This window comes from Lathyrus oleraceus, chromosome 7 (assembly GCF_024323335.1).
Source record: "Lathyrus oleraceus cultivar Zhongwan6 chromosome 7, CAAS_Psat_ZW6_1.0, whole genome shotgun sequence".
Classification (NCBI taxonomy): Eukaryota; Viridiplantae; Streptophyta; class Magnoliopsida; order Fabales; family Fabaceae; genus Lathyrus; species Lathyrus oleraceus.
The window spans coordinates 228,054,282-228,126,370 of record NC_066585.1 but is presented as its reverse complement, the minus strand read 5'-3'; the positions used below and the strand labels follow the sequence as shown (position 1 = coordinate 228,126,370).

At 36.8% G+C, this 72,089-nt stretch overlaps 1 protein-coding gene, 1 long non-coding RNA gene and 1 pseudogene across 2 annotated transcripts; 2 read left to right on the top strand and 1 right to left on the bottom strand.

Annotated features, from left to right (window-relative positions):
• The first annotated feature begins 50,039 nt into the window (after positions 1-50,039).
• Positions 50,040-58,469, top strand: LOC127101113 (exocyst complex component EXO84C). The gene is made up of 7 exons (XM_051038449.1): positions 50,040-50,251; positions 51,179-51,273; positions 53,347-54,382; positions 56,026-56,550; positions 56,773-56,961; positions 57,731-57,867; positions 57,978-58,469. Exons 1-7 carry the CDS (start codon positions 50,156-50,158, stop codon positions 58,219-58,221), a joined length of 2,322 nt encoding a protein of 773 aa, XP_050894406.1. The 5' UTR covers positions 50,040-50,155; the 3' UTR covers positions 58,222-58,469.
• On the top strand, positions 54,389-55,883 carry LOC127101114 (uncharacterized). The gene is made up of 2 exons (XR_007794565.1): positions 54,389-55,420; positions 55,500-55,883. It is a non-coding gene; the product is annotated as an uncharacterized LOC127101114 (long non-coding RNA).
• Positions 58,470-67,111: 8,642 nt separating the features above from the next.
• On the bottom strand, positions 67,112-67,211 carry LOC127109118 (uncharacterized; annotated as a pseudogene).
• Positions 67,212-72,089: the final 4,878 nt, after the last annotated feature.

Below are 72,089 nucleotides of genomic sequence, written 5' to 3'. Positions count from 1 at the left end.
AGTGTTTGACTGTTTGCTTTCTTTCCTCTTCTTCTTTCTCCTTTCCTTGTGAGATTGCATGCTCCCCATAAGATTCTTTAGTTTTTTCTTGGTCAATATTGAACTAAAGTAGCCCTTAAGTTTGGTATCATGCATGACAACATTAGGTAGAAGTTCCCTTAATCCTAACTTTAGGTCCACATTGCATGACAACAAGTAGGATTGAGATTCCCCTTTTGTTAGTATTTTCCTCTTTTGCATCCATTCTAAGTTTAAAATCTTTTTCTTAATCAAATTCAAAAACACTCTAATACTATTGGAACTTTTTCACAACTAAGAGAGAAATGCACATATACCCTCACCTTCTGAGGGGACATCTGATGTATTCTTTCAACAAAAACACTCAACTAATCTAAAACTCCTTTTTCCACTTGGCTTTTCTTATGAAAATTTTCAATAATTATTGTTACCCATAAAAAACACCAACACACCAAAGTTTTTGAGAAGAACTACGATGCTCTAATTCTTTTTGATACGTAGGCATTGGATTGCAAAACCTAAGCGAGCGCAATAATAAAAACCTTTTCTTTTTCTTTGTTAATAATTCATTTTCATGCATTCCCTTTGCAACCTAGCTTTAGTCTTGACACACCTCTTTGATTAGAACAACAAGAGTGGATCATGTAGAGTACTACAGACGTGAGGGGTGCTAATACCTTCCTCTTGCGTAATCGACTCCCTTACCCATTTCTTGGTTGCGAGACCATTTGATTCATCCTTTTGTAGGTTTACTTAGTGTTTCCTTTCCCTCTCTTGGGATAAATAACATTGGTGGCGACTCTATTTTCGTGTGCGTGTTTCTCCGAGATGCGACAGAAAACATCTGACACACGAAGTAATTTGCCCAATTTATTTGAATTGTATTAAGAAGAATGTAGACAAAGTGAATTTCAGCATTTTCAATCCTTGATAAACCACCATCCTTTGGGCGTAACACGTGAGAAACAAGCCAAAGCAAAATTCAAGGAACCATCTTCAACTAACCGATTATTATGGGATCATAGCAATCATCGAAATGGGGAGCTTTAAACAACTCATTCAGATGAATGTCCGTTTAAAATCTTGATGAAGATTGGTATCTATCACTAATGGTTCAACATCATCACTAACAATGATAATTCCAAACAACGACTTCCAAAGATCACCAGTAAAATCATAAATTGTATTACCTATTGTGAACTTTAAGGATGAGCCACGCCTATCGTGCAACCCAGAGTAGAACATACAAATGATATCTTCATTGTAGTCTTGTGAAAGCTTCAAGAAGTAGTTGCGGATAAATAATGAGATTAGAACTCAAAAGAAGAAGTCTAATGTGAGACTTATCAGTCTTAAAACTCTTATGGTAAATAAAAACGACACTAACCTACCTAACGAGATCAGAAACTAGATAAGGACAAATAAAGATCATCAACACAAAGTAAAATGCAAAACCATCAATGATAAGGACAATGATCCCAACATAGACTCTATCAACAACAACAGTGACAATATGAAGAATAAGTACCTTTCAAAAAGAAAAATCCCAAATTTTGACTCCATTATCCACAAGCCTCGGAATAACAACATGTAAGACAAAGAAGAGATCATAAAGAGTGGATTGGTAGTGAACAAAAGTCAAATCAATCAGAACCGTAACCACAAACCCGATGTTGAAGATGAAGATATTGAGAAATCTTCATCAGCTAAGAATTTGATTTATTGTACCTCAGATGCGAGCTTGGTCGTTGAAGGGGTCTAGGAATTATGAGCGATTTTTCTCAATTTGGATGGTAAGATAATAAACAAGGTTACCCATAAAATGAAAGGTTGTAACAACCATGTTATAACGGAAGTGGTGGTAATGCTTAAAGTCGTTAATAAATCGATTGAGCTAGGTTTCCAGTACATGCATCTTGAAACTGACAACACCTTGGTTGCTAAAGCGATTAAGGACCGGGATCTTCCTAGAACTGATTGGGGAATGCTTTGTAACCAAATTAGGAAGAATGTAGTTTTATCACATTGGTAGAGAAAAGAATAGTGCAACATATTTTCTTGCAAGAGATACAATGTTCTCTAAAGTTAGGGTTAGGAAGAGAAATGGGCCTACGGTCGAAAACAACTCTATCCTAATTTCTAACAATTCTGGACCGGACCAAAAATTCTAATGACAAATGGTTTTTCTTGAAAAAAACATTCCAACACATTAAAAAAAGTCTGCCAATGAAAAAAGAAGATTCCCTTTCTTTGTGACAGTCGTAAAGAAAAATATTTAAATTTAAAATAAATAAATAAATAAATAAAAAGTGAAATGGTAAGCATACGAACTTGAACTGTTAGATTCAACAAAAATAACCGTCTATGATGAAACGTTCAAACCAAACCAAATAAAAAAACTCCACGTCCTAAATTTTGGCCACTTCTTATTTCGTTCTCACTTCACTCTCTCGCATCACAACCCTAATCCCCAAACACACAATGGGATTTAAATTTTCCCTTTCCTTTCGCTCAACAATCTCATATCCATGGTAACTCCTCTCTCTCAGCTTCTATTTCTCTTCTCTCTCCTTTTCCATCTCAGTTACACACATGAATAGAAATGCTAGTTACAGTCAATTCCACTTTATTTTAGTTTTACTGTTATCATGTTTGTGGAAATGGTTCTTCGTTACTGCAAAGAATTTTAACTTGATTTTAGTTTTATTGTTATTAGGTTCATGCGAATTGTTCTACCTTACAAAGAATTTCATGTTGATTTTAGTTTTAATTTACCATTTACCATCAATCAATCTAAGCTTTAAAGTGTTTCTTATGTTTGTACAACACTTGCTCCTAAATATGTAGGAGATGGGGTTGTTTTTTTTGCTGCTGAAGAGGGCGAATAATTTCCTCTAAAAAAAGTATATCAGTTTCTTCATTATACAATGATGCAAATGACCCTGCATTCTTGGGGTCGACTCATATGCTGCATGGGTCAACATATAAAGGCTTAAATACTTATATGGGCCGACTCCAACATCCTTAGAGTCACACATGTTGTTTTATTTTTTTTCCAAACTTGCAATTTTCCAAAAATATGTTTTTATGTTATTTTCCTTTATATACACACAAACACATGCACATGCACACGTGAATACACACGCACGCACGTGCATGCACACGCCCCCCCCCCCCACACACACACACAAGATACACACGCGCACACACACACACACACACACACACACACACACACACACACACACACACACACACAAACACACACACACACACACACACACATACACACATTCATGCATTATTTCTCAAGATTGAAACCAAGAACATACAAAGAATTTTCTCATCATATTCAACCTTCTTCTATGCATACATACAACAAATACACATAATCATTTTTGTTGGGTGTCATCTAAACAAGATTGATAAGGTTCAATTTAGGGTTGTTTTAATCAAATTGGGTTGAGTATTCTTTGGGAGTTTCATTAATAGAACCATTTAGGGATTTTCCTCTAAGATCAAGGTTGATTTGGGGGTTTTGTATAAGATTTCACAACAAGGATTCAGCCGAGTGAAAGCTTTGAAGAAAGGAGTTTCTGTCAAAGGAGTAGCGGTAATTAGGGGATCGGATTAGAAGTCTTGGGTTACTTAATCTTTCTTAAGATCAAGGGGAAAAATAAGTTAGAATCAACATCAAACATAAGGTTTGGGAGTTTGGATTGATACTTTTTCTCTTGTATACAACTTTTGCAAAGGTTAATTACATATCTCAATTCTATTTGGAATTAGGGGCAGACGTACCTATAGTGAGTACATTTGGGGAACTACCTAAACAAACCTTTGTGTTCTCTCTCTGTGTGTGTATATATATATATATATATATATATATATATTGATAATTCACTTAGTGTGCAATTTGATATACTGATAATTATGTTTATGTTGAAGTAATTCAAATTGTTTTGTAAGATAATTGCAATCTAAAGAATTGCAATTGGTTTTTCATATCTTCAACACAGAGGAAAGGCAGCTTGGTGTTTACTGCACACCAAGTGTTTGCTAAATTGTTTTAGTCAATTTTTATTTCCTAATTCATTGGAAATTAATTACAAAGTATTAATTGTTCAAACTCTATTTTAGAAAACACATTGATTTATTTCTCATCATTGTTTTATGTTTTGTTACGGTTTATACATATATCTGATTCTTCCGATAACAGTTCGGGATAGAGGAGTGTCAATCCGAAATTGCTTTTGCTTTCTATAGTAAATAATTTTTAAAACAAATTTTTTAATTGAAGAAAATTTTATTTGCGATTTAACAAATATGAGATTAACTCCTAAAATATTAAGGCAACTCTCTCTCTCTTCTCTCTCTCTCAAAACACACACACACACACTTAAATGCTTTGTGGAGCCTCTATTTATTTGCTAAAATCACTTGAAAATCTTTTTAAGGCTTAACCAATTGATTAGGGACCTGTCTAATCAATTATGATCTATTTTACAATTAAATTATCTATTAGTCTTGATTTTATTAAATTATTTTTCCTAAATAATCGATTAGACCAAGTCATCTAAACAAATATTTCCTTGTAGAATGCTTAGAATTTATTGGGACAAAGCTCTAAATGATTGGTAATAACTAAATATCAAAACCTTTCATTTGTGCCTTGAATAATTTATTAGGTCATTAGTTCGGCCCATGGATTGTTTCCTTTTTTAACCATATTATATCATACATAAAGAAGGTATTTCCTCATCTTAAATTGAACTAGAATTCATAATTTTCCTAATTCTTTATAATTTACATCTCTTTTCTCTCTCTTTGTAAATTTTCTTTCACAAAGTTGTCTTAGTGCTCTGTGAGTGAAAACTACTTGTGAGAAAAAAGTTGTATTTGTATCATGCCACTATTATTATTTTCAAGAGTATAAGTGATACTCTTGAATAATTGAGTTTGGTTTTTGAGAGGAACCATTAGAAATATATGTTTGGTTATAGAACTCAACCCACAAAAGTTTTGTTTAACTATTGAGATTGACTAGTGAAATGTCTACTCTATTCACGAGTTCATCCTATGGAAAATCTCTATTTTGGTTGGGGGAATAATGCAATGTAAGATGTCTCGATTCACTTGTATAAAGGGTTATTGGGAATAACCTATAAAAACTTAATATTATAGTGAAATCTCAAGAAGTTCTCTTGGGGACATGACTAGGCCAACATTTGGCTGAACCTGGATAATTCTCTAGTGTCATCCCTTTAGCCTTTATCTCTTAAATTTTTGTTATTTAACTTACAGTTTTATTTTATTTATGCTGCTTTTCTCTCTGATCATTGAGGATACTAACACAATATACTTCTTAAGAATTAAGACCTTTAAATTAATCATGAATTTTGAATACTATAATCCATCCTCCCTTATTGTGCTTAAGTCACTTTTCTAACATGATGTACTTATGCAAAATATGGAACACCTTAAGATACGATGACTTAAATTAAATATTGTACATCATAAGGTACGATACGCTTAATCCTCTTATTTAGCTCTCATCCCACACATGCGATTCTATAAATAAAAACCTTATGCTAAAGTTTTTTTGGCTTGAACGAATTAGGTTTGTGAAATCCTAGCCACTCTCTCTCTCTCTCTCTCTCTCTCTCTCTCTCAAAGTCTTCGTTCGTAGCAGCTAGCACTGAGATTGAAGACAATATATCCGTGTTGACTAAGTATAGGTGTTTTTCTTCGTTCAACACTCATGATTGTTCTCTAGATTTGACATCAACGATTAATCACCGCAATAGGTAGACATTATATCACATATCATGTCTATTTGTAAAGATCAACTAAGGGATTTTTTTTGGTTTTTTGTTGTGTTTTATATTGTGATTGCCCTACACTTGAAGCTTCAATGATTGTGACAAAGAGAAAGTTTGAAATCTCACCTGGTTTGTGTCTGAGTGATCACAATATTTTAAAGATATTAGATTAATTCTCAAGTTACTAAGGTAGTGCACACATTCAGCTAAAAATGGTTTTGTGGATCTATGTGCTTGCAAGTGTAGTCAATAAGTGATTCAAGATGGTGAAGCTTATGGATAACATGATAAAAAAGTAAAAGTGTAGCTGCTTAGTTTTGATGATTACAACACTTACAGACAAGCAATTATTGAAGATAGCTCAAGCGTTCAAAGATGCACAAGATAGTTGATCAAACTATCCTTCCGAATCAAGCTAAACATCTATTTAAAGTCATCACTATAGTCCAACGACTTTCAAGTGAAGACTTAGGCTTCAAGGAACACTGGTGGTTTAACATCTAAAACTCTCAAATAATGGTACTCAACATGAATATATATCAAGCCAAATAAATAATACTCAATGTTCTTATATGACGCTAAAGTCAAAGATAATGATGCAAAGGCGTGAAGCTTACGAGTGTGAAAAAAAGAAAGTGTGATCGTGTACGTTTGAGTGATCAATGTCTTGTAAAGACATAAGCGAATTTTTGGAAACATTATGGCTAAATCACACACACAAACTAGAAAATTATGAAAAACCTCTCATTTTAAAATTAAATCACCAAAAAAAATATTTGTGGAGCCTAACTAGTTGATTAAGGGGGTGCTCGATTGATTAGGAGGTTTTTTCTAATTGTTTAATCGACTAGATCTTTTGCCTAATCGATTAGATGATGTGTAATTAATTCTATAATTAATTATGACATACTCTTAATAATTGGTAATGAATCTATATCAAAAACTTCTCATTTGGGCCTAACAATCGATTATTTTAGGTACCTAATCGATTAGGTGAGTTAATAGGCCCGTTGATTGTTTGCAAATTTATACCACACCTTGTCCTATAAATAGAGAGTTTATCTATCACATTTTCACATCTAGAAAACTTGAAGAAAATTGTTATTCATTTCTCTCTCCACCTATCTAAATATCTTATATTTTAGCCATAATACTCCGAGAGTGTTCTTGAGTATTCATGAGGAATATTATTTTGGGTAAGAGAAAAATTGTAAATTTACTAAGACTAAAATTTTCTCTTGTATAAATAATTCTTCCATAGTAAGTTGTTATTTTGATTGCGAGCTAAATTAGGTAAAGACTTTTATTTGTATTGAGGGACTGTCTTAGAAAATCTCTATCAGGTTCATGAGTTTCTCCATTGAAAAAAACTCGCATTTGGTCCATGAAGATCAGTCAATGAAAATCTCCACAACGGTTCTTGAGGTCAGTCCGATCAAAAGATCAATTTGTTCGAGATAAGCCCAAATAGAGTATCTATTGGTTTTTTAGTTTATACTAGCGTAAAAATTCAATAGGTTCGAGATCAACCTAGTAAAAATCACAGTTTAGTTTGTGGTCAGCCTGTGTAAAACCCGGTTTGATTCAGAGGATAACCAACTCAAAACTACGTCTGGGTTCAAGATCAGCCTGTGTAAAATCTCTGCTTGGGAAGTTTAATGAGAGGCAATTACATGCATTTAATCTCATATTTATGTAATAAGGCCTATAAGTAGCTAGAAATCTTTAGAGAAAGGACACCACTTTTGAGAATTCAGTATATTTTCTTGTTCTTATTTCCTTGCATTTCAATTTCCAATACTTTGTATTGTCATACTTGGAGTAGTTCTATTTTAATATTATTTTCTGCATTATTCAGGATTTGCTTCCTTCCTATTGTTATTATCATGAACATGTATGAAATTTATGTTTGTGTTGTTTTTCCGTTAAATATGTCTGAATAAATAGTATTAGGGTTTGAGACATGAAAACAGTCATGCCAACGAACCTCATGCAAGTTTTATAAATACCAAAAATAATAATAATCACTATTTTGTTTTGATTTTGTGCTTTTAAAGAAGAATGTTCGCTACGAAAGTAGGAACACTGAGACTTTGTTTATACGCTGAGAGGGTATAAATGATGTTTGATTTGGAAAAGAGCAACAAACTCTGAGATTGCGAAAGTGTCTTAGAGTATACTGAGAAATTACTTTTATATTGAAAGGGATTTTAATATGCTGCAAAGCAGATATATCATGGATTTAGAATTCGGTAATGCACCGACCAAAGTGGGAATTGCCGCTAGTTTTAGCGTTTTCTATAAAACTAAAATTCTAGTTAAATTTGGTATGAAACTTGTATCACTAATGTTTGGAGAAAAAAATCAAAGTCTCAAACCCTTATTTTTAATTATTAAGATAATTGAAAGATCCAATTTTTCTCGTAAAACTAACTAAATCAATTACCGTCTTAGATATACACCACAACAATAGAACTCAATAATTCAATCTTTGGTCTCTGTGGACAATATTTTTACTACTTCAATGTTATTGCACGCTTACGGCGTATCATCAATTAAAAAATGCCTTATATGGACTAAATCAGTCCCACCAAGCATGGTATATAAGATTTACAAATGCAGTGTTATATTTGGACTATATGAGCAAAGTAAAAGAGATCACACTTTGTTTTTAAAATATACACAAAGAGAAGTGTTTCTTTATGTTAAATGACATTATTGATATATGAGATGATTGTTGGAAAAACTCCAATCTTGAATTTAACCGAATCAATCTTGATGAACAAGATTCAATCTTTCTGATTTATCACACCTCTTGTTCTTTCCATTTTACTTAGGTGAAACAACCACTCCTTGGTTGCAAGATGATTCTACAATACATGGATAATTGAAAGAAGACAACGAGACAATTGAAATAAGAGAAAAGAAAAATTTTGGAGGAAGAAAAAGAAGATTGTACTGATGTGCAAACTGCACTCAAAGTGTTTGTTATAATGTATGTTAATCAAAACTGTGATTTTTGAAAACTACACAATGCTACTAAAAAACTTATTACAAATGAAATAGAGTTTCTCTCTATTTATATATGATATTACTTGCACACAAAGTAATCTCTAACTAATAAATAAAAAATAAATAAATGTTAATTCTGACTCTGCCGAGGTTAACTCATTTGATAACTAAATGCTTGACTACATGCTTAAACAAGCTGTTAATATAGACATTGCTCGAATCTTGTCGAACACACGCTATGATCAACATAAAGAATTACATATTTAACACACCACTTAATTCATTGTGTCTAAGATATCTACATTTTTCATTATTCTTACTCTCTTGAACAATTCGACATGCACAACCTTTGTCATTATATATGCAATCTGATTCACTGGTTTGCAATACTCCAGGTTCAACTTTCCATTTGCTACATGCTCTCTCAGTTAATGGAACCTCATTTTGACGTGTTTTCTTCTTCCGTGTGCTATCAGATTCTTTTCCAGGTTGATAGACGACATGTTGTCGATCTTCATGGTCATTGCTCCATGATTCTTCCTTGTAATTTCTTCGACTAGATTCTTCATCCATGTTACTTGGAATATGTTGGTGTAAACTCTAGAGGCCAATACTTTTGGTACTTGTTGAAGCTAGCAGAAATATACTCGAATGTATCGCACGCTCAAACATACAACAGAGTCGCCATCGAACTTTATTTATCCCCAAAGGTAAGGGAAAACATCGATAAAACCCCGGGGAAAGATATATGTTGGGTAAGGAAGTCGATTATGCAAGGGGAAGCTATTAGCACCCCAAACATCCATGGTACTCCATGGGAACCATTTCGATCGTTCTCGCTCGAATAGGTGTTATCTAAGATTATTCACAAAATAATGGGAGAAAAGGAAAAGAAATAGATAAAGTGCTCGGTGAGGATTAGGGCCCTCATGCCTACGTATCCTCATAGTGCAATGAGGAATTCAGAGCTTCGTAGTTCAAGTAACTAGAGGCCGGAGGTGGAAAGAAGTGTGATAAAGATATGGTTTGAACCAAAGAGTTGTGTTTTGAACTCCAACGAGGGTGAAAAGATGAACCCAAGAGTAAGGTGGTCGTTACTAGTACATAGGCTAGCAGGCCGCCACTATAAGGTAAAAACCAAAATGATGAAGAAATGGGTGTTTGGGCACAGTCCCGAACATCTCTTGGTTCATAAGGTGACGCAAGAAGGAGCACAAAGAAGTAGTGTATTTGGCTCAAAGATAATTGGTATATCACGTGGAATGAATGAAGATAGGATACAGATGTATCATGGACATAAATTGAATGAAGTAACCGAAGTCACAGAAATGTATATTTGTTGATAAGTGATTGAAGAAGTATTATTTGAAATCGAAAGGTGAAAGTGTATTAGAATCCATAATAGAAATGAGATTTATACCATAGAGGGAAACAACTTTAACCGATATGTGGACTAGCAGGCCGCCACTATAGGGTGTTTAGAAAAAAGGAAGGAATTAAATGTTTGAGGTTGTAGCCCAAACAACTCTAGGTAGAAAGGTGGACTACATTAGGTGTCCTAAAAGGGTATGAATGGAATCCCAAAGGAATTGTATTTCGATGTCAAAGGAATAACATGTCACAGGGCGAACGATTTATGATCGAAGGTAGATAATGGATTGTGAAAGATATGAGTAATTCCCTAAGGCGAAAGAGGAATAATTAGAAGTATGCTCGCCAAGGATTCGCATCCTCGTGCCTATGTATTCTCATTGTGCAATGAGAAAGTCAGAGCAATCATAGTTCGGAACCACGAGAATAGAGAGAGAGAAAGATAGTTGTCTAAGCAACGGGGGCTCACAAGACAAACACCACTTCAAGGAATGATTGTAGTAATGTAGTACAAAGAATAGCACATCAATTGTTGGGGAAACAAATGGTTCGATATCAAATAAGAATAATATCTTGGATCCAAGAAGGAGATAGACTATGAATCAAAGAGAAATGTAGGCATTTACCAATATATGGACCAGCAGGCCGCCACTATAGGGTAAAGCCAAAAAGAAAGATTGAATTAAGTGTTTGGGGTTGTAGCCCAAACAACTCTCGATTGATGAGGTGGATTGCCACTAAATCATCCTAGTCCAAGGAGAATTATGATTGATCTCAAAAGATGGTGTTGTTTGAATGAATGAAGAATTATTTATTGATAAAGTAGATCGATAAATAAGATAGATAAGGTAGCTCGCGAAGAAACTGGGTTCTCCTACCTACATATCCTTATAGTGCAAGAAGGAAATCAGAGCATTCGTAGTTCATCCCACTAGGGCTGAAAACAAGGATGATTGGAGGAAAAAGAATGTGAATGATGGAATGATTGAATTGAAGTGATATGAATAGAAATGGAGAGTGAATATACTTGATAGTTACTTGATAAGAATCACACTAAAGTCTATGAGTAAAGGTGGATACGATAAGCAACGAGCCAAACGTATCGCACCCAAAGATATCCAGAATGAGTGTAAGAAAGCTCCAGTCTCATTCCTTCTTTACTACTTAAGGCTCATGGCGTGTAATTCTCGTCTTAACTTTCAAGTGGAGGGAGAGGAATCTTTGTAGTTGTTTCTTGTGTTGATGAAGACCTTATCAATCCTTCGATTCGAAATAAATTAAAGTCTATGAATAGAGGTGAATACGATGAGCGATGGGTCATACGTCCCATACCCAAAGATACTCAGAATAGGGGTAGGAATACTCCAGTCCCACTCCTTCTCTATTGCTTAAGGTCTGTGTCGTACAACTCGATTCATGATTGATAAGTTGTTGATGTAGTCCTTGCTTTGCATGATGCTGCTTTGTGAAGAGAGATAAAGACTTACCAATCGTAAGATTAGAATTATGCTAAAGTCTATGAATAGAGGCGAATACGATGAGCACTGGGTCATACGTCCCATACCCAAAGATACTCAGAATGGGGGTAGGAATACTCCAGTCCCACTCCTTCTTTATTACTTAAGGCTCATGCCACACAATTCTAACTTTGACTTGACAAGCTTTCGAAGATGTCACCTTTGATATGCTTGTATAATACGCTGCTTGGTGTGACTAAGGATGCCTTGATTGAGAATCTGACTTTAGGCTTCGAGCTTCACAGCTTAGAAGAAAAGTCTTATTAAGTGATCAATGGTCTTTTGGTCACTCAAATTAGACTGTAGGATTATACAAGTTCAAAGGATTTAATTGATCAAAATTGATTTTGATCAATTTAATCATGGGTTTATTCAGGTTTAGGGAACTAGGTTAATCCTAATCTAGAAATTAGTAATTGTTAGACACTATCCTAAGGGATCATGTTATAGTTAGTCAAAGTTTGATTAAAATTCTATGTATAAGCCCTAAGGGAACATACAATTGTTAGGAATTGACTAAAATTCTAATGTCAAGTTCTAGTCCTAAGGGATCATGTCATCTATATGGATAAAATACCAAAAATTACCCCTAAAGGGCAAAATGGTCATTTCCAAAATATGTCCAAATATTAGCACAAATCAAATTCTAGTCAATGTCTAACCATGTCCTAATTTTTTATTTCCTAAAGATTGATTTTAATCCATTTGTATAGAAATTACACTATGTTCTAAATTTAATCAAAAATCCAATTATTTCTAATTAAACCTAATTTTTGATCTAATTAAAACTATATTAACCTAATGTTCTAAAAATCAAGATTTTAAAACCCTATTACAAAATTAATCTAATTAACCTAATCAAGCTAATTAAGCTAATTACAAAGATTAGAAATCAATTAAAAAATAGAATCGCCTTAATGCATGTATAATAGGCTTAGGGGTGTAACACATGAAAGGGGTTAGAAGTCAGAATTCTGCTATGTGCGCTCCAACTAAGCCCAAAACTGAGTTATTGTTGGCGGAAAAAAAGGGGGTCCGTCCACGAAACAGGGTGAGAAGCAAATTGAACTTGGGCTTTCGGTTAAGCCCAAAATCATATGTCCATATTCCGTTGGGGGTGTATGAGAATCGTGGGTGTATAAATCCAAATTCATTGGGCTTGGAAGAAGCCAAGCCCATTAGAATAAACCCATGGCCTAATGTTGACTCAGGCAAGTCAACCAGGGTTTAAAAATCTTCAGCGCGCTATCTCATCTCCTCACTCACAACCTATCTCACTGGCCGATCGTCGTAGGACACCGTGCCGGTGATTGCCACCGGCGACGGTGGTGCCCTAAACCAAGGTTGAGGTCACCATGAGACGCGCAATATTACGCTGGTGACGGATTTGAGAGTGGTTTGGTGAAATTGTTTCTGGATAAGCTGAATCGAGGGATTTCATTTGAAGAACCCTAAATCAATCTAAACAAATTAAATGGAAACTACAGAGAATCAGCGTCTACAACCTTAGGGCTTGGATTCCTCTCCCTAAATTCTACAATCTGGTAACCTAAAAACTCGAAAAAGCAATGGTTAGAGAGTTACTCACCGGAGAAGGAGACCATAGATACGTCAGGTGAGTTTCTGATTCTTCTTCTTTGCTTTCTTTGACACAATTCGTCCTTTTTTCTTCCTTCTTTCTTCTTCTTCTTCTTCTGGAAATTTGGAGTAACAAACAGTGAGGGGCGTGGTTTAGCTCAAGAAATTTGAAGTTTCAATGTGAAGCTTCAATGGCTTATGGGAGAAAAGAGCTTTGAGTTAGTGGTGAGGGAGAGATTTTTGCAGAGTGAGAGTGTGAGTTTGAAGGTGATGAAAAAAAGTGTTGAAATGATGATGATGGTCGTGTTTAAATAGGGGTTAGGTTTGGATTAGAGATAGGTTTGGGAATTGGTTTGGAGGCTGTTAGATGAGGTTGGGAGTCAGTTAAACTTGGCTCACTGAGTTAGCAGTTAACTCAGTTAGTTAGTTGCTTTAGACTCAATTAGTTAGGAGTTATTAATGAACTTAGTTAGTTGGTTGTTTTAGTTAATGTTAGGTGATTGATGACTGGCTAACATAGGTTAGCACTTAAGTGGAATTGGGTTTGAATATTGAGTGATGGTTGTAGAGGGGTATTCGTTACCTTTAGATTTATTGACTAAATCAAAAGTAAATCATACAATTCGAGTCGCCACCGCACTTCTATTTATCCAAAGGAAAGGTTAGAAAGCGAACAAAAACCAAGTAAGAAGTTTTATCAAATCAAAAACTAATAAAAATGTCAGAGATCTGGGTAAGGGGGTTGGTTATGCAATGGGAAGGTTTTAAGCACCCAAAACATCCTTAGTACTCTAAGGGAGCCCTTTTTGCAAAGTTGTATTGTAGGTTGGTATTTGTGAAAATATTTGTGCAAACATGATTGGGGAGATGAGAAAATAATATACACATTATTTACAATTTTGTTGTTTGAATAGATGAACCCATTGCCTACGTACCATCACAAAGGTAGGATCAAAACCTCGTAGTTCAGGGTAAAAATCTCAAAAGATTGGTGAATTTATTTGAGCAAAAGCCTTAAGGTCTTTTGTTATCAAAGGGAGAAAACTCAACCTAAACCAACAATCCACCATGTGAGGAGAGCTTCAACATACTAGTGAGGGATCCACCCTATAATAAGTATGGAAGACTTATAGTCCAATCACTAAGGATGAGTTAAGGTTTACATCAACCACTATGATAACTCAAACCTATGGCTAATGTTTATGAATTTTTTTTAACAAAGGTGGCCATTGGAACCACAAAAATCACTTGAAGTGAGTTGTATTTACAAATTAGAAGTATTCACAAAATGAAGTCAAAGTTGACTTAAGATTCAATTCAAAATAAGTATTAAATGAAAAGAGTTTGAAAAATCAAAGGCATGTGGCCTAGGTTTCTAGTTTTGAAAAAAAACAATGTCAATGTTTGCACTAAATGAGTTTGGCTTGGGTTAGAGGGGAAATAAGAAGAGAAGGGCTAGTCTTAAACATGCAAAGATGAGAGAAGAGATAAAACCCTTAGAGTTCCTTTCTTGAGATCATAAAGATGATTCAAGATGCTCCTTTCCTTTGGACTTAGCAAGTAATAAGCAATCAAAACAATTAAACATTCAAGCTCCTAGGATCTCCATTTGGCTTGGCTTTCTTAGCTTGGCTATTCATGACAATGGTCCTTCTTACTATATCAAGTTTGGAATCCCTATCACACAAGAACAAACAATCAAAAAGTTCACAATGCAATAAGAGGAATGGACAAGAGTGAGTTTAGATTAGGGGTCCTTTCAAGTCAACTTTCAAGATTTAGCATTCTAAAGGCATGAGGCCTAGTTGCTCTTCAACAACTTTAGCATTCTAAAGGCATGAGGCCTAGTTGCTCTTCAACAACTTTAGCATTCTAAAGGCATGAGGCCTAGTTGCTCTTTAACTCCATTAAGCATAGGTAAGGTCCTAATTCTAAGTCCTTTCTCCTTTTTGCATTGGGTTCACACAAACAATCACAAAACAAGCACAAAGTCACAATATATTTATTCACAATAATGAGCTCAAGCGAGCAAAAGGAAAATAGCATAAACATAAACATGAGCTCAAATGAGCAAAGGGAAAAGGCAATATGAATAAATGAGCAAGAAATTAAATTGAATTAAAGTAAATTGCAAGAATTAAATGTTTGAATTAAAAGTTAGTGTTACTAGTTAATGTTAGTGTGTCATAAGACAATTTAGCGCTATGTTAAGCAATCGTAAGTGGACTAATGTAGTAGTCACACCTATCTGAGGTCGGTAAATAAAACTATAGGCAAATAAACATAAGTTAGAGATCATGACTAGTAAGCCAAGCTCCTACAACTTGCCATGCCAAAAGAAAAGAAGGAAAGGCCTTGTATGGATTTTAGGTTTTTTGCTTGACTAAGAAGCAACCTATCTTGGACACAAAGCAATTCACTTGATCTTTGATCAAGTTGAATTTGATTTGGATCAAAGAAGGTTAAGCCTCTCATATGTCAAGGCTAACCACAAATCATTAACTCATTGACCAAAAATAAAAAGAAGAAGATGAAGATGAAATGAAATGAATAGAAAATGAGAATTCAAATGGCATAATCAAAACACAATGATCAAATGTGAATGGGATCATCATCAACCAATGGTAAACATAAGTGAAATGAAGATTAGAAGTCAAGAAAGGTCAAACATATTTTTGGTATTTTTGGAATTAAAATAATATATAAAATAAAATGAACAAAATATGATCAAACTTCAAATTCAATTCAAATCAACTTGAATAATCCAATTGAATCATCATAAGTCTAACATGGTCAAACAAGGTTTGACAAATTTTCTCATCATTTTTTGAAAACGGAAACTATTTTAAAATCAATTAAAAGCATTAAAATATAACACAAATGAATTAAAATCTTAAATAAATCTCAAATCAATTAAGAAATTGATGAGAATATTTTCATAGACTTATCATGATCCAAATGTGTTAAGAAAATATTTTTGGAATTTTTGAATATCAAAAAGTATTTAAAATGAATTAAAAACTATTAAAACACAAAATAATTCACAAAAAATATTAAATGGAATCACAAAAATAATTAAAAATCAGATTATGAAACTAGATTTTAAAAGAATTTTTTTGCAATTGGTCTCATATTTTTGTGATTCCAAATAAAAGAGTTATGAATTTTTGAAAATAAATGGAATAAAAGAAAAATAAAACAGAAATTAGAAAATATGAAAAATCCACAGCGCTTGGATCCACTTTTATTAATTGACGTGGACAATCCAAGGGATCAGAGGCGCGCGCTCATCAGGGACACAAGTCAAGTGCAACACACGCTGGATTTAAAAAAGTCAAGTAAAGCAAAGGCCAAAATTAGATCACTTAATCACCATCCAATGGCTCAGACTGGTTCCACGTGGGGACGGTGGTGGAAACCACCGTCTTCTCCGGTGAGCCAACAGAAACCGGCCACCAGTTGCAGGTTTTGCAACCTCAACCAAATTACACATGCCTTATACCAAATTAAAGCTGGGGTGATGTGCATCACTCCTGTAACCTTGGATTTGGCTCAAGATCTCTATGGAATGAGAAATCTGAGATGGAAAATCCAGGTGTTCAATCTGAAATGCATCAATTCACAAAATCAAAGCCACCATTGACTTGCCTCTCACACGAGGACTTCAGAGAACCAAACAAACACCAGCAAATCACAATATATGATGAGATTAAGATCAAAATAGTTGAGATGTAAACCTTTAAAGTGCAGCTTTGATGAGCACGATCCAACCAAATTCTTGCTTGCAGTTTGATCTTGAGGTATGGTATGAGTGCAAGGCTAAGGAATTAGTATTGAAGATCAACTGATTTTGTTGAAATTCAAACTTGAAATGAGAAATGAAAAATGAAAATTCCTTTGGTATGGTTGGGTTTCCAATTTTGCAGAGCTTCAGGTTGATTCCAGGATGATATTTGAATGAAGCAAGGCATGTATTTATAGCTGCAGCTGCAAGCAAAGTGTGACAAACTCGTGTGCATGAAGCTTTAGGTCCTCCATGCATGGGCCTGTACAGGCGCATGTGAGGCCCAAAAGCTTATGAAAATGAATGTTGAACACATACCAAATGGAAATGGATGTGTGATTTGAATGGTATTTGCTTGTGCATGAAGATTGTAAGAACAAAAATTGTTCTACAACAGATTCCTTGATTTTGATGATAACAAAGGATGAAACCAAAAATGGCACCCTAACGAAAAGTTTCTAAGTGTGCAGGGTTCTAAAGATAGAAGAAATAAATCTGATGATGTCATCAGATGCACAACAAGATCAGATACAAATTATCAAGTATCAGAAGCATCTAAAGTGGAATCTCATTTTAAGAAGCTCTGACTCTGGACAAAACTGCAAAATATCAGAAGCATCTGAACATGAAGTAAAGTCTAGAAGCTCTGATTCTGGAGAAACGCTATCAGCGCCATCTGAACTCTCAAGAGATCAACATCAGAAGCAAGATTCCAAGATTCTCCAGAAACACAAATACTCTGATTATGGATTTGCTAATCATGAAAGAGTAACGTTGAAGACAAGTAAAGATTTTCAAATTGGATTTCCTGATTAAGAAAGAGACGTTAATCTCCGCTTCCAAGAGAAAAGATACTACTTGTGGTAAGTAGTCACTTCAAAGATGAAAAGTTAAACTGCAGAAGCTATTTAAGTGATGGAGTAAACTCAGTTTAATATCCACCAGATTCAACTCTACTCCAACTCATATATAAATAGAGATGCAATCAACATTCAGTAAGCAAGAAATCAACTAGCCAAAACTATACTGAATTATTTCACGCTCAAGAAAATCATCTTTGTTCTCAAAGAATTTCACTAAGCTTTTGCTTATCAAGTGAAAAATCTGTTCTTAAATTTGTAATACTTGCTTTCTTAGAAGCACTCTAGATTACATATCTTGTATCTTTTATTTGATTGATTTCCTCAAGTGACTTTGTGTGGTCTGTAGACTTGAGAGGACTAAGAGATTTTCTTCTCTCTTAGGGGTTGTTTGTAATCTTTCAAGATTAGTGGATTAAGTCCTTGTTGAAGGCGAAATCACCTTGGCCGGGTGGACTGGAGTAGCTTTGTGTTATAAGCGAACCAGTATAAAATCATTGTGTGATTTTTATTTCGAAAAGAGCTTATTTTTCAAACAATTCAAACCCCCCCTTTCTTGTTTTTCTCACCTTCAAAGATTTCATGTGAAATGCATAAATGGTCACAAATGTTCCCCTCTTCGAAAGTCCCATATGGAAAATCCAAACACAGGCATGTGAGTAATGGTTGGAAAGGTCTTGACATAAGGAACAAAAGCTATGTTGGACAAAAGTCCATTTGGAGTTTGGAAAATTATGAAAACTGGTCATGAAGTTTGAGGTACAAAACATACCTTTGAAAAATTTGCCACAAATGACCAATTTCAAGCCCCTCTGTTTCAATGATGCAAGCCTCAAATGTAAAAACCTCCAACATCAAAGTTGTATATATTTTCAATATATGATCAATTTGGACTTAAATTTTGCATCATTTGGATTTTTAATGAGAAAGTTATGGGCACTTGAAGTTGGACTTTTTCAAGATTCAATGGCTTTGGTCCAAAGTGACCTATAATGTTTTGTATTATCACATGTGTTTCTTTTAGGATTATGAAATTTTGTCCAACATAACATTTTAAGTAGACATCTTAATCGTTCCAATTCACTTGGTCTCACCTCAGGATCATAAAGAATGAAGGAGTTAGGTCCTTGGGAAGTTGACCTAAAATTAGGGTTTCAGTCAAAATGACCTATATTATTTTGAAATGAATGATGACCTTCCAAGTTTCAAATGGATTTTTGATGAACATGAAAGTTGTTCATATGGTTCTTAAGAACATTGTTTCTCTTGGGGTCATATTCATTTGACAAACACATCAAAAGTTAGGTCCCAGTGGATCTCAGTTTGGTTAGATGACTTGACTAGTCAACTTCTCAAGTCCAAACGTCAAATCTTGATGAATGAATGATTGAGGACACTCACATAGGCTCATATATATATATATATATATATATATATATATATATATATATATATATATATAACTATGAATGAAAGAACTTCCCTTGATTGAATTTTATCAAAGTTTGAGGTTGCTTCATGAGCAAGGCACAATCAATGCACAGTTGAATTAGGGTTTCCTTGGGAAACAATCCTCAAGCACTTTGGTTTATCTTGATCAAATTGGAAAATTGAGATGCTTGGGAGACATATATGATGATTGAGAGCTTTGGGAACCATTGTCATGCTTGCTTTCATCTTCATCTAGCCACTTCATTGAGCATAGGAACCTCCTAGGAGAAAGGGCACACATGATTGCTTGAGCTTCAAAACAAAACAAGTTAGTGACATATTTTTGTGCTTTGGTTAGTAAACAAAATAAGAAAATCAATAATATACGATTCAAGCATGCTTGGTGGTCTCAAACCAACTCACACAAGTCCCAACCCTAGGGTAAGGAACCAAGATGCTATGATCCTTTAGGCAATGCAATGAGCAAATGATATGATGCCATGAGGGATCTTAGGGTCAAAATTAGGGTCTTACAATGGCCTACTAAACAGGTCCACTCCAAGTTACCAATTGAACTTGCTAGTCATTTTGTGGGTTAGTGTTGTTGATTAATGTTGAATGGTTGAGTTGTGATACAGGTTGATGTTGCTCGTCTTGTAGAAGGCTCATGATTATGGTTTACAATGGATGAAGCAAGGCCAATGTCTGCTATAGAGTAGTGACCTCTTACTACAATTTCTGGTTTGCTATGCTTATACAGGCCAGGTCCATGGAATGGTCATGTTGCATTTGCTAGGCTGTTGGACTTGATGATTGCAGGTTGCAATGTTTGTGGTTAGGTTCTGCAGAATTTGGATGTTTTATGAACTTCATGTTGTATTGTAGGTCATGTTAGTTGCAGGTGTGCAGATGGTTTGTACATGGTTGGCAGGTTGCTGGTTCATGGTAAGTGATGATGGCTTACCATGATGCTTGTTAGTTTACTATGGTATGCCAATGTTTGAACCAATTTTGTATGGCTACTTCTGATGCACTACATACTTGGGTTTTGCAGGATACATGAAGTCTGCACTTGGCATTGTGGTGTTGTATTAATTTACACTTTTTTATTATAGTTTAGGTTTAAACACTTGGTAATGGAATTGCTTCACTTGGCTTGTATTCCATGCTTATGTTGACCTTGATGTGCAACCCTGGTTTCATGTGATTCTACACCAGGTAATTATGGTTTTGAGCTTGCATTGCCCTTTTGTTTTGGTTTGCTAATGTGTTCAATGGTTGCGACATGATGCTTGTGATGAGTTATTTTGGATGTGTAGGATGTGATGGGTCATGTTATTGCAAGATGCAATTGTAATCCTAGTTTGGACTAATGTGTTTGCAGGTGGTATGTTTATTTCAATTCTGACTTTGGTTGCTGCATAATTCCTGACCATCTTCTTGCATTTCCTTCTAACTTGGTTTTGTCATTGGATTATGGCCTTGTTTTTTGTCATGTAGCATTGCTTCATGGTGTGCTGTGGTGTTCTGCAAAATGGTGGCAACAATAGGTCCACGGGCTTGATTCTGGTTTATGCTTTGCAGATATGGTCCAGGTATGCTCCAGGGTGTAGCAACTTATGGCATTGCCTTGCTTTTGGTTCAACTATGATCAGTTTGATAGTTTGCTTACAAATTTTACTCATGTGCATTCTGACTTAGGTGTAGCAGTTCATAATCTAAAGGCTTGCATCACTTCTGACTTGATGAATGGTTCACCTGTTAACTGCTTGCAAAATAGTCTTATGAATCAGGACATGGTGATTTACAAGGCGCTTGTGGTTTTGCAGCATGTTCAATGTCCATTTCCTGATGGTTTTCTGCAACATGGGATTATGGTATGCCCTCTAAATTGTGCTTGATTTGCAACATTGCCATATGGTTCAACATCTTTGCCATGTTTGCTCTATAGGTTTCACTTTGGTTTATGATGACTTGCTTTTTGTGGCTGTCCATTTTTATGCTTCTTTAGGTCTACACAGATGCTACTGCAGGATGCCTATGCTAACAGTTAAATGGTTATTTGCTAGGCTGGGGAAAATAGCATTGCAGGTGGGTTTGGTTGGCATAATTTGTTTGGATGTTTATAAAGGTTTGTTTTAGGCTCATGAACTTGGTTGCTTTTGTGTTGAATGCAGGTCAGGTTCATGTGCAATATTCATGGCTTGTTGGAGGTTCATAACTTGGTTGGTTTTGTAGGTTTTGATGACATGGAAATGACATGAACAATGATAGCTTGCACTTGAAGAAATCACAAGCAAACATGGACTTTGGTGAAGAATCAAGACAATATGGAATGGGATTAAGTCTCAGGGTGGTAAAGGAAAAAGGGTGAGTTGACTTTGGTGAAAGTTGACCAAAAAGTCAACGGTTGACCAAAGTCAATACTTGGTTAAAATTGTCAAAATTTGTATTTTTCCGTGTAATTGACATTTTATGGATGGTAATGGATGAATTTAGGGTATTAGGGATTTGGGTTGACTTTGGTCAAAGTTGACCAAAGTCAATATTTGGTCAAAAGTTTCCAAGAATTGTAATTTTTTATGTAATGAACAATGTGATGGTTTATATATGGACATTTGGATGTCAAATGGTTCTCAAGTTGTTTTCATTTTACACTGGATTTTGTATTTGTGTGTGCTTGAATTGTAATGAACATGGTCATGACTTGTAAATGGAATGGTTTATGAACAAGACTACTACCTAATTAAACAAAGTTAAGGCTTAACTATGAATCAAAGGACAACTACCTCTTGGATTATGACACAATGGGCTTTGGTAGTTTGGGGAGACAAAACCATCCATGAACTAAACAACCAAGCATTGACTAAGATGAATTGGTTTTAAGACTAATGACCAGGTGAAAATGAACCAAGAGTAGACCCTGTGCTAGAGGTGATCAGATGGGATGACAAAGGATGGAGCAAGGTATGGAAGCCATGGGACTTGAGCCAAGACAACAAGGACAAAGATCAAGGTGGTGCCAACCAGACAGTGGGTGAAAGGTGGATGGAGTTAGGGTTTTGGGTGTCTCCAAATGGAAAGTCAAGCCACAAAGTCCATCAAGACCATTCTCTCCTTGATTAGGGTTTACATGAGGCCTACCCCTCAAGCAAGTCCTTTGAACCAAACCATATGCTTCCATAATAAGTCTTCCAATGTGTGAGCCTTCATTAGGGTTTTGATAGCCTAGACAAGGCCTATTGAAGATCCAAAGGATCCCCTTACCATACCATCAAGATCTAGGGTTTTGAGGACCCTTGATAGTTGCTTAGGTAACCCCTTGTTGGATCCATACCTCCACCGTCAAGAAATCAGGATTTCACTTCCCCTATGCTTTGCTGAAAATCCAAATCAAACTTTGCAAACCTTAGCTCCCCAAGCTAAGAATTTGAATATATGGTGACCCCCTAATGGAATGAATGATGCATGCGCATGGGTTATTAATGTATGAAACTGACCCCCAAGTCAAGTGGTTGGGTAATAAACCATGAAAAAAGGAGGGCAAATTTTGGGGTACAACACTTGTATCGAATTATTTATTAATAAAAAAAGGATTTTTCTTCATTATGTTTGTTTAATAAAGTCCCTAGAATAGCTAGTCCATTTAATGTATCAAGTGTGACTTAATCATGAGATCCCATTAAACATAAGGACATTATTCTTAAAGTATCTGTAGTCGAGCTTTGTTGTGAAGTGGGATAACATTAAAGCATTAAGACTATTATGTTTTTAGACTGATGATCACATCTCATGGATCATGGATAAGGAGTTATCAAGTCATAAACATATGTATGAATATTAGGAGTAATATTTATACTGGATTGACCCGCTATGAGAATACTACATAAAATGTTATGCAAAGTGTCATAAGTTATTCTCATGGTGATAGTGGTGTATACCGCCCTTCGACCTAAAACCACTATGGACCCTAAATATATAGTCGAGTGCTTTATTGCTGATCAAATGTTATCTGTAATTAGATGACCATAAAGACAGCTGATGGGTACTCCACTAAGCATGCTAAGGGACATGAGTGACCTAGATGGAATTTTCTCATCCTGCGTAACATGATAAATGTCTAAAGGCCCAATATTGAACTGGACAAGGATGACACGGTCTATGCCTTGTGTTCAATATAGACATAAGGGCAAAAAGGGTAATTGTACACACAAGTATTATCACAAAAAGGGATTTTTTAGATCACATGACATTTTCATGTCTTGGATAGCAGTGATGTGTTGCTAGATACCTCTCACTGTTTATTATGTTAAATATGATTTAATATAATTGTCAATATCACGAAAACCTATAGGGTCACACACAAAAGGACAGATTGATGAGAGACTGAGTAAATAAGGAACATCATAAGGTACGGTGCACTGAAGTGAATTGTAGAATATCGTAAGGTACAGTGCACTTAAGTAGAATACGAAATATGGTAAGGTACCACACGCTTAAGTGATTTTCGGTATACCATAAGATATGGGCCACATACACTTAAATGGGCTTTTTAGCTTGCAGCCCACACAAGTGGTTCTATAAATAGAACCCTTGTGCAGAAGCATTTCACTTGATGAAATTTCGTTTCTTTCTCTCTCTCTCTATCTCTCTCTCTCTCTCTCTCTAAGCCTTCATTCGTAGCAGCTAGCACTGAGACTGAAGGAATTTGTTCGTGTGGACTGAGTAGAGGCGTTGTCACCATTCATCACTCGTGATCACTCCTTAGATCTCCATCAATGGTTTCAATCGTCACAAGAGGTAAAGGTTTCGATCACTGATCATGCCCATTCGTAAGGATCACTAAAGGAAAAATTTTAATTTCCGCTGCATTTTGGATCACAATTTTCCTTTAGTGGTACCAGAGCAGCTTACGAAATCATGCACCTGATAGCTGTTTATTTTCTCTATTTTTTGTATTAATACGATTAAAAGACATAATGAATTAAATAATAATCGAGTAATTAAATTTGGCATCATGTGTGTACGATTTGGATGATTGATGTTGACTATACTTCGGAATCCGATGTTAGTAGGGTGAAGCAGCGATACATCGATCGTCCATAGGTTACACAAATGAGATCGATCAATTTATATATATGATATAAGTAATTTTGATGAAAAATATGGTGTATATGATAGATTGTTTCTATTTCGTTCATTCAAACACTTAATGATTGTTATTCCTTTGAGCGGTCAATGGCCATTTGCTTCGGAATCCGACATTAGTATGGTGAAGCAATGACGTGTTGATTAATCATACTGAACTATCAATCGAGGTGTGCTTAACGGTATGAAATTGTTGCATTAGGGTTTATGACTGTACATGGGTTGTGCTGTCAAAGAGTTATGTGATTAGGGTTGTGACTGCATAAGAGTTGTGCTTTAAAGTATCAAGTGTTGATGCGAAAAATGACATCGATTTCAAATGAATCGTTCATTAAAATTTTGCGATGAGGCGCTGCCCCTAACAACCCTGTAGGGGGAAGCAGAACCCCCGACTAACTCTGCGTAGTGTGATCAATCGCCAAAATTTAATTTGGTTTATTTAATTAATAGAATTTAAATTAATAATAATGTGTTTATTATTATTGCCTTGTGGTGATCAATCATGACCTTAGTTTTCCGTTATTTTGTTTTTGGAATTTTAAAATACGTCTGCGTGTCATGCCTCTCTTTTAATCTCTTAATGTAACTTCTTTTCTCATTTCACTCCCTCGTATGTAAAACGAGTTTCTTTTATGTAATGTAATGTTATGAAGAAAGAGAAGAATACAATATCAAAGAAGGGCAACCTTGAAGATCTGACTTGGAGAAACTTATATCGTTATTAGGTTAGCTTAGGTTCTCTCATTGGCTTGGGAGAACAATTGCGCTAGGGGCCATAAATGTTTCATTTGATATGTATGTTGATGCATGTGAATGTATGTTGATGCATGTGAGAGACGATTTATATGATAAATAAGCCGGTGAGATCAAAATAATTGCAAATTCCCTCAAATTAAATATTAAGTTTATGCTTTCCAAGTTTTAGCACTCATCAAGATTAATATCGAATAATGTAGGTTTCGCCTATGTGAGGTGCATGTTTTATATTAGTAAGGTGAGATGGGATAATTGTAATATCCAATTGCTAAAACAATGGGTCAAACTTAACTAAACAAATTATAATAAGATTATATACATTTAGAAGCAAGAGTTGGAAATGATCCATATGATGGATTGGAATAAGGAGTTATTCACCCAACTAAAATATTCGAGAGTTGTATTAAATACAATTGGAAGGAGTTCCTACCTAAATAACCTAGTTTTGTGTAATCCACCTACGCGGACTTAAAATAAAGTGAAATGTGGATCTCGATCCACTAGAAAATCTTCCAACGGGATTTTCTGAATCAAATGGTGAGGGTCATTTGTTTTGAGTAAAATAGTGGGAGCATATTTAATTAAAGGCCTAATTGAATATGTTATTTTAATGATACTTATATTTTCATATTTTTCATGTAGATTACCATGACAATAAACACCTCTGACAACATTTTATGATCAATCCTTGATAAGGAAAATTTGTCTGGGACATATTTTCTGGATTGACACCGAAATTTGAGGATTGTCCTCGAGCATGATAAAAAGTTGTATGTCTTAGAGGAACCTGTTCCTGAAGAGGAACCTCCTAGTTCTGCACCTAAGGCAGAAAGAGATGCTTATAAGAAGCATGTCGATGATGCCAATGAAGCTGCTTGCCTTATGCTAGCTACCATGAACTCGGAGTTATAAACACAACACGAGAACATGGCAGCGTTCGATATGATCGGACACCTGAAGATGCTCTATCAAGAGAAGGAAAAGCATGAAAGTTTTGAAGTTTCAAAAGCCCCTTTTCAAGGAAAAATAGCTGAGGGAGCCCATATAAGTCCCCATGTGCTCAAGATGATTGGGTATGTGGAGAACCTTGAGAGGTTGGGTTTTCCCCTCAGAAAGGAACTTGCGACTAATTTGATCTTGCAATCGTTGCTAGAGAGCTTCAATAAATTTATCCTTAATTTCAACATGAATTATATGGAAAAAACTCTTCATGAACTACTAGGCATGTTAAGAACTGCTGAGCAAAATCTGAAGTCAAAATAGAAGTCCATTCTGATGATCGGAAATGGAAAGAAATAGAACAAAAGGCCCACCAAGTAGGGTGGTAAAGGGAAAGGCAAGGAAGTTGCCAAAGCCAAACCCATTGCTCCTGCTTTGAAGCCTAATGGAGGCATAACAAAGGATGGCACTTGCTTCCATTGCGGTAAGATCGGAAATTGGAAGAGAAACTATCCAAAGTACATGGAAGATAAGAAGAATGGAGTAGAGACTTCAACTTTAGGTATTTTTGTTATTGAAATTTATCTATCTACTTCTGCATCATGGGTATTAGATACTGGATGCGGTTCTCACATTTGTACCAGTGTGCAGGGGCTAAAAAGGAGTAGAGATTTGGCAAAAGGTGAAATTGACCTACGAGTTGGCAATGGAGCAAAGGTTATTGCTTTAGCCATAGAAACTTATGTATTGACTTTACCTAGTGGTTTAATAATTCAGTTAGAGAACTGTTATTATGTACCTGCAATTAATAGTAATATTATTTTCGTTTCTTGTTTGGACAAGTTTGGTTTTTCATTCATAATAAAGAACAATTGTTGCTCCATTTATTTGAATGGTATATTCTATGATAATGCACAAATGATCAATGAACTATATGTCATTGATCTTGAAATGCTTATTTATAACATTAATACTAAAAGGATGAAACCTAATAAGTTAAATCCAACTTACCTTTGGCATTGTCGATTAGGCCACATAAATGAGAAACGCATTTCCAAACTCCATAAAGATAGACTATTGGACTCTTTTGATTATGAATCATATGAGATATGCAGATGTTGTTTAATTAGAAAGATGACAAAGTCTCCATTCATAGGAAAAGGTGAAAGAGCTAATAATCTTTTACCCTCATACATACTGATGTATGTTGACCACTGGACGTACCAGCCAGAAGAGATTTTTAGTACTTCATCACATTTATTGAAGATTTCAGTAGATATGGTTATGTGTATTTAATGAAACACAAATCAGAGTCCTTTGAAAAGTTCAAAGAATTCAAGAATGAAGTACAAAATCAACTAGGTAAGAATATTAAAACTCTTCGATTAGATCGAGGTGGTGAATATTTAAGGTTAGAGTTTGATGACAATCTGAAAGAGTGTGGGATTCTATCCCAACTTACTCCTCCTGGAACACCCCAATAGAACGGTGTATATGAGAGAAGAAATCGAACCTTGTTAGACATGGTCCGATCCATGATGAGTCACGTCGATATTCCAAACTCCTTTTGGGGACATGCACTATTGACAACAACTTACACACTTAACCGTGTTCCATCCAAAAAGGTTGAGAAGACACATATGCGATATAGAATGGTAAGAAACCATATATATGTCTTATACGAAGATTTAGGGTTGTGAAGTTTATGTGAAATGACAAATTTCAACTAAGCTTGAGCCCAAATCTAACAAATGCTTATTTGTGGGGTATCCTAAAGAAACAAGAGGGCATTACTTCTACAATCCTTTTGAGGGCAAAGTATTTGTCGCTCGAACTGGAGTCTTCCTAGAAACGGATTTTATTTCCAAAGGAATCAGTGGGAGGGAAGTAGAGCTTGAAGAAATTAAAGAAGCACAAAGAGTTGATACACCTATGGAGGAATTATAACAGGAAACATGAGTAGTTGTGGAAGAGAAACCTGCTCAAGTAGAACAAGATCAACGTAGGTCAAGCAGGATACATCACCTACCTGAGAGATATGGATATCTCATAACTGATCAAGATGATGTATTACTCATGGATTAAGATGAGCCTATGGCCTACCAAGAGGACATAATTGGCCCTGAGTCTGAGAAGTGGCTAGAAGCCATGAAATCTGAAATGGATTTCATGTACACAAACCAGGTTTTGACCTTGGTAGAGCCTCATGTAGGAGTTAACCCTATAGGATGCAAGTGGGCCTTCAAAAAGAAGACTGATATGGATGGTAAGGTACATACCTACAAGGCAAGACTGGTTTCAAAAGGATATAAACAAATTTATGGGGTTGACTATGATGAAACCTTTTCATTAATCGCAATGCTTAAATCTATTCGGATTTTACTTGCTATCGCTGCATATCATGATTATGAAATATGGAAGATGGATGTCAAAACTGCTTTCCTTAATGAGAATCTTCTTGAGGATGTGTACATGACACAACTTGAAGGATTTAACATATCGGAAGAAGCTCAAAAGATATGCAAGTTATAGAGATCAATCTATGGATTGAAGCAAGCTTCCAAAAGCTAGAATCTTTGTTTTGATGAAACAGTAAAACAATATGAATTCATCAAGAATGAAGACGGGCCTTGTGTCTACAAGAAGGTTAGTGGGAGCATGATGGTCTTCCTGATATTATATGTATATGACATATTACTCATTGGAAACGATGTCCCTACCCTGCAACAAGTAAAGACTTGGTTGGGGAAATACTTTTCTATGAAGGACCTAGGTAAAGCAGTCTATATATTAGGAATCAGGATCTATAGAGATAGATCACAAAACCTGCTTAGCCCAAGTCAAAGTACATACATAGACAAAGTATTGAGACTCTTTAATATGCATGATTCCAAGAAAGGATTCATACCTATGCAACATGGCCTATGTCTATCAAAAACACAATCCCCTTTAACTAAGGAAGAAAGGGATCGCATGAATATGATTACATATGCATCTGCAATAGGATCTATCATGTATGCCATGTTATATAATCGACCAGATGTCTCGTATGCTTTAAGTGCAACGAGTAGGTACCAATCTGATCTCGGTGATGCTCATTGGGTAGCTGTCAAGAATATCCTTAAGTATTTGAGAATGACTAAGGACTCATTCTTGATATATAGAGGTCAGGAAGAGCTTATTGTAATTGGATACACCGATGCTAGCTTCTAGACAGATAAGAATGACTTTAGATCTCAATCTGGTCATGTGTTCTGCTTAAACGGTGGCACTGTGAGTTGGAAAAGTTCAAAGCAAGATACAATTGTTGATTCTATAATTGAGGCCGAGTATATTGTTGCCTCAAGTGCAACAAAGGAAGCTGTTTGGATCAAAAAGTTCATTAGTGAACTTGGCATAGTTCCTAGTATTGTGGATCCCATTGATCTCTATTGCGATAACAATGGTGCTACTACACAAGCTAAGAAGCCTAGATCTCACCAACGATCCAAACACATACTTATGCATTATCACCTCATTCGAGAGATAATAGATAGAAGAGATGTGAAAATATGCAGAGTATCTAAACTTGACAATATTGCTGACCCACTAACAAAGCCTCTTGTGCAGTAGAAGCATGATGAACATACTAGATCTATGGGTGTTAAGGGTATGCCTAATTGGCTATAGTGCTAGTGGGCTATTATTGGTATAAGCCCTAGAGGCCAATACTTTTGGTACTTGTATCGAATTATTTATTAATAATAAAATGATTTTTCTTTATTATGTTTGTTTAATAAAGTCCCTATAATAGCTAGTCCATTTAATGCATCAAGTGTGACTTAATCATGAGATCCCATTAAACATAAAGACAATATTCTTAAAGTATTTGTAGTTGAGCTTTGTTTTGAAGTGGGATAACATTAAAGCATTAAGACTATTATGTTTATAGACTGATGATCACATCTCATGGGTCATGGATAAGGAGTTATCAAGTCCTAAACATAGGTATGAATATTATGAGTAATATTTATACTGGATTGACCCACTATGAGAATAATACATATAATGTTATGCAAAGTGTCATAAGTTATTCTCATGGTGATAGTGGTGTATACCACCCTTCGACCAGAAACCACTATGGACCCTAGAGGTAAAGTCGAGTGCTTTATTGTTGATCAAACATTGTCCGTAACTAGATGACCATAAAGACAGTTGATGGTTACTCCACTAAGCATGCTCAGGGACATGAGTGACCTAGATGGAATTTGACCATCCTGCGTAACATGATAAATGTCTAAGGACGCAATATTGAACTCGACAAGGATGACACAATCTATGCCTTGTGTTCAATAAAGACATAAGGGCAAAAAGGGTAATTATACACACAAGTATTATCACAAAAAGGGATTTGCCAAATTACATGACATTTTCGTGTCTTGGGTAGCAGTGATGTGTTGCTAGATACCACTCACTGTTTATTATGTTAAATATGTGATTTAATATATTGTCAATATCGCGAAAACCTACAGGGTCACACACAAAAGGACGGATTGATGAGAGACAGAGTAAATAAGGAACACCATAAGGTACAATGCACTTAAGTGAATTATAGAACATCGTAAGGTACAATGCACTTAAGTAGAATATGGAATGTGGTAAGGTACCACACGCTTAAGTGATTTTTGGTATACCATAAGATATTGGCCACATACACTTAAATGGACTTTTTAGCTTGCAACCCACACAAGTGGTTCTATAAATAGAACCCTTGTGCAAAAGCATTTCACTTGATGAAATTTAATTTCTCTCTCTCTCTCTCTCTCTCTCTCACTCACTCACTCAAAGTCTTCATTCGTAGCAGCTAGCACTGAGACTGAAGGAATTCGTTCATATGGACTGAGTAGAGGCGTTGCCACAATTCAACGCTCATGATAACTCCTTAGATCTGCATCAAAGGTTTCAATCGCCACAAGAGGTAACGGTTTTTATCACTAATCATTCCCACTCGTAAGGATCACTAAAGGAATTTTTTTAATTTCTATTGCGTTTTGGATCGCAATTTTCCTTCAGAATGCATATAGCGAAGCTGCTATGTATTCTTCCTCGCATGATGATAAATCTACCAATGGTTCCCTTTTTTAGCTTAACACGACTGGCGCACCACCTAACATGAGCACATATCCTGCTATTGATTTTATATCTTCAGTATCACTACACCAACTAGAGTCATTGTAACCCACAAGCTTGCATTAATTTCCTTCATTGTCTTAAGGAAACAAAATACCATAGTCGAGTGTTCCTTTGAGATACCTTAGTATCCTCTTGGTTGCTGCAAGATGAGATACCTTCGCTTCTGCATGAATCTGTTGACCATGCCCACACAATAGGCTAAATTTGGCCTTATGTAACAAAGGTATCTAAGTGATCCAATGATTATTCTGTAGTATGTTGGGTTGACATCATTTTTAATCAAGTTTTTTATCAGTTGCAATCTGAGCTCATCTGGATTCGAAGTTGGGTTGCAATCTTGCATCTCAAATATCTTGAGTATTTCACTTACATATCTTTTTTGGTGCATCATCAAGTCTCTACTACTCTTGTAGAATTCGATACCAAGGAAGTATGAGAGATTTCCCAAGTCTGACATTTCAAACTCCTTACTTAAGTCATGTTTGAAATCTTCGATCTCCTTCTTGCAACTGCTTGTTATCAACATGTCATCGACATAGAGACACAATATAAGCAACTCACTCCTACTTCTCATGACATACACACCATGCTCCTTCGTGCACTTCTCAAACTCTTTCTCTCTTAGAAATTCGTCTCTTTTCTTATTCCAAGCTCTTGGAGCTTGTTTCAGTCTATATAGAGCTTTATGCAACATGTATACTTTCCTTTATTGGTTATGTTTCACAAACCCAACTGGTTGTGTTACATACACCTCTTCGTCTAGAGGGTTGTCATACCCAAAATTTGCCCATTAATATTTCAAGACATTTTGCAAGGCATTCCGACTCATATATAACACTGATCTTGAAGAAACAAAGGCCCAGCTCACGGATGGCCCAATCCAGAAAATGGCCCAAACTGGCATGTTCGCTACGCGCTCGCCTAGCGAAGCTGACAGACAACAAAAATTTCGGGCTTCATTCTGAGCCCATTAGGCCACCATTATCACTATAAATACCAGCACTTCAGTAATAAAAATAAAAAAAATAAAAATAAAAATAAAAATAAAAAAAAACAAAAAAAACACAAAAAAAACAAAAAAAACGAAAAAAAAAAATAATAATAAATTTTAATTAATTAATTAATTAATTAATTAAATAATTAAAATAAATATATAAATAAAATATAACAAATTATTTTGGACTTGGGTCTCCCTCATTCCAAGCCCATTACCCACGAAATTAGTCTATAAATACTGAAGTTTCAGTAGAGGAAAAAACACTTGGAGTTACACTGGGAGATTCACAAAAAAAAAAAGAGGAGGAGAACAGAAAAGAACGAATAGAAGTTTTGGCATAGGAATCCTGCCTACCCGGAGAATTCAGAGTAAAGAAACCCTGAAGGCAGCCCATCTGCACCGAAACCATCGCCGTCCAATTCCCGCTGCCTAACTTATTCCGATACTACAAGTGGTCAATCCCTTCAACCTTGAATTGGCAAACAGGTTTGCGTATCTCTATTGTTTATACTTTCAATTGGCCATATCTACATATATAATGCATCATGATTAAATGTTGATATATAATTTGCTTTCGTATGGGAATTTAAATATGCCTGAATACCCTGAATGGTTGACCATGTTATTCCTGTGATAAAATGCCATAAAATTCAAAGTTCCTAACATGGGGTTGTTTTCAAATTCAAAATCCGTGGCCGCTCGCTAGCACCTCGCTAGGCGAGCCTGGGGCGAGTATTCGCCTGGCCTTCGCTAGGCGAGGCAGAGGCGAACGAGACAGTAGCTGACTTTTCTATTCTGTTTTTTTTATGTTTTATCATAGCCATGCATTATTCATCCTATCCTATTTATTGTTGTGATATTTCTCCGGTGTAATCTTCGATTGCACCATGATTTGGTGTTCTGACATGTTTCTTTTTTTGAGTTTCGTAAAGGTTCACATATCCCAGGAAAAGGTTATTGGCTAGGTATTCCACTTTATTTGTGGGATACCCTTGTGGAGTTTCACCCTAAATTAATTTTTAATGTATTAATTTCTAATGTATTAATTTTTTAATATATTATTTTTAATAATTTTAATGTGGAGTTTCATCCTAATTATATAATTAATTGTAAAACTTTGCCTTTGAATAAGTGATCTTGGACCTCTCTTTGTTGCCTTACGATTACGATATTACGGTCATGTCCCGCGAATGTGGGGATACCCTTAGCAAAGACCCTTCGGTTAAATCATCATAAAATAAATTATAGTCCCTCGGATGTTGCCTTCGAATATACAACTTTGTCCCTCGACGACCCTCCGATGTTGCCTACGGTTAAAAGATGATAGTCCCTTCGAATGCTAAGGTATCCTCGTAACTGTTGCCTTCAATGACCAATCGATGACCCTACGATGACCCTTTTACATCCAAAGGATAAAACTACTTATTTCTCAATAATAAGGACAGTTTTACCCTCATAAGGATAGGAAATACTCATAAAGACCTTGGGTCGGTATAACTCTTAATTGCTGGCTCACAACCTAAAACATTTTTTCACACCTCACACCTTTCAAAATACCTTCAGAAAATCACCACTTGGTATACATTCATACTAGAATCATTACCGAGTTATATTTTTCTAAACAATTTTCAAAACTAAACGAGATAATCACTTTGTATACATTCATACAAGAATCATTACAAAGTTAAATTCTCTTTTCAAAACAATTTTTCTAAACAATTCACAAACACTTTTTTTTTTTTTTTTAAAATAATATAAGTGATCGAGCAATTAAGAGCCCATGGATAACCATGGATACAAAGGGTGCTAACACCTTCCCTTTGTATAATGTACCTCCCGAACCCAAAATCTAAATTAAGGTCTTTCCTGTTCTTTTCCACCTTTCCTTATTGGATAAAAGAAAAGTCGGTGGCGACTCTTGCTAACCGCGACATTGCGATTAAAACCACAAAAAAGTCCAGTTCACCGTATGACAGAACTGGCGACTCTGCTGGGGAATCGGAATATTTAAAAAGAGAGGTTACCTTAAAAACAAGATCACTTATTCAATTTGTATGATTTATTTTTAAGGGATTGCTTGGGTATGTTATGCTTGAGTGAAAGATCCTACACCCGGATCTAGTGTACCTTAGGTAAGTAGCAAGAGATCATCGCGACTGTCCGGCGTATACTGGAATGGTCAAAATGATGGCTACGGTTAATGTGGCACTTTGGATGTCCTGATGTTCCTCATGTTAGTTGAGGAAATATTTGGCATTCGCGTGGTGTCATAAAAGCATTAACCAGACCTTTAGAACCCTAATTGACTCATCCTGGCCATTAGAAAGTAGTGAGATAACTGGCTTCGGTTCCGACTGGAGTTGGTTGAGACTCGATACTACACTCTTTGAGATTGGACTTTAGGGAAGCTTCGGTCAACCACTTGGTGTTGCACTGAAGTGGACTTAAGGAAAGGTCAATGATTTGAGATCCTTCTAGAACCCGGTTACTATTCTAAGACAGGTTGAACCAACCAAACTTCAGTGGGGAGGGTATTTACCTATGAAACTCACGCAAGCCTTAAAACCTAGGAATGATTGTTGTGTGACTTGCTTGTGCTTGTTATTTATCTAACAACAGGACATCATAACAACATAACATCATAACATCATGGCATTGTACTAACCATTTCAAGGATTTAGGGATTTAACTCTGCTAAAAAAAAAAACAGAAAAAACAAAAACAAAAGCAAAAACAAAAGAGAAAAAAAAAAGGCTCTTTTTGTTAGTTTATGCAGAGTTAAATCCCGAAAGTCCTTGAAAACATTTCATACATTGCATTGCATCGCATAACAGGTATTCTAAAGGATCAGTGTTCTCACGATTTTCCTATCAAACAGATTCCAGCAGATTCAAACAGATTGAACAATGGCTCTCGAACAAACTGTCAAAGATCTCCAGGCCCAGAATGCTCAATTCCAGGAAATGATGCTGAGCTTATCTAAGGGGCAGGAAGAACTGAAAGCTCTTTTGATGGAGAAGAAGAAGGACCAGAAACCTGTGGGTTACATCAACCCGGGGAGAAGGCTTAAGGGACAGGTTACAGGAGTCAAGATTAGAATTCCGAAGGATTCAGAAGAAGAGACCGAGAATGATTCGGAAGATGAGAATCCTAATCTCGTCAATTCTGAGGACGACGACGAAGATTATGAACATGAACAGTACTCTCCGAAGGATGATAAGTACAAGTTGCTGGAAGAACGTATGCTAGCTATGGAGGGGCAGAAAGTGCCCGGTCTGGATTTCGAAAACTTGGGTCTGGTCTCTGATGTGGTCATTCCCCGCAAATTCAAGGTTCCCATTTTCACTAAGTATGATGGTGCCTCTTGTCCTCAGATGCATCTAAGGGCTTATGTGAGAAAGATTCAGCCGCACACTACTGATAAGAAACTGTGGATCCATTTCTTCCAAGAGAGTCTGTCTGGCACACAGTTAGAGTGGTATTATCAGCTTGAGAGCTCTAACATCCGCACATGGACTGATTTAGCAACAGCTTTCTACAAGCACTACCAGTATAATTCTGAGTTAGCGCCTACTCGGCTACAGCTACAAAATATGACTATGGGCTCTAAAGAAAGTTTCAAAGAATATGCTCAAAAGTGGAGAGATTTGGCTGGCAGAGTCAAACCCCCTATGACTGATCGAGAGTTAGTGGACATGTTCATGGGTACACTGACTGGCCCATTCTACAGCCATCTACTGGGAAGTTCCTCGTCAAGTTTCACTGAACTTATCTTGACAGGTGAACGGGTTGAAAGCGGCATTCAAAGTGGAAAGATACAGGCAGCTACTTCTGCAAGCACCAAAAAGTCCTATCAGGGAAAGAATGAATCAAATGCTGTGTACAGTGAGAGGAAGCATAACAAGAAGAATCGTGACCATACTGTTGGGGCAGTTACAATTGCCGCACCGCCATCTCAGAACTTCCAACACAGACAAGACAGGTCGAGAAGACAGTTTACCAAGATCAATATGACTTTAACCCAAGCACTGCAGAGTATGTTAAAGGCCAATTTGATTACCGCCAGAGGCCCTCCTGCAAATCCCAACACTACTTCTCCTCGTTATAATCCCAACGCCAGGTGTGCCTATCACTCCGATAGCCCCGGGCATGATACGAATGATTGCTGGTTGTTGAAGAACAAGATTCAGGATATGATCGACGCTGGAGAAATTGAATTTGATCCTCCGGCGACCCCCAATGTCATCACAGCACCCATGCCTAATCATGACCAGAATGTTAATGTTGTGGACGACAATTCTCACGTTACTGACGTTGCTGATTTAGCATCTCCTCTCCTGATCGTTAAGAAGAATTTATTGCAAGCTGGTTTATTTCCAGGTTGTGCTGAAGATTGCGATCTCTGTGTACTCCGACCCAATGATTGTTTGAAGTTGAAGAACGGCATTCAACGGCTGATGGATGATCGTACAATTCTATTTGAAAGGGTTCCTAAGGTGGACAACTCTATTGAAGAGGTATCTGTGATTGCTAAGTCCAAAGCTCCAGTGAAGATTACCGCTACTAGAGTGCCTGTGAAGATTACCGCTGAGCCCAAAGTGGCTCCCCTGATTATTACCGCACCTGGCCCCGTGCCATATTCCTCCAGCAAAGCTATTCCGTGGAACTATGGAGGCGACGTTTACATCCATGGCATAAAGCAAGTTGGTAGTTCTGCTAATCCTAATGATATTGTGGGGACTAGTAAAATTACTCGAAGTGGAAGGATCTTCTCTCCAGAAATCTCACCTCCCGCTCCCGAAATTCGAGGAAAAAGACCAGTCAATCCTCCTTAGTCAGAGACATCGGTCGAAGTTACTTCTGAAGATGTTGCCAAACAGGAAATGGAAGAGATGCTGAAAATCATCCGTAAGAGCGATTTTGATGTAGTGGAACAATTGGGGCATACTCCGTCTAAAATCTCAATGTTGTCCTTGTTGTTATCCTCTGAATCCCATGCCAATGCATTGATGAAATTCTTGAAGACCGCTCATGTGCCTCAAGAAACATCCGTCGATCAATTCGAACATTATGTTGCTAATTTGACTGTTGACAATGGCCTAGGCTTTTCCGATGCTGACCTGACGCCAGCAGGAAAGAATCACAATAAAGCTCTGCATATCTCCATCGAGTGTGAGGGGATCACCCTGGCTCACGTGTTGATCGACAACGGCTCTTCCTTGAATGTGCTCCCGAAAGCTGTACTCGATAAATTTGAGTACAAAGGCATTGAACTGAAACCTAGTGATGTTGTGGTGCGTGCTTACGATGGTGCGAAGAGTGTTGTCTATGGTGAAGTGGTTCTCCCTATCAAGATAGGACCTCAAGTCTTCAGCACTACCTTTCACGTGATGGACATTTGTCCCGCCTACTCCTGCTTGTTGGGGCGCCCTTGGATCCATGGGGCCGGTGCGGTAGCTTCGTCGCTTCATCAAAAGCTGAAGTATCCAATAGCAGGCATGGTCGTCACTGTATGTGGAGAAGAAGAGTATATTGTCAGTAGTGTGCAAGCCTTCAAATACGTCGAGATGGATGGTGAATTCTTTGAGACTCCTTCTCAGTCATTTGAAGTAGTTCCTCCACCCATTCCTGTCTTTAAGCCAACTCCCCTTGTGCCCAAGGTTGTTCGTGCTCCCCCTGTCATGATCTCTCTGAAAGATGCTCAAGCCGCGGTTGAAAGTGGTGATCGTATTGGTTGGGGTCGACTGATTAATGTACCGTACAAGTCTGATAAAGCTGGCCTGGGGTTTAACTCTGGAAAGATAGTCAAAAATCAGATTAATGCTGTAGAAGATGCTGATAGCGATTGCGACTTGGATAGCTGGATTTTCCCAACAATTGGTGACGGACTCAACAATTGGAAGGCTGAAGACATTATCCCGATTTCCTTTAGTCAGGAGTAATTGTTATTGTTTATTTTAGAGTTGCAAATTTTAATTTTCTTTTACAATTAAACTTCTTAAGGCATCGTGTCTATGCCCGGGGCACGATAGCTAATTTGTTAAGGGTTTTTGTCATTTTCATAAGCATATTTATATTCAATAAATCAATGGACGTTTTGCATTCAAATATTGCGCTCTTTGTCTTTCCTATCATCTTTCAAACAAGCTATGTTTTCTTACACACACGCACGTAACGAATTGCAGATCCCTATCCACTCTGGATCCTGTTGATAATAGTTCTACTACTGTTCATTATGACTTTGAAAATCCGATCTACCGAGCCGAAGATGGAAGTGAGGAAGATTGTGAAGTACCTGAAGAACTTGCCAGATTGTTACTGCAAGAAGAAAGGACTATACAGCCGCATGAGGAGTCAGTTGAGACTGTAAATCTGGGTACCGAGGTGGACAAGAAAGAAGTCAAAATAGGAGCAGGCTTGGAAAGCAGTGTCAAAGGAAGATTGATCCAGATGCTACATGACTATGTGGAGATTTTTGCTTGGTCTTACGAAGACATGCCAGGGCTGGATACCGATATAGTGGTGCATCGTTTGCCGATGAAGGAAGATTGTCGTCCTATTAAGCAAAAGGTTCGTCGCATGCGTCCTGAAATGTCTGAGAAAATCAAAGCCGAGGTGATGAAACAATTTGACGCTGGTTTTCTGGCTGTTACTTCTTATCCTCAATGGGTTGCTAATGTGGTACCAGTGCCAAAGAAGGATGGTAAGGTGCGAATGTGTGTGGATTACAGAGATTTGAATAGAGCGAGTCCCAAAGATGATTTTCCACTGCCACATATTGATGTTCTGGTAGACAACACCGCTCAACACAAGGTATTCTCCTTCATGGATGGATTCTCGGGTTATAACCAGATCAAAATGGCACCTGAGGACATGGAGAAGACTACGTTTGTGACGCAATGGGGCACCTTCTGTTATAAAGTAATGCCGTTTGGTTTAAAGAACGCAGGAGCAACGTACCAGCGTGCTATGGTGGTTTTGTTCCATGACATGATCCATCATGAAATAGAAGTATATGTGGACGATATGATAGCCAGGTCTCATACTGAAGAAGAACATCTCGATCATTTATACAAACTGTTTGAGAGGCTGAAGAAATACAAGTTGAGATTGAACCCGAACAAATGCACCTTTGGAGTAAGATCTGGTAAACTCTTGGGCTTTATTGTCAGTGGTAAAGGTATTGAGGTTGACCCAGCCAAGGTGAGAGCTATTCAAGAGATGCCAGTTCCCCGTACGGATAAAGAAGTCAGAGGTTTCTTGGGACGTTTGAATTACATTGCCCGATTTATTTCCCATTTGACCGCTACTTGCAAACCCGTCTTCAAGTTACTGAGAAAAAATCAAGAGATGATATGGAATGATGAATGTCAAGAAGCTTTCGACAAAATCAAGAAGTACCTCCAAGAACCTCCGATTCTGGTACCACCAGTTGAGGGAAGACCTCTAATCATGTATTTGACCGTTTTAGAAAACTCAATGGGGTGCGTGTTGGGGCAACATGACGAGTCTGGTCGAAAAGAGCATGCCATATACTACCTTAGCAAAAAGTTTACCGACTGTGAAACAAGATACTCACTGCTCGAGAAAACTTGCTGTGCTTTGGCCTGGGCTGCTCGCCGACTAAGACAGTATATGTTGAATCACACCACTTTGTTGATTTCTAAGATGGATCCTATCAAATACATATTTGAGAAACCCGCCCTCTCCGGAAGAATAGCAAGATGGCAGATGATTTTAACAGAGTATGATATCCAGTATACCACCCAAAAAGCAATCAAAGGAAGCGTGCTAGCTGATCATTTGGCTCATCAGGCAGTGAATGATTATCAGTCTATGAATTTTGAGTTCCCAGATGAGGATGTCATGCTTGTTACTGATTATGAAGAACCTGGACCAGAGGAAGGATCTGAAGTGGGATCCCGATGGACTATGGTTTTTTATGGATCGTCTAACGCATTGGGCAACGGTATTGGCGTCGTGATCATTTCCCCCAAGGGTGGCCATACGCCTTTCACCGCTAGACTATGTTTTGAGTGCACCAACAATATGGCTGAGTATGAAGCGTGTATTTTGGGACTCAGAGCTGCTATAGACCTAAGAATCAAGTTCTTGAAGGTGTACGGAGACTCAGCCTTGGTAATCAGTCAGGTCAAAGGAGAATGGGACACTAAACATCCGAATCTCATCCCTTATCGAGAACGGGTGTTGACATTAATCCCATACTTTGAAGAGATCACATTCGAACATATTCCACGAGAGGAGAACCAGTTGGCAGACGCATTAGCTACCATGTCATCTATGTTCAGAGTCAGATGGGACAATGAAGCTCCCCGGATTACCATTGAACGACTAGACGAACCAGCATATTGTTATGAACTTAACGCTGATGAAGTAGAAGAGAAGCCTTGGTACCACGAGATAAAAAGATATTTAGAAGCTCAAGAATACCCTGAAGGGACATCCATCAATGACAGGAAATTTCTGAGGAAGTTCTCCGCTAAATTCTTTTTGAGTAATGGAATATTGTACAAACGTAACCATGATTCGACTTTGCTTCGCTGTGTGGATAGAAAGGAATCAGAGAAGATTATGGAAGACATGCACGACGGTATCTTTGAGACTCATTCTAGTGGACATACGATGGCCAAGAAGATTCTGAGATCAGGGTATTATTGGTCTACCATGGAAACTGATTGCCACCATCACTCCAGAACTTGTCATAAGTGCCAGATCTATGCGGATAAAGTACATGTGCCTCCTGCTCCATTAAACGTGTTGACAGCGCCTTGGCCCTTTGCAATATGGGGCATTGATATGATTGGCGAGATTAAACCTACCGCCTCTAATGGACATCGTTTCATCCTTGTTGCTATTGATTACTTCACAAAGTGGGTGGAGGCAGCCTCATTTGCTTCTGTTACTAAGAATGTGGTGGCACGATTCATCAAGAACAGCCTCATCTGCCGATACGGCGTCCCTGAGAGAATTATCACTGACAATGGCACTAATTTGAACAACAAGATGATTACTGAACTCTGCACGCAGTTCAAAATAAAACACCATAACTCTTCTCCGTACCGGCCAAAGACGAACGACGCTGTAGAAGCGGCTAATAAGAATATTAAGAAGATTATACAAAAGATGACGGTAACATACAAAGACTGGCATGAGATGTTACCATTTGCTCTTCATGGTTATCGTACTTCGGTACGAACTTCGACAGGGGCAACTCCTTTCTCTTTAGTCTACGGAATGGAAGCCGTTTTACCAGTAGAGGTTCAGATTCCCTCTCTAAGGATCATGAAAGAGGCGGGCTTAGACGAGGACGAATGGATTCAGACTCGACTCGATCAGATACATTTGATTGATGAGAAGAGACTTGCGGCTGTATGTCACGGGCAGATATATCAGAAGCGCATGACCATGGCATTCAACAAAAGGGTCAAGAGACAAGCGTATCAAATGGGCGACTTGGTGATAAAGCGTATCATCCTACCACAAACTGATCCCAGAGGCAAATGGACTCCCACATACGAAGGGCCATTTGTAGTTAAGAAGGTATTCTCTGGTGGAGCCATGATACTTGCTACAATGGATGGCGAAGATTTCCCGCATCCCGTGAACGCGGACATAGTTAAAAAATACTACGCATGAAAGAGACCCGCTAGATCGACGTATCTAGGCAAAAGTAAGGGCATCCCGGCGAACCAAAAGGGTTCGGGCAAAAATTAGGGATATATATAAAAAAATGTACACCCGGCAAGTCGAAAACCTGAAAAGGCGGCTTGGGCAAAAAAGGGTATCCTGGTGGACCGAAAACCTGAAAAGGCGGTCCAGGCAAAAATTAGGGATTAAAGCGTATGACTATGTCCCGTTCTCAGTCAACTTTATCCAAGTTCAAGGGATTGACCAAGCCAATCACTTCTATCCGACAACAGGGGATGAGATGCTTGAAGACATAATGACAGTAGTAGACTTAAAATCAATAAGACTTTTCTGCATAGCTTTCTCTTTGTTTTTGACAATTTCCTCTTACTAGGATTTCTGTCTCCTTGCACACAAATTGCCTGTTCATACGCCTCCTTTCAAAATCAATGCAATTCATTTCAAAAAAGATGCTTTTGTTTTACTTTTTCTGTTTTGTTTGCGTAAATGTCCATTGATTTAATTTGAATTAATATGTGCATTTGAATATGATAAATGTTTACCAAAATATATGCGTAGAATAGCAATAGCAATTACTACCCGACTTCAGGATCGAGGAGAAGGTCTAACCATGCTTCCAATGAATCCGCTACCAATTCTATTCCCCCAGCAAGTCTGTTATTCCTCAGAAGAAATTAGCAGTATTCCCCGGCACAGCCAGTTACTCCCCAACAGAGGTCGGCATCATCAGACAGATTGATCATCTCATCCATCCTCAGCCAAGATCTGTGGAATATTTCTACCATCAGACAGAATCAAGAACCCCCTGCCGAGAAAGGGTCATCGTTACAAATATCTCCAATCAGTAGATGGGGATTTATTTTCCCCAGTAGAGTCCCCAAGCAGAACTTCTCATACGCATAACTCATTCATTACATCATTTCACAGCATACGCATGCATACAACATTCGCATTTATTTTAGCATAACACGAAACATCTCATACATCATGACATAGCATGAAGCTAACTTTTCTTTGCAGGTTATTTATCCTCCTGATATAGTCAAAATAAAAGGTTCATTCAGACAGACACCTTTATCAATCACATTCAAGATTCAGATACATATTTCAAATACAGTTCATGGGAACATTCATTCTGACAACACTTCGATATCCTCCTAACGATGGCATCTTTAAGCCCATCCCAGACATTTATTGCAAGTACAACATATACAGGTTATCAGATACAGCCTAACGTACGGTTCATTCTGATTCAGCCCAACATATGACTTCTTCAGCAACTCCAATGCGGTCTAACGTACGACCCATTTGGACCTTCAAATCCTCAGATGCTGCCTAGCGTACGGTACATTCAGGGGTGTAGTCTAGCGTACGACTACTTTCTTCTTCGGATACAGCCTAACGTACGGCTCATTCTGCAACTCAGATACGATCTAGCGTACGATCCATTCTGAACTCCAGCAACTCCAACGCGGTCTAACGTACGACCCGTTTGGATCTTACAACCCTCAGATGCTACCTAACGTACGGTACATTTCTGAAGTGTAGTCTGGCGTACGACTACCGCTTTCATCATCAGATGCGGCCTAACAGACGACTCATTCTGCGACGGTCTAACGTACGACCCGTTCGGATGTCCATCCCCTCAGATGCTACCTAACATACGGTACATTTCTGAAGTGTAGTCTAACGTACGACTACCCCTTTCGTCATCAGATTCAGCCTAACGTACGGCTCATTCTGCAACTCAGATACGATCTAGCGTATGGTCCATTCTGATCCTTTATCCCCAACAGCATATGACACACTCCGACTCCCCAGCGAAGTCGGCAGCCTAATGGATGACTCATTATACGGTCTAACGTACGACCCAGTGTGGCACCCGTGTCTTCAAATTGGCCTAATATACGGCGCGATCTGAAGCTTTCGTCATCAAACCTCCCGGATGGCACCTTTAAGCCCATCTCCATCAAGACCAACTGTCGATTCTCAAGTGCAAATTTTTGGGGCATTCTAGTGTTCAATAATCTTCCACCTCCAGACCACGAATGGCGTACACACCATTCTAACTCTCTCGGTCCAAGAATATTGAACAGGGGCAGCTGTCATACCCCAAAATTTGCCCATTAATATTTCAAGACATTTTGCAAGGCATTCCGACTCATATATAACACTGATCTTGAAGAAACAAAGGCCCAGCTCACGGATGGCCCAATCCAGAAAATGGCCCAAACTGGCCTGTTCGCTACGCGCTCGCCTAGCGAAGCTGACAGACAACAAAAATTTCGGGCTTCATTCTGAGCCCATTAGGTCACCATTATCACTATAAATACCAGCACTTCAATAATAAAAAAAATAAAAAAATAAAAAATAAAAAATAAAAAATAAAAATAAAAAAACAAAAAAAAAAACAAAAAAAACAAAAAAAACGAAAAAAAAAAAAATTTAATTAATTAATTAATTAATTAATTAATTAAATAATTAAAATAAATATATAAATAAAATATAACAAATTATTTTGGACTTGGGTCTCCCTCATTCCAAGCCCATTACCCACGAAATTAGTCTATAAATACTGAAGTTTCAGTAGAGGAAAAAACACTTGGAGTTACACTGGGAGATTCACAAAAAAAAAAAGAGAGGAGGAGAACAGAAAAGAACGAATAGAAGTTTTGGCATAGGAATCCTGCCTACCCGGAGAATTCAGAGTAAAGAAACCCTGAAGGCAGCCCATCTGCACCGAAGCCATCGCCGTCCAATTCCCGCTGCCTAACTTATTCCGATACTACAAGTGGTCAATCCCTTCAACCTTGAATTGGCAAACAGGTTTGCGTATCTCTATTGTTTATACTTTCAATTGGCCATATCTACATATATAATGCATCATGATTAAATGTTGATATATAATTTGCTTTCGTATGGGAATTTAAATATGCCTGAATACCCTGAATGTTTGACCATGTTATTCCTGTGATAAAATGCCATAAAATTCAAAGTTCCTAACATGGGGCTGTTTTCAAATTCAAAATCCGTGGCCGCTCGCTAGCACCTCGCTAGGCGAGCCTGGGGCGAGTATTCGCCTGGCCTTCGCTAGGCGAGGCAGAGGCGAACGAGACAGTAGCTGACTTTTCTATTCTGTTTTTTTTATGTTTTATCATAGCCATGCATTATTCATCCTATCCTATTTATTGTTGTGATATTTCTCCGGTGTAATCTTCGATTGCACCATGATTTGGTGTTCTGACATGTTTCTTTTTTTGAGTTTCGTAAAGGTTCACATATCCCAGGAAAAGGTTATTGGCTAGGTATTCCACTTTATTTGTGGGATACCCTTGTGGAGTTTCACCCTAAATTAATTTTTTAATGTATTAATTTCTAATGTATTAATTTTTTAATATATTATTTTTAATAATTTTAATGTGGAGTTTCATCCTAATTATATAATTAATTGTAAAACTTTGCCTTTGAATAAGTGATCTTGGACCTCTCTTTGTTGCCTTACGATTACGATATTACGGTCATGTCCCGCGAATGTGGGGATACCCTTAGCAAAGACCCTTCGGTTAAATCATCATAAAATAAATTATAGTCCCTCGGATGTTGCCTTCGAATATACAACTTTGTCCCTCGACGACCCTCCGATGTTGCCTACGGTTAAAAGATGATAGTCCCTTCGAATGCTAAGGTATCCTCGTAACTGTTGCCTTCAATGACCAATCGATGACCCTACGATGACCCTTTTACATCCAAAGGATAAAACTACTTATTTCTCAATAATAAGGACAGTTTTACCCTCATAAGGATAGGAAATACTCATAAAGACCTTGGGTCGGTATAACTCTTAATTGCTGGCTCACAACCTAAAACATTTTTTCACACCTCACACCTTTCAAAATACCTTCAGAAAATCACCACTTGGTATACATTCATACTAGAATCATTACCGAGTTATATTTTTCTAAACAATTTTCAAAACTAAACGAGATAATCACTTTGTATACATTCATACAAGAATCATTACAAAGTTAAATTCTCTTTTCAAAACAATTTTTCTAAACAATTCACAAACACTTTTTTTTTTTTTTAAAATAATATAAGTGATCGAGCAATTAAGAGCCCATGGATAACCATGGATACAAAGGGTGCTAACACCTTCCCTTTGTATAATGTACCTCCCGAACCCAAAATCTAAATTAAGGTCTTTCCTGTTCTTTTCCACCTTTCCTTATTGGATAAAAGAAAAGTCGGTGGCGACTCTTGCTAACCGCGACATTGCGATTAAAACCACAAAAAAGTCCAGTTCACCGTATGACAAGGGTCATTCAGGAATGCACATTTTACGTCCATCTGACACATCGACCCATTACATATATTGACTAGACTAGTAACCAACCTAATTATTTCAATTCTAGCTACTGGTGCAAATACTTCATCATAGTCAATTCATTCTTTATGAAGAAACCCCTTTGCTACAAGTCTTGCCTTATGTCGAGTTACTTCACCTTTTGGATTCAGCTTGATTTTGTATACCCACTTCACATAAATTTCCTTCTCCCCTTTTGGAAATTCGACCATTGTCCATGTATCATTATCTTCTATGGATTTTATCTCATCCACCATAGCTTTCATTCACCTCGAGTATTTCAATGCTTCAGCTACATCGACTGGATTTGTATTTGCATAGAAGACATATTGTACTAACTCACCTTCATCATCCACCATAATATCATCTTATGTGATTACACCTTCCTGCAGTCTTACATGCATATTTATGGTTTTTTGGGGTCTGCTTATGCTAGCTTAACCTTTGATAACTTCTTATTGAACTTCTCAAACAACTTTACTAGCCGGTTCATCACATAAGATTCTCACTGAACCCTTCTTGATATTCTCAGTCCAATCCCATTCCTTAAGCTTATCTATAATCACATCCTTGTTGATCACGTCTGTCCTTTTTAATGGGTCAGACAATTTGTATCCACCAATCAAGGGATATCCCACCAGGATCATCTGACTCAACTTATCATCCAACTTTCTTCTCAGTTGATTTGACACATGCCTAAGTATTATAGATCCAAACACTTTTAAGTGGGTTAGACTAGGTTTTACACCGAACCAACATTCTTCTGGTGTGATACCTTCAAGCCTCTTTGTTAGACACCTATTTAATATGTATGTTGCAGTCGACACAACCTCACCCCATAACTCATTTGGGAGATGCTTGCATTTTAGCATACTTCTTACCATATTCATAATGATTATGTTCTTTCTTTCAACAATACCATTATGTTGAGGAGTCTATGGTGGCACCATCCCATGCATAATTCCTTGTTTTATACATAGTGTGTCAAAATATTTCAACATGTACTCTCCACCTTCATCTATCCTCAGAACCTTAATCTTGTGACCACTTTGTCTTTCCACCATTGATTTGAACTTGGTGAAAACATCAATCACATAACTTTTCTTCTCGATTAAGTAATTCCACAACTTTTTGTTGTAATCATCAATAAATATAACAAAGTACTTGTTACCTCTAGATGAATCTATCAGGAGAGGATCACACATGTCTGAGTAGATTGTCTCAAGAGTGGCCTTCGACTTTCTTCCTACATCCTTGCTGAAGCTATTATTGTGTTACTTTGCTTGAACACATTATTCACATACTTCTTATGGAATATGGATTTATGGTAGGCCTGAAACCATGTTCTTCCTCTTCAAATTACTAATGCCATTAAAATTCAAGCGACCAAGTCTCTAATTCCATACCCATTCATCTCTGCTAGTTATAGTTGCCAGACACTTGTGTTCCAACACATCAAGTTCAATCCTAAATGTTATATTCTGAGACATATGAGCCTTCAAGATTAACCCGTTACTCGAGTCGATTACTCTCACCATTCTATCTTCGATCAATACTTTGTAATTCCTCTCAATCAACTGACATATACTTAACAGATTTCTCTTTATGCCAGGTATGTACAACACATTACAAATTACTAATTACTTACCATACTTTCTCCTAATCAGAATATCACCAATACCTTCGGAAAATAAGGTATTGTTGCTTGTAAATTTCACCTTATTCTTCAACGAGGGACTGATGTTGATAAACTAATCTTTTCTTCTATTCATGTGTGACAAATAACCTGAGTCAAGATACCACTGATTTTGAAAAATAATCTGAGTCGAGATAATGGGCATACTTTTGATAATTTTAGCACTAAATATGACTTTTATCATGTTTTCTTCCATCGCCCCTCCCTCTACCTGCACCACCACATATGTGATTGTCTTGGTCAGAAGACTGCTTATGATTTGATGAACTACCTTCTTGATGGTTTCCTCTGCTTCATTCCATTTTCTTTGCCTTTCTTTTCTTTAGTCGTCTGAACCTGCAAAGTCATGTCAGTCTTCGACTTGCTTGCAATTCTTTCAACCATTCTTTGTTCGTGAGATTCAAACGTTCCTTGAAGTTTTTATTTTGTCATACTTGACAAATCCTTCAATTATTCTATGTCTACTACCATATGATCGAACTTTTGATGTAATGACCTTAAAATCTTTGACACTACAAATTTTGATGTCAACACTTCTCCACATATTTTGATTTGATTCACCAGTCTTGTTACCATAGTGAGGAAATCAGTCACATTTTCATTGTCTTCCATCTGAAGCAATTCATACGTTCTTTTGAGAATTTGTAACCTCATCTCTTTCACCTTCTCAACACCTCCAAACGATTTTTCCAGGATATCCCATGCTTCCTTTGCTGAGTCTACATCACTAACTTTCTCAAAGTTGTTTGGATCAACGCATTGATGAATTATAAAGAGAGTTTTATACTCATTCTTCTTCAAATCTTTATGTGCAACCTTTTGTTCATCCGTAACATTCTCTCTAATTGGTGTTACTCCATCATTCACAAGATCCCAAAGGTCTTGACAACAGAAAACAACCTTCATTTGTTTACACAAATTCTCATAATTCTTACCATTCAAGATTTGAAGATTCACTGGAAAATAGTCGTTCGGATGATTCATTGTGATTTAATGCGTCCAAAAGACCACACAACCAGTGCTTTAGATACCAGATGTTGGGAAAACTCCAATCTTAAAGTTAACTGAATCAATCTTGATGAACAAGAATCAATCACTCCTTTGTTGCAAGATGATCACGTCTCATGTTATTTACCTTTTACTCAGGTGAAACAATCACTCATTTGTTGCAAGATGATTCTACGTTACAAAGAGAATTGAAAGAAGAAAACATGACAATTGAAATAAGAGAAAAGATAAATTCTGAAGGAAGAAGATGAAGATTGTATTGTTGTGCAAGCTGCACTGAAAATGTTTGTTACAATGTATGTTAATCACAACCGTGATTTCTGAAAACTACATAATACCACTATAAAATTTCTTACAAATGAAATAGACTTTCTCTTTATTTATAGATGAGATTACTTGCACACTAAGTAATCTCTAACAAACTAACAAAATAAATTAATGTTAAATCCGACTCTATCGAGGTTAACTCCTTCAACAACCACATACTTCTACTACATGCTTTGACAAGCTGTTAATACAAACTCTGTTTGACTTTTGTTGAACACACGCTATGATTGACACATAGAATTACATATTTAATAATGATTAGACTAAAAGACAACTATTCGAAAAGAAATTATTAACAAAATTTAAAATGAAGGACCTTGCATAACTTAAATTTAGGCTTCATCCAAAGAAAAAAAAATTAATGCAAGTCTACAAATGTTTCCATTACTAAATTATTTTTATTTTTAGATATGTTTAATTAAAATTTTTAAGACAAATAATAATTATATAGAATTTTCTAATTAAACTAATCCAAATAAATTAATATAAAATATATTTGTTTTACGTGAAGAGATGTTATAGAGGTTTAGCTAAAAAAAATCGAATTTATATTAGTGACGATCAAAATCTAAATAAGTAAATAAACAAATTTTTTGTCCGTTTTCAATTTTGTTTGGGTCTTGTTTCACTTCCTCGCCGAGCTTTCAACAACTACACACTGCTTCTGTGAACTCAACAGAGAGAGCGATGGAAAGTAGCGAGGAAGAAGATGATCTCCCTTCCATTGAGAGCATCATCCCTCAATCCAAGGTCGACTCTCTCTACCAGTCTCAAACTGAAAAGGTTCGTTTTTTCCTCTTTCACTTCACCATTAATAACAATGTCCTTTATCATTATTCTCTTGAATTTTTTTAATTTTTTCAATGTCTTGTAACCGACATTTATAGATTATAGAAATTAAATTGGGGGTTAATCTTCATTCTCATTATCTTTCTGTATGGGGACTCGGATTTGCTATTTTGATGCTCAAGTTCAATAAAAAAAACTTCTCTTTTTGATAGGGTTTTCTATTTTGAACAAGTTGATATTATTCTTCAATACATTGCTATTTGTAGCTATATAACCATGTAGTGTAGCAGAATTTGAACAAACCACTATTTCCTGCAATTGCTGATTGACAACATTGTGGTGTATAAGCTATTTTTATAACAAAAGATGAATTTGAGTCAAATTGTTTTCATAAATTATCACTGAGAGGTTATAGCAATAAGTTGAAAACAATTTATAGACATGTCATAAGATATTTCCATAAAACTCTTTCAAACAGTCTCACAAGTCTTATGCCAGTAGATAAACACAAACAAGTCAATCCAAATAGATTTGTAGTAAAAAAATCACTGTGTTTTGGTCATTTTTTCTATATGTTGTTGTAGCTGGTGTTGTCAATTACTGTCCATGGTGGATTGCAGTGGCGGATTTCTTGACAACTGCTTTGACAAATTTTTGAAGGGCGGCAGCACCATGGCATTTTATAGTGGCGGATTTTTGGCTTTCTGCCATGGTCCATTATCGATAACACTAGTTCACTGGTTCACTGGTTGTAGCCCTGGTGTGTTTGCATGTTCGAAGAGTTCCGTTTAAGAACTATTAGATTGGGTAGCATGCTCAACATCATAAGCATAGTATAGCGGCTATGCTTAACTAATCATCACCAGAACGGTGCATGTATCATTAGATGATATTGGTGTTAAAACTTGTAATTTGTTTCAGGGAATTAGAAAGCTTTGCTGTGAACTCTTAGATTTGAAGGATGCTGTGGAGAACTTATGTGGCAATATGCACTCTAAGTACTTGGCTTTCTTGAGGTAACATAATATCAACTAACTTAAAATGTTCTTGCTCCTTTCCATTCTCCTGTTTTTCCCTATTAAGCAGCCAGCATGCATTTCCCATCCCAATTATTTCATAGTTATCCAGTAAGGAATGCTAAAACCTTTATATATCTGTTTACATTTTGTCTATATTTATTGATATGACTACAAGCACACATAGTAGTAGGTACTTACTGAGTATGGATATGAGACCATTTTTATTTTTATTAATGAAAATGGTGCATTATGTTAGTCTCTGAACTGGTACCTAATGCACTGGTTATCAGTCATATGAGTGATCATCATTTAGCCATAATCGTTTAACACAGCTTTAACGGTTGTCTCTAAAAAGGGATGAAGTCAACATTTTAATGGTCATTTTGATATAGTGGTAAAAATAGGGGTAATTGTGAATAAGTTATTAGTGAAGTTGTATTGAAAGTTGTTCCTTGAACTTTTCACTTCAATTTGACCCCTATAGGGCCTATACTAAACAGACACTAGTACTGTTAAAATGGCGTGGTGGTTTTTTTTTGGCAACGACCATAGCCAATTTGTGAAGGGGTGCGTGCCATGACGGCTCCCTAAGCTGCAATGGTGTGTTCATATGGATTTATATGGATTTTTTTGGCCTTCTGCCATATTCCACAATCTGCTTTCGACAACACTGGTAGACAGACACTAAAAAAATTCATTTTCTTTGGCTGATCTGGTACCTGTTAGAATATAAGAAAAAATTTATAATAACATCAAGTAAAATAGAAACTAACCTTAAGAGATAATCTAAGATTAGAAACTGATCCCTCAAGATATACTAACATGAGTCATGATCATATATAGTATAAGATATTTTCTTTTATGCTAATAAGCACGAATGATGCTCTGGTCTATTTTCATTTTTCTTCACTGTATCTTTATGAAGTTTTGGTGACATTTTTCGTAATCCTATTTAATGAACATATTAACCACTGTCTCGACAACCATTTCTGTTGCAAGCATAGCTTGTTAAAGGTTTCTACACCAGAGATACTACAGAGGAAGATGAGGATCAAGCTGGTAGTATTATCATTTGCTTAGTTCTGTTAAGAACTCTTAGAATTTGGGCTGTACCTGTCAAGAGTCCTTCATTGGGCGAGAGATAGTCTGAACATGTCTTTATAAGTGGAGACAATTCTCACCTTACAAACCGGTTTTGTAAGATTTAGTTAGGTCCATCCCAAATTCTAAGATGGTATTAGAGCCTATCAGTCCACCTTCCAAGCCGGTTTGTAGGGATAAGTTAGGCCCAATATAAAAATCTAATATAGTATCAGAGTCTATCCAAAGTCCATTCAGCCACCTTCTATTAAGTTTTTGCTAACGGGCTACTTGAGCCGTGCTCAAGATGTCCAGTCCTGAGTGTGAGAGGTGTGTGTTAAGAGTACCACATTTGAGGAAGGACGACCTGAACATATATTTATAAGTGGAGGCAATTCTCACCTTACATGCGGAATTTGTAAGACTGAGTTAGGCCCAATCCAATTTCTAAGAGTACCTAATTCAACCTTACAAAACCAGCTTCTGAGATGACGTGTGCCTAAACTTTATAAGCAATCCTTAGGCCATATCTCTAGACAATGCAAGACTAAACCATCCCCTCACACCCAACACAGTAAAGGTGGTAGAGGCTGCAATGAAGGCAACCCAGATGCTGCAATTAGGCTGGTAGGGCGGACCGTAATTAAGGCTGAATTTCCAACAATAATCATCTAAGTAGCTTAACCTCATAATATATTGCCCAGTAGGTTAGTTATACTTTAGTATATCTCCAACATATTCATATGCACAAAGACCAAAGCAATTTCTGAGATTGAAGTGTGCACAAAGCACAAGGCTGCCAATTGGTAAAAAAACCAAGCTTCCCGAAAGTTCAAGCTGTTAGCAAAAGGCTTATAAATGGTTCCTACATTTCAATATTTTTGAAATGTTTGAAACCTGAACTGTAAAGTCACCTACTTTTGTTATAATTTAAATCAGTTTCCTCAATTTTGCATAATTTTGTTTAGTTGTTTGTTCTTGATGTTTTAGGATATCTGAAGAAGCTGTGGAGGTGAAACATGAATTGATTGATCTGCAAAAGCATATATCAGCTCAAGGTATTCTTGTACAGGATTTAATGACTGGTGTCTGCCATGAATTGGATAAGTGGAATCAGCCAAGCAAAGACGTTGATGAAATTCAGCATGAACCTGAACTCCTTGAGCCTTTATCCAATGAGGGAAATGACCAGAAAACTCTATTCTTGGAAAACATTGATGTACTTCTGGCTGAGCATAAGTTTGAAGAAGCATTAGAGGCGTTAGATGCTGAAGAAAAAAATTCTGCCGAGTTGAAAGTCTCAGGGAATAACTCTTCAGATGATGGTTCCTCATATAAGTCTGCTCTCATGGAGAGAAAGGCAGTGCTTGAAGACCAGCTAATTGGAATTGCTGAGCAACCTTCTGTTAGTTTTCCTGAGCTTAAGAAGGCCTTAGATGGTTTGATTAAACTTGGAAAAGGTCCAGTAGCACATCAACTAATGCTGACATTTTATGGGTCTCACCTCCAAAAAAAAATTGAGGCGTTGCTTCCCTCGAGCTCTTTCTGTCCTGAAACATTTCCTTTTACATTGTCTAAGATTGTTTTCTCTGTTATTTCATTGACAATAAAGGAATCTGGTTTGATTTTTGGAGATAATCCTGTTTATACAAACAGAATTGTTCAGTGGGCAGAGTGGGAAATTGAATACTTTGTACGATTGGTGAAAGAGAATGCACCATCATCTGAGACAGTATCTGCCTTTCGATCTGCTAGCATCTGCATTCAGGCCAGTTTGAAGTACTGCTCAATTTTGGAGCCACAAGGATTAAAGATGTCTAAATTACTATTGGTGCTACTGCGTCCTTCTGTTGAAGAAGTTTTAGAGTCAAATTTTAGACGTGCTAGAAAAGTAGTTCTTGACATGGCAGAATCGGCTGAATGCTTACCATTGTCACCACAGTTTGCCTCTTCACTTTCTGCAGTTGTAACTTCATCCAGTAACATGCTTGTTGAGAGTGGAGTTCGATTTATGCACGTAATTGAAGTAAGTTAAGCTCATCATATGATATGGATATCATCGAATAAACAATAATTAATGCATTCCCTGCACATTTTTTTTGGCTGATGGAATTAAGCAACCTTTGATAAAACTGCCTTTGCTTTGATTTTTCCCACCTCTTTTTGCTCTTTCTGTTCTTATAAACATTTATACTGGAGATATATTAAATAATTTGAGAGCACAACATGTTGGTTAAGAAGAAAAATTTGAAGATTTGTTGGTAGGTTAAAAAAATTATTAAATACAGTTTTCATGATACATATTAGGTTTTGACCTATAGTAAATGTTCCTTGATAGCCATGATCTTTAGGGTTTATCTTGTTCTGTTGAGATACTTGTGGAACTAACTGTAGTACTGTCAGTTGATGCGTGACTATTGCTATATGCATACTTTTCTGTTATATATTAACTTTCACATACCTGTCTGCCTTTATGAGTGTATACATATCTTTTCCCTTCCTTTCTGCATGTTTTCTTTTGGGAAAATATTACCAAAGGTATTCTTGATACAAGTCTTTCTGGTTTAGGGACTAATCCCTCAACTGTTTGATGATGTTTATTGGTTTATAGTGGTTGATGAATAGCCATTTGTTGATTAAATTCACTACATTTTCCATAAACCAGAAATAATTTTTTTAAGAATTCCTTCTTTATGATTTTTCCGTTTTTTAAATTGAAGTAATGTTATCGTTACAATGAGTGGCTAGGTGCCTGTAATTGGGGGATATTTTTTTCAAAAAAGAAGAAAACCCCCTTAAAAATCCCTCCTCATATTTGATAGGGGAGTTCTTTTGTAAAAGGGATGGGAAAAACACAAAAACCATGAAAAGTTCCTATCACATAGCAACTATGAAGTACAAACTCCCATGGAGTTAGGAGGCATGTTCCTTTGTCTGACACCCGTATGACACGTGTACTCGTCTCCAACAACTCAAATGAGTGTCACAATTTTTTTCCCCATTCGTGTCAGGTGTCCGTGCTTCATAATATAACAATAGCAAGGACATGAAGCACCTTGACAGTGTGAGTGTTCTGCTCCAACCAACCTAATATCTGCAAAATGTGTACATCAGCATGAACTTTGGCTTTTTCCTCCTTTCAGATCACTAAGAATAACTGCAGCGTCTAAGGACCAATCTTACAGTATACCGAACCTGCAAGCAACTTATTCCAAACAACTGTGCCAACAAACCACCTAGTGGCTGAGATTTCAACTCTGAAACAGAAAAAAAGAATCAGGGGAATGAGGATATCTTAATGATCTATAATATGTAATATATAATTAGTATTATTCCTATAAATTGCCATTGTCCTAAGTCCTAACAGAAGAATTGTCCTAAGTCCTAACAGAAGAATTGTCCTTAGAAGGAGCTTCTATTTTCCTAAGGGTTTAGTAACAACATTGGTGTGGATAGCGGGATGTCCTGAAAGCAATAATAATTGCCTTTTGTGGTCAAGATGATCACACTCTGCCTTTGTCTCTCCATCTTCTCTTCTCTTGTTTTGTTGGTTGTGCATTTCAGTTCAGTTTGTATGTGAAAATAATAAGAGTCTTTCAATGAATTCAAATGAATAATTTTGCTTTGTCTTGTTATAACAGAGAACATTTATTTTTACAAACTATACAGGAGATATTGGAACAGTTAACACCAATGGCTATTTTGCACTTTGGAGGAAATGTACTAAATAGAATCGTACAACTATTTGATAAATACATGGACGCTCTTATCAAATCACTACCGGGTCCTTCGGATGATGACAATCTTCCAGAGCTTAAAGAGGCCGTGCCTTTCAGAGCTGAGACAGACTCAGAACAACTTGCAATATTAGGAATAGCGTTTACCATATTGGATGAACTATTACCAAATGCTGTATTTTCGACATGGATACTACAAAATGAAAGCAAAGAACCAAATAGTGAACTCGCGGAGAGTGTAGGCTTCAATACAAATGCTAGTGTAGAATTAAAGGAGTGGAGGAAACATCTTCAGCATTCTTTTGACAAGCTTCGAGATCACTTCTGTCGGCAGTATGTTTTGAGTTTCATCTATTCAAGAGAGGGAAAAACCCGATTGAATGCAAATATTTACTTGAGCGATAACAGAGAGGATCTTTACTTGGACTCTGGCCCACTGCCTTCACTTCCATTTCAGGTCATCATTCACATTCTCTGCTTTTGCTACTGCCCTTGCTTTTCATCTCTAATGATTTGTTTCTTATTTCTTACTTTCGCTGACCCTTTGTGTGTCCATGTTCTGTTTTCTTTTTCTTTGGTAATTTTAGAAGTTGGTTGCTTGTGTTTACAATACATTTGGGTGTGTTTTTTGCACTTTGAAAACTGTTTTGTTTTAGTACTGATAGGTGTATATTTGCAGGCATTATTTGCAAAGCTGCAGCAGTTAGCTACTGTGGCTGGAGATGTATTGCTTGGGAAGGAGAAAATACAGAAAATTTTGCTTGCAAGATTAACAGAGACTGTTGTCATGTGGCTATCTGATGAGCAAGAATTTTGGGGTGTCTTGGAGGATAATTCAGCTCCTCTACTGCCTCTTGGTTTGCATCAGGTACTGTCTACTCTACATAGATAATGACTCCCAAGTTTATATTATTGTAAGTTACAGGTTGTTTGAATCTTTTGTTTCCAAAATCAATAATTCAAATGCAACCCGAGTTTTAAAATAGTTCTTTGACTGCAAAATTACATTCAGGAACATATAATGAACCAGACATGAAAAAGTCTTTTAGCTGATGCCTATAATTTGGGTTTAAATTTCTGCCCCACACAACCTTGATGCCTACTGTTGAACAAGTCCCTGTTAAATTCACATTTTCAAACATATGATTAGTTTTTTGGGTTTGTCCTATAGATAAGTGCTATGGTTACTGTTAAGAATCCCGCAGTGGCCACACACCAAACCCAGTAGTGTTGGGCGATAGGGACGTTAGGGGGGTGTATTGGAAAAAATCTAAGTACCATTTTGAAAAACGATAGGGCTTGAAAAGAGTTTATAAAGAATGATATCCTCCACCTTTCAAGCCAGTTTTGTAAGGGTTGAGTTAGACCCAACTGGAGTTTTAATATGGTATCAAACCCTATCAGTTTGGGCCACACACCAATAGTGATGAGCGTGAGAGGGTGTATTGGAAAAAAATCAAGTCTCACTTTAAAAAATGAGTAGGGCGGTGTAAGATGGTGTATTGAAAAAAATTTAAGTCTCATTGAAAAATGAGCAGGACTAAGAAGAGTTTATAGACTGATATCCCCGTACAACCCGGTTTTGTAAGGATTGAAATAGACCCAATTTAAAAACCATAACTGACTTTTTGTGGCAGCTGATACTTGATATGCACTTTACGGTTGAAATCGCACGGTTTGCGGGATATCCGTCTCGACATGTTCATCAGATAGCATCAGCTATTATTGCTCGTGCCATTCGGACCTTCTCCGCAAGGGGCATAAACCCACAAAGGTATTATTGTTAATTCATTTCCGTGGTCTCGGTTCTTATTTTGCAATCCTTACTCTTAGTTGTATTTCTTCCCCGAATTCTGACTTCAACAAACTGTCATTACCATTTAGTGCACTTCCTGCGGATGAGTGGTTTGTCGAAACTGCAAAGTCGGCAATAAACAAACTCTTGCTTGGGGCATCAGGGTCGGAGACATCTGATATTGATGAAGATCACATCATTATTCATGACGAGGTTGTCTCAGATTCAGATACCGTTTCTTCCCTATCTACGATGGACTCTACTGAATCTTTTGCTTCTGCTAGCATGGCAGAACTTGACAGCCCCTCTAACTTGTCTGATCCTGATAATTGAATTTTTCCCGTAGCTTCAAAATAGAGTAATTTATGAAATTTGCTATATGTGATTGTTATCTAGTATAAAGTATATAATGTATTAAAAAACATGTCTGTAAACCTTGCTAGGATAGCATGATTCCTTGTATTTGATTTAGAAAATTGTGAGCTGGAGAATAATCACCGATCCATATTTATTTGTATATTTTGGTTTGAACAGAAGTTAAGTTAATCTGAATCTCTACCTGTTTTTGTATTATTGTTCAATCGATCTATGAATCTCTCTAGTAAATAAATGCTATGGATACTTTGATCTTTTGTTTTAAAAGTTTTATTTTAGTTGCACACTTTACATTACATCAGATTGACTCATTCTCTCAATTTTTCATTTAACACTTTTGGGGACCCAAAAATGACAAACAGAGATAATAGAATAAAACTGAAATAAATTTTGATTGATTATTTATGCTTGTACCCGGGTACTGCCAGAGCTCTGCTCCTATAGGAATGGGTAGAAAAAAGTATTTTCATGTTTTAAAGTTGTGATTTATAATTAGAGAATAAACTAGCTTAAATAATAATAAATATAAATTTAATGCGTCATACTAATAAAATAAAAATAATTATAATTATTTCAAACTTGTGAGTTGGTTGAATTGTTTTATTGTTAGATCCTTTGTTAACATGCCTACCAACGGATGCCTATAAAGTATTTAGAGGGTAGTTATCAATTTACTATCCAATTTTTTTTCTATTAAATGTCGGTCATCTTCAATGTATGCTGAAATGGATTATGTGCAATAATGATAATCAATTTATTCTTACAAAACAACTTCATAGGATTTTAACAATGTATTTTCAAATCTTCTAGCACTTATTTAACCCATAATAATTCATGGATTCTTAATACCATAACTTTGAATTCGGCTTCAATGCTTGATCGATCAATTACACTTTGGTTCTTACTCCTCCAAACAACAAAATTTTCATACTAAAAGGTACAATAACTTGAAGTAGATCTTCTATCAATCAATGAACCTACATAATCAACATTAGTGTAACTTTCCATAGTTATACTTCCACCTCTTTTAAACAAGAGTACTCTTCATGAAGTGACTTTGAGATATTGCAGGACACAATCAGCCACTGCAAATATCTTACCTTCGGATCATGCATGAATTGGTTCACCACACTGATTGCATATGTCAAATCCGGCATAGTAATTAACTTTTTATGATATCGACCATTGTCAATATTGACCCGTTCCTCTTCATAGCTCATCTTAAGATTTTGTTTAATAGGAACACTAATAGATTTTGTTGTTTCACGATTTTGAAAATTAGTCACTGAAGAAATTATCAAGTCGAGTCGTGGACTAGGTCGCTCTCTTTAAGACGTTTCACGACACTGTCCAAAATTATACAAAGCAGTCGAACTATTGCACCTTCTTCAGGATAAAATAACTCGGTTCTATATTGTACGATTACTACTTGTATGATAAATAATCGATCTAGAAATACACCTTATGATGGTACAAAGACCATTCGAATATGATATAAATATCACGTATCTAGTATAACGACCAAGAGAAATTACAATAATTCTCCAAAGAGAATTCAATAATAGTCATTTGACCACTCAAAATGATTTCTCAAACAAAGAGAAATTCGAATAATTCTCTAAACAAAATCCAAAAATTATACTTGATAATTTCTCAACTCAAACGAGGAGAAATTAACATAATTCTCTAACGAGAATTCAAGAAATTACTCGGAAAATTCAACGAGTAGAAAAAAAAGGGAGAAGTTGGCGCTTCAGCAATTCGAAAGACGCAGAGTTATGAGAGTGAGGAAGGAAAAACTCAATAAAAGGAACTTTTGATGTGTTTTGGAATGAAACAAGGAATTTTCTTATATAATGAATTGTGGTAGCTAAGATATCTTACATAAACAATGTGGAACTAATGATTTTTTTCAACTAACACACAATGTGAGACTTTATGAACTTTTTCAAATTCATCTCCTTATATTGGAATATTGATATAATGTTCAAACAATCCTCCACTTGAATTTAAAAAAGTATTTTAGAAGTAACGTCAAACGTTTTTAAGATCGTGAATAAACAAAGGTGTCTACGACTTGAACCTTTGCGTAACAAATATGATTCTGATTCAACAAGAGTGGCACAATTGTCTTGAACTCTATCTCAGACATCAAATCCCCACACAACTTTTTCTTAAGGTGTATTCTAATAGTCCATGATTTAATGGCCCTACACGTGTATCCTGGTTTAGTGAAGGCTCTGGGAATTCTGCCTCGCAATTCCATATGAACCGGCCTAAGTTCCATAATCGCATAAGTGAGTCTATCAAGAGTACTCATGTAGCATAGGTACTCCCTCATACAAAGTATATATCTCATTAAGAGTTTCTATTATCGCATCCTCTTATCGCTTCAGGATTCATGCTTCTCTTATATACTCTAACATGATCATCTCATATTAGTCACAACTTATTATTACCCATCGAACCTATTTCTTGGAATCACCAGTCATTTAGGTCAGGTTACCATCATGAGCAAATCATTTCTCTATAGGCATTAATTTCATCTTCTTTGATGTATTATGGACTTTCTCTCTAACTAATCCTTTCGTCAAAGGATCTGCTAAATTTACATCAATGCATACATGATCCACTCTTACAACTCATTTAGAGATATATTCTCTAACAGTGACGTGTTTTCTTCTAATTTGACGTCTTTTACCATTATAATAATGGTTCTCAATTTTTGCAATAGCAACGGTACTATCGCAATGGATTAACACGATTGGCATATGTTTTTCCAACAAATGGATCTCAACTAGGAAACATCTTAACCAACTTGCTTATTCATTAACAATCACTAATGCTATCATCTCAGACTCCATCGTGGACTGAACCAGGATAGTTTATTTCTTTGATTTCCAAGCTACATCTCCTCCAACTATATTGAATATATAGCCACTAGTTACTTTGGAATCATCTTATAAGATATTCTAATCTGCCTCACTGTATCTTTCAAGTACAACAGGAAATCTATGATAATGCAAATCAAGATTCACGATCTTTTTAAGATACCACATGACTCGCTAAATAGCTCACCAATGCTCATTACTCGGTCTACTAGTAAACATGCACAATAATCCTACGGAATATGCAATATCGACTCTAGTAAAATCAGAGGCCTACCTAAGACTGCCAATGATGCTCGTATATTCTGTTTGTCTGACACTTTCACTAGTGTTCTTAAACAGTTTCACAGTTGGATTGTATGGCGTGCACACAGATTTACAGTCAAAGTAATTATATTTCTTTAAGATTTTCTCCACATAGTGTGATTGATCCAAATAAAATCTTTGTTCGGATCTCGTGATCTTGATACCAAGATTCACGCCTGCTTCTCCGAAGTCTTTCATATTAAAGTTGCTGCACAATAATGATTTCACATCATTAACGACTTGAATGTTTGATCCAAATATGAGTAGATCGCCTACACATAGACATATGATAATGCAAATGTGATTCTCAAATTTGTAGTAAATGCGTTTGTCACTTTCATTCACTTTGTACCCATCCAATACATTAAGTTATCAAACTTCTCATGTCATTGCGTCAGACCTTATTTTTTAGACCATACATAGACTTATCTAACTTATCGACCTTGTTTTCTTGCCCATGAATTACAATTCGTTCCAGTTGATCCATATATATTTCTTCTTCTAAATCCCCGTTAAAAATAGTTGTTTTAACATCCATTTGGGGTACTATTAAGTTATAAATAACATCCATTGAAATAACTACCCTAATGGATGTAATTCAAGTGTTTGGAGAAAAAGTATCGAAGAAATCTATATTTTCTCTTTGCCTAAAACCTTTGGCTACAAGGCGAGCCTTGTACTTATCAATTGTTCCATTAGGTTTTAGTTTCTTTTTCAAAACACATTTACAAACGATTGGTTTTCAACCATGAGACAAGTCTACTAAGTGCAAGGTCATGTTAGATTCCAGAGAATCTATGTTATCATAAATAACTTTTTGCCACAAATCTGCATCCAAAGATGACAAGGCTTCTTGAAGATTTATTGGATCTTCTTCTACATTATAAACCTCATAATCGGACTCATAGTCTTTAGCAACTCTTACTCTTTTACTTCATCGCAGTTCTATTTCTACTTCGTTGTTCCTTTTAGTGCTTCTTATCACAGGAAAGTGATTTGATTCAGTGCCCCCACTATTTCTCAATTTGAAAGGAAATTTGTCTTTATAGAATTCAACATTATTCAATTCTATGATCATTTTAGAATTTAGGTCATAACACCTATATGCTTTACTGTTTGCTGCACACCCAATGAATAAACATTCATAGGGTATATTAACGAGTTTGACTCGCTTCGGATCCAAAATTCTGACATAAGCCAGGCAGTCCCAAGTTCGTAAATAAGACAAAGTTGCTTGTCTTTTCTTTTAATATCTCATAAGGAGAGATCTTACTTTTTGACTTGGGAACTCTAGTTAGGACATAACAAACAGTCAATAAAATTTCCCTCCACCAGTGAGATGCAACACCAAAATTCAACTAATAGAAACAATTAGTTCAATAAGAGTTCTATTATTTTTATCTACTTTACCATTCATTTCAGAAGAATATGGTGCAGTCGTTTCATGTACAATTTAATGTTGTTTATAAAATTCATTAAATAAACTAAAATAATATTCAGTTCCCTTATCACTACGAATTCTCTTAAACTTGTTTTACTAAATTGAATTTCAATTTCATTCGCAAAGCTCTTAAACATAGCAGTTTGACAAAAATATCATTTTTAGTGATTGTGTACAAATCTACCCCAATAGACCGACTAAACCATGCCTTATTCGGAAGAAAACCAGAAACAAGATTCTTTGTAATATCGGGAGTATGCATGAGATTCTTCAAGATTAAAGTCTTTTCGGAGGTGTGATTCATCTCCACTTCTCCAATATCAACAACATTAATGGTGTGAGAAACTCCCAATAACACTTTCTTATTCGTGTATGTTATGAACATTGCACGATCATAACAGACATATGACAAGAAGGGACAATATCTATCCACCAACCATCAAATTTATCAACCATTTTGATTTCAGTTATCATAGCAACAAATTCCTAATCAGTCAAGTTAACCTGTGCATTAGAGCCAACTACAGGTTTAAACTTGCTCTTATATCTCTTAGCCATATGACCGACTTTCCATAATTAAAACAGATGAACGCCTGAGCTTCATTTCTTTGAGGTGGTGGTTGCTACCTAGCAATCAGAGCAGATATGGCCATAGTGGAATTCCCATTCTTAATTCGGTTCACAACATTATAGTTTCGATTCTTTAATCATTTTCCAAATGACTTCAGAACTACACTGAATTTATATTTGTTGTTAGAAACAACCAAGACTTTTCTTTGTGATCTTGTCTCTGAGATTCTTCTTTAACTCGAAGGTGAATAGTCAGACTCTCAATTAAAAATTCTTTTGTCTTGTGGTGAAGCAAAATTTTAAAAACATTCAAACTATGAGGCAATTTGTCAATAAGAAAAACTATTTGAAATTGTTCATCTAAACACATACCTTTTGTGATGATCTTATAAGCAATCTTTTAAAGTTCGTAACATTGAGCCTCCACGTGCCTTTTCATTTATACCATATGATACTTTAGGTAGTGGCTAACGACATACTTCTTTGTTTCAGCTTCTTCAATATCATATTTCTTTTGCAGAGCTTCCCATACCTATTTAGCAATCTTGCAGCTACTGTACTAATCATACAGATCGTTGGCAAGACTGTTTAGAATGTGATTTTTGTGATAGTCATTCTCATGCCAAAGGGCAATTTCTTTTGTGAGTTGTAAATCACTCACAGCAGATTCATCAGTTTTAGCATTTCCATCCGAACCCACATAGTTCTTACCATTAGTTTGTTCGGTTGATCCAAAAAGAGAAACATGAATATCCTTAGTCAAAATGTTGGCAACCTTCTTTAAGGTTAGAAAAAATTTCATTTTAGCTTTCCAACATTTAAAGTGAAGACCCTCAAACTTGAATGGTTTGTCAGAGATAGCGACCGCAGTATTACCAATAATTTCTTCGGTAGCCATGGCAGTTTTTGAAACGTCTTACAATTGTTGTTTCACAATTTTGAGAATTAGCCACTAAAGAAATTATAGGGTCGAGTCGCGGACCAGGTCGCTCTCTTTAATACATTTGATCAGGTCGCTCTCTGTTGATACTCTTGAAAACCAATTCAAGTAATCAATAGTCGGATAATGATTTGTTCTAGTTTTTTTGGCATGCCTTATGTGTTGAACCGTTCACAAACAACTTGGATTTTAAAGTCAAAGGATGTATAAAGAAGGTTAACAATTAGCATAAGATGAAAGAGAGATGGAGAGTAAAGTGATCTTTTACTAGGAGAAGAGTCCCTGATAACACGAAATTATATCACATTTTAAGACTTAATTCAATTAGATTAGATTATCATTTACTTTAGTTTATCTCATTTTATCAGATATTATGCAGTATTTCCTTGCTATTTATGTCAGGTATCCATTTTGAAGCAAAAGTGAAAAAGGGAAGAAAAAGAGGTGTAGAAAGGAGTAAAAAGGAAACAAATATCAAAGACCAAGCCCAGCCCAAAGAAACGCACGTTGTGCCTGTGACGGGCGTCACAAGGGTTGTGACGAGCGTCACACTAAAAGCACCCCTGTGACGAGCGTCACACATGGTGTGACGAGCGTCACACCATTCCACTAGCTTTTTGGCGCAAGTCACGCCCTCAGAAGAATTGAAGAGACGTTGAGAGAGTTCGTGTCCTATGCCCGCGCCGTGTATTTAGCCATGCTGAAGACTCGTGGGAAACAAAAAGCAGTTAGAAGCACTACTATAAATAGCTACATTAGAAACCTAAAAGACCGGCTTCCTCTCCCCTCTTTTGCCGTCTACTCTGCCGAAGCTTTTCAAACCTTCTGTTTTAGCTTTTGCTTATTTTTCTTTTCCAGCATTGTTTATTTTATTTATTTCTTTTGCAAGCTTTACATTCTTTTTCCCTTGCAAATTTACCTTTCCCGTTTTAGCTTTTATATATTTTTCGCATAATAGTTTCTACACCGGAAACTATTGTGCAACTTTATACTGGATTTAACCTTACGTTATATTCCAGTTTTATTTCCTTGATTTAATTTACTGTTTAATTGAAGAATCCAAGAACAAATCCTACCGGCTTGTGGTGGAGTGTTCAAGACTATTGTATTACGCATTCAGGTTCTTTAATCATTATTTAATATTTTGTTTTATTATTTATCTATATTATCTGCCTGGAATGAGTCTGTTTATGCATGATATGTATTCTTGTTTATTTAGCATGTCTGGCTAATTCGCCTAGGTATCGGTATGTAAAGTAAGCAGAATAAGGGATCAAGACTGAGTCGGTCTATCTAAACTTAAAATTAAAATCAATCTTTTTACGGTCTCAACTTACAGGTTTAATAACAAGATTTTTTACAAAAGTAAAGGACATAAAGAAGTTAAAATCAATAGAGCGAGAGTTTGAGGTTTTAACTGGACAGTGTAAGTTAGGCATTAATTCTAGATCAGGGCGAGAGCAAGTTTTAGAGTTAATTAAATTCTGACCTTTTCCAAAAAGTATTTTTAAAGATTGAATGTGAGGACGAGAGTTAAGCATTTGGATTTGATTATATAACCTAAGTCAACAGAGCGAGAGTTTGAGATAAGGGTGTTTAAAACGGTCAGTATTTTCTTAAAAGGAGTTTCTGCAACTTTATTGTTTTCAAAATATGGTTTTTGACTTAATTATAAGTGACAGCTACATTAATATAAAATCATGGTTTATTCAACAGAGCGAGAGTTTGAGATAAAACCTTTAACCAATAAAGTTAACCGAAACGATTCATTTTAAAACCAAGAAACCGACAAAGACTTGATTCCCTAGTTTTGACGAACTACATACCGATATCTGTTTCATTTATATTTAATCTAGATATTAGTTTAGCTCTTAGTTTTTCCCCAAACAATCAAACATTTTCACCTTAGATTTACGTAGTAACCTTAGATAACGGTATATCGATTCATAAGTCCCTGTGGGATCGATATCTTTTAAAACTACGCGATAGAACTGTGCACTTGCAGTTTGTATCCCATTCTCGACTCACCCAGTCGAGCGATCAAGTTTTTGGCGCCGTTGCCGGGGACTTTTATTCAATCGATATCGTAACTCTTCCGTTACGCTGTAGAGACTAAGGTTTCTTTTCCTTCTATTTTCTTTCTTTCGTTGATTTGTATGCCACGCACTCGCTCACAAGGCGAATCGCTCTATTTACGAATCAACGATATCGAACTATATCTCCGAGTCTTACGACGAATTCGGGAATATCGTGCTGCGAACAATCTCCCTCCTGTAGACCTTCCTGATTTCAAAAACATTTTTCCTTCGATACCCGAGATGGCAGAACCAGCTCGTGCTCTTAGAGATTACGCCGCTCCATCGCAAGATGAACCGCATTCAAGTATTGCTCCGCCCGCAATCGAAGCAAACAACTTTGAACTTAAACCTTCGCTGTTGCAGGCTGTGCAACAGAACCAATTCTCTGGAAATCTTACCGAAGATCCAAACCTTCATTTATCCGTATTTGTCCGATACGCTGATACTGTTAAAGCTAATGGTGTCACTTCAGAGGCAATTCGACTTCGTCTTTTTCCTTTCTCATTAAGAGATAGCGCTAGAAGATGGCTTCAATCACTTCCTTCCAACTCAGTCACCACATGGAACGAATTGAAGAAAGTTTTTCTTGCCCGATATTTTCCGCCAAGCAAAACAGCTATGTTAAGAGCCCAGATAAACGGATTTAAACAGAAAGACAACGAGTCTCTTTTCGAAGCATGGGAAAGATACAAAGACATGATGAGACTTTGCCCACACCATGGTTTGGAAGACTGGTTAGTCATTCACACATTTTATAATGGTCTCTTATACAATACAAGGTTAACAATAGACGCCGCTGCAGGTGGTGCACTAATGAACAAACCCTATGCTGATGCTTACCAGCTTATCGAGAGCATGGCCCAAAACCACTATCAGTGGGGAACCGAACGAACAACGGTGGAAAAACCTCAACCGAAAACTGGCATGTACGAGATAAGCAACCTTGATCACGTCAATGCAAAAGTGGATGCTTTGGTCCAGAAAATTGAAAGTTTAAATGTATCACCTCCAGCCGCCGTGGTTGCTATAACTCAGAATTGCGAGGTCTGTGGAATCCAAGGCCACACTCCTGCGGAATGTCAACTCTTGACTGGAATCCAAGCAGAGCAAGTAAACTATGCTCAAGGAAGCCCCTATTCGAATACGTATAACCCAAATTGGAAGAACCATCCAAACTTTTCATATAAGAGTAATAATGCTTTATACGCACCTGGACAGTCTCCAAATCAAGCCCCATCTATACCTCCGGGATATCAGAAACAGAATCCTAACAATAATACCCCTAGAAAATCCAACTTGGAAATCATGATGGAAAACTTTATAGCTTCCCAACAACAAACCAATAAAGATTTCTTAAACCAGAACATACACACTGGCGAACAACTTAAACAACTAGCAAGCAAAGTAGACGCCTTGGCTACCCATAACAAAATGCTAGAAACACAAATATCTCAAGTAGCTCAACAAGCACCTACTGCTGCCCCAACTGGTACATTCCCTGGACAGCCCCAACCCAATCCGAGAAGCCAAGCTCATGCAATTATATTAAGAAGTGGAACGGAAGTGGAAGGACCGTCTGACCCAAGGATAGAAAACCAAAACCCTAAGAAATCAACTGAGGAAAGTGAACCTAAGGAAAAGGAAGAGAGTAATAAGGAAACCCTAGAAAAGAAGGAACCTTATGTACCTCCACCACCTTACAAACCACCCATACCCTACCCTCAAAGGCTTGTTAAAACCAAAGATGTAGGCCAATTTAGAAAATTTGTTGATCTCCTTAAACAATTAAACGTTACAATTCCGTTTACCGAAGCTATTACGCAGATGCCCTCATATGCTAAATTCTTAAAAGAAATTCTTTCTAATAAGAGGAAACTTGAGGATAGCGAAACCGTTACACTCCCTGCCGAATGTAGCGCTATAATCCAAAACATGCCCCCTAAACTCAAGGATCCGGGTAGTTTCTCTATACCCTGTCACATAGGAAAATTTGTCATCGACAAAGCCTTATGCGATTTAGGAGCCGGAATTAGCGTTATGCCTTTATCCATATGTAAGAAACTGGAAATGGGAGAATTAAGACCGACCAAAATGTCTGTGCAATTAGCAGATCGTTCCATCAAATATCCTGTAGGAATCCTTGAAAACGTTCCCGTACGCATAGGTCAGTTTTACATTCCCACTGACTTCACAATTATGGACATTAGAGAAGATGATACTACACCTATTATACTAGGAAGACCATTCTTAGCAACTGCCGGTGCAATCATAGACGTAAAACGAGGACGACTCACCTTCGAAGTAGGTGAAGAGAAAATTGAATTCATTCTTTCCCAATTCTTGAAAGCACCTGCAATAGAAGATACATGTTACTTCATGGATATCATCGATGAATGCATAAAAGAAGCAAAGTCAGGAGAAGACAAATCATCAGACTATCTTTTAGAGGACAAATCTAACCAATGTTTAGCAATAACACCGGACCCTACGCAGTGTCTTAACAAACCAACCCCTGATTTGAAAACACTTCCCAAAAATCTGAGATATGAATTCCTAGACTTAGAACTTGAACGACCTGTGATAGTTAATGCCGATCTAGGAAGACTCGAAACAGAAAAACTCCTACATATCTTAAGAAAATACCCAACCGCACTAGGATACCGCATCACCGATCTTAAAGGAATAAGCCCTTCTATTTGTATGCACCGCATCATGTTAGAAGAAGACTGTAAAACCTCTAGGGAACACCAGAGAAGACTAAATCCGATCCTGAGTGAGGTAGTAAAGAAAGAAATAACCAAGTTATTGGAAGCAGGTATTATATATCCTATATCTGATAGCAAATGGGTTAGTCCTGTACACGTTGTACCAAAGAAAGGAGGCATAACCGTTATTGAAAACGAAAAAGGAGAAACTATAACTAAACGAATCGAATCGGGATGGAGAATGTGCATTGATTATAGGAAACTAAACAAAGCAACCCGAAAAGATCATTTCCCTTTACCATTCATTGACCAAATGTTAGAACGATTAGCAAAACATTCACATTTCTGTTATTTAGACGGTTATTCAGGCTTCTTTCAAATACCAATTCACCCTGATGACCAAGAAAAGACAATGTTCACATGCCCTTTTGGTACCTTCGCTTATAGACGAATGCCGTTTGGTCTGTGTAATGCCCCTGCAACCTTTCAAAGATGCATGATGGCAATTTTCGCCGACTTTCTCGAAAACATCATGGAAGTATTCATGGATGACTTTTCTGTATACGGACAAAGTTTCGAAGAATGCCTTGAAAATCTAGAAAGAGTTCTTGAGCGATGTGTGAAAGTAAACTTAGTACTTAACTGGGAAAAGTGCCACTTTATGGTACAAGAAGGAATTGTTTTAGGACACATCATCTCGAACAGAGGAATTGAAGTAGACAAAGCCAAGATAGAGGTAATCGAGAATCTTCAACCCCCAAGAACCGTGAGAGAAGTACGAAGCTTTTTAGGACACGCCGGTTTTTACCGACGATTCATCAAAGACTTCTCTAAGATAACTAAACCCTTAACCGGATTGTTGATGAAAGATGCTGAATTCATATTCGACGATAACTGTTTAAAAGCATTTCAAACTCTTAAACAAGCATTGATCTCCGCACCCATTATGCAGACACCAGACTGGAATGAACCATTCGAAATAATGTGCGATGCCAGTGACTATGCTGTAGGTGCTGTTCTAGGACAAAGAAAGGATAAAAAGCTTCACGTTATATATTACGCTAGCAGAACCCTGGATGAAGCACAGATGAATTATGCCACAACCGAGAAAGAATTCCTAGCAGTGGTATTTGCGCTAGATAAATTTCGTTCTTACTTGGTAGGAGCCAAAATAATAGTTTACACCGATCACGCTGCTATCAGGTACCTTTTAACAAAAAAGGATGCTAAACCTAGACTCCTAAGATGGATCTTGTTACTACAAGAATTCGACTTAGAAATCAAGGACAAGAAAGGAACTGACAACGTAGTAGCAGACCACCTCTCTAGACTTGAGAACCTTGAACCGGAAAGAACATCAATTAATGATGATTTCTCGTATGACAAACTTGTAGCTACTTTGGAAGAGAACAACTCCGACATGCAAGTAGAAACCACCTTAGCTATATCTGTCACACCATGGTACGCTGATCTAGTCAATTATTTAGCTGCCGGAATAGTTCCACCTACTTTATCTTACCAGCAGAAGAAACGATTCTTCCACGACATAAAACACTATTACTGGGATGATCCCTTACTTTTCAAAAGAGGCCCCGATGGTATTTTCCGTCGATGTATACCCGAAGAAGAGGTAGAAAATATAATCCAACACTGTCACTCCGCTCCTTATGGTGGACACACAAGTACACCCAAGACCTGCTCTAAAATCCTACAAGCTGGCTTTTATTGGCCAACTATTTGGAAGGACGTGCATACGGCTATTAAGGAGTGTGACAGATGTCAACGCACGGGAAACATATCTAGACGTGACGAGATGCCACAAAAAGGTATTTTGGAAGTAGACATTTTTGACGTGTGGGGGATAGACTTCATGGGACCTTTCCCATCCTCTTTCGGTAACAAATACATACTTGTGGCAGTTGACTACGTATCAAAGTGGATCGAAGCTGTAGCTTCTCCAACAAATGACACCCGAGTAGTAACTAGACTCTTTAAAAATATAATATTTCCGAGATTTGGCATCCCAAGAATAGTAGTCAGTGATGGTGGATCGCACTTTATATCCAAGGTACTCGAAAAACTACTACTTAAGTATGGAGTGAGACATAGGATAGCAACACCTTACCACCCTCAAACCAGTGGACAAGTGGAAGTGTCTAACAGAGAAATCAAGCAAATTCTAGAAAAAACGGTCGCCACTTCAAGGAAAGATTGGTCATTGAAATTACCAGAAGCTTTGTGGGCATACCGAACTGCTTATAAAACCCCCATAGGGACAACCCCATTTAAGCTCATTTATGGAAAATCCTGTCACCTCCCGGTAGAATTAGAACATAAAGCCTATTGGGCTATTAGAAATTTAAATTTGAATTATAAAGCCGCCGGTGAAAAAAGAATCCTTGACATAAACGAATTAGAGGAACTCAGAAGAGACGCCTATGAAAATGCCAAAATCTATAAAGAAAGAACAAAACAATGGCATGACAAGCGTATATCAAGGAAAATCTTCAAGCAAGGCGATGCAGTACTTTTATTTAACTCTAGACTAAAGTTATTCCCGGGAAAACTACGATCCAGATGGTCAGGACCTTTTCATATCACTAAAATCTTTCCCAGTGGAGCGGTAGAAATAAAAGGACAATCTACAGAACCGTTCACCGTAAACGGGCAGCGTCTGAAACATTATCACTATGCGGAAACCAACGAGGATTCGCAAATTCTACACTTAGACGAAACGCCCCCAGGACCCATCAATTATATTTAACAGTTTCTTTGTCGAGCTTGCGACGTATAAACAAAGCGCTTGGTGGGAGACAACCCACTAATTAGTTTGCTATTTTCTTATTCTATTATTATCATTTCACTATTTTCTTTCTTAATTATTCTTTTAATTTTTGT

Bases quoted from the DNA above. Each gene is read 5' to 3' on its own strand.
- LOC127101113 (XM_051038449.1), top strand. From the start codon at position 50,156: ATGGAAAGTAGCGAGGAAGAAGATGATCTCCCTTCCATTGAGAGCATC. The intron at 50,252-51,178 runs GTTCGTTTTTTC...AATTTGTTTCAG, and splicing joins ACCAGTCTCAAACTGAAAAG to GGAATTAGAAAGCTTTGCTG. The intron at 51,274-53,346 runs GTAACATAATAT...TTGATGTTTTAG, and splicing joins AAGTACTTGGCTTTCTTGAG to GATATCTGAAGAAGCTGTGG.